General features: G+C 40.9%; 9 protein-coding genes and 1 non-coding gene across 14 annotated transcripts in view; 3 read left to right on the top strand and 7 right to left on the bottom strand.

The window, feature by feature from the left end:
- Positions 1-5,193: 5,193 nt before the first annotated feature.
- LOC119744882 (forkhead box protein O3-like) lies at positions 5,194-16,844 on the bottom strand. The gene is made up of 2 exons (XM_038221073.1): positions 16,208-16,844; positions 5,194-7,039 (listed from the first exon to the last, which is right to left on the bottom strand). Exons 1-2 carry the CDS (start codon positions 16,610-16,612, stop codon positions 5,678-5,680), a joined length of 1,767 nt encoding a protein of 588 aa, XP_038077001.1. The 5' UTR covers positions 16,613-16,844; the 3' UTR covers positions 5,194-5,677.
- Positions 16,845-18,786: 1,942 nt separating this feature from the next.
- Positions 18,787-23,416, bottom strand: LOC119746440. Its single transcript, XM_038223396.1, has 7 exons — positions 23,328-23,416; positions 22,426-22,751; positions 21,934-22,150; positions 21,470-21,600; positions 21,007-21,089; positions 19,517-19,588; positions 18,787-19,112 (listed from the first exon to the last, which is right to left on the bottom strand). The coding sequence occupies exons 2-7, from the start codon at positions 22,726-22,728 to the stop codon at positions 19,019-19,021; spliced, it is 900 nt and encodes a 299-aa protein (XP_038079324.1). The 5' UTR covers positions 22,729-22,751; positions 23,328-23,416; the 3' UTR covers positions 18,787-19,018.
- An 88-nt stretch (positions 23,417-23,504) lies between these two features.
- LOC119746439 (monocarboxylate transporter 13-like) lies at positions 23,505-28,782 on the bottom strand. The gene is made up of 4 exons (XM_038223395.1): positions 27,841-28,782; positions 25,427-25,567; positions 24,137-24,979; positions 23,505-23,942 (listed from the first exon to the last, which is right to left on the bottom strand). Exons 1-4 carry the CDS (start codon positions 28,028-28,030, stop codon positions 23,806-23,808), a joined length of 1,311 nt encoding a protein of 436 aa, XP_038079323.1. The 5' UTR covers positions 28,031-28,782; the 3' UTR covers positions 23,505-23,805.
- Positions 28,783-29,045: 263 nt separating this feature from the next.
- On the bottom strand, positions 29,046-33,400 carry LOC119746438 (monocarboxylate transporter 13-like). Of its 2 annotated transcripts, none has more exons than XM_038223393.1 (5): positions 33,075-33,400; positions 32,122-32,380; positions 31,405-31,545; positions 30,336-31,178; positions 29,046-29,956 (listed from the first exon to the last, which is right to left on the bottom strand). In XM_038223393.1, the coding sequence occupies exons 2-5, from the start codon at positions 32,333-32,335 to the stop codon at positions 29,808-29,810; spliced, it is 1,347 nt and encodes a 448-aa protein (XP_038079321.1). In that variant the 5' UTR covers positions 32,336-32,380; positions 33,075-33,400; the 3' UTR covers positions 29,046-29,807. The 2 variants fall into 2 exon arrangements, with proteins under 2 accessions (XP_038079321.1, XP_038079322.1); XM_038223394.1 differs by lacking the exon at positions 33,075-33,400 and adding an exon at positions 32,951-32,972.
- Positions 33,401-38,024: 4,624 nt separating this feature from the next.
- Positions 38,025-42,555, top strand: LOC119744966 (lactadherin-like). Its single transcript, XM_038221189.1, has 5 exons — positions 38,025-38,324; positions 39,151-39,199; positions 39,542-39,664; positions 41,512-41,705; positions 42,415-42,555. Exons 1-5 carry the CDS (start codon positions 38,025-38,027, stop codon positions 42,553-42,555), a joined length of 807 nt encoding a protein of 268 aa, XP_038077117.1.
- A 6,437-nt stretch (positions 42,556-48,992) lies between these two features.
- On the bottom strand, positions 48,993-52,816 carry LOC119746441 (serine protease 23-like). Its single transcript, XM_038223397.1, has one exon. It carries the CDS (start codon positions 52,170-52,172, stop codon positions 50,985-50,987), a length of 1,188 nt encoding a protein of 395 aa, XP_038079325.1. The 5' UTR covers positions 52,173-52,816; the 3' UTR covers positions 48,993-50,984.
- Positions 52,817-53,869: 1,053 nt separating this feature from the next.
- Positions 53,870-62,288, top strand: LOC119746442 (NADP-dependent malic enzyme-like). 4 transcript variants are annotated; one of them, XM_038223399.1, is made up of 12 exons: positions 53,870-54,043; positions 55,141-55,278; positions 56,551-56,709; positions 57,286-57,486; positions 57,679-57,840; positions 57,981-58,084; positions 58,724-58,931; positions 59,322-59,435; positions 59,620-59,731; positions 60,206-60,348; positions 60,673-60,846; positions 61,169-62,288. In XM_038223399.1, exons 1-12 carry the CDS (start codon positions 53,975-53,977, stop codon positions 61,406-61,408), a joined length of 1,824 nt encoding a protein of 607 aa, XP_038079327.1. In that variant the 5' UTR covers positions 53,870-53,974; the 3' UTR covers positions 61,409-62,288. The 4 variants fall into 4 exon arrangements, with proteins under 4 accessions (XP_038079327.1, XP_038079328.1, XP_038079329.1 ...); XM_038223400.1 differs by lacking the exon at positions 55,141-55,278 and having other exon boundaries at positions 53,871-54,043; XM_038223401.1 differs by lacking the exons at positions 53,870-54,043; positions 55,141-55,278 and adding an exon at positions 55,459-55,482.
- Trnaa-agc lies at positions 60,416-60,488 on the bottom strand. The gene has a single exon. It is a non-coding gene; the product is annotated as a tRNA-Ala (tRNA).
- Positions 62,097-65,974, bottom strand: LOC119746445 (tubulin alpha-1C chain-like). Its single transcript, XM_038223403.1, has 4 exons — positions 65,842-65,974; positions 65,429-65,651; positions 64,358-64,506; positions 62,097-64,188 (listed from the first exon to the last, which is right to left on the bottom strand). The coding sequence occupies exons 1-4, from the start codon at positions 65,842-65,844 to the stop codon at positions 63,205-63,207; spliced, it is 1,359 nt and encodes a 452-aa protein (XP_038079331.1). The 5' UTR covers positions 65,845-65,974; the 3' UTR covers positions 62,097-63,204.
- A 1,661-nt stretch (positions 65,975-67,635) lies between these two features.
- Positions 67,636-69,405, top strand: part of LOC119746444 (tubulin alpha-1 chain-like) — a 5,506-nt gene continuing 3,736 nt past the window's right edge. Inside the window, exon 1 of the mRNA XM_038223402.1 lies at positions 67,636-67,783. Coding sequence (XP_038079330.1) covers positions 67,781-67,783 — 3 coding nt within the window. The 5' untranslated portion in view covers positions 67,636-67,780. The remainder of the gene's footprint in view (positions 67,784-69,405) is intronic.

Raw genomic sequence — 69,405 nt, forward strand, 5'->3', positions numbered from 1 at the left:
TTTGTTTTGAAAGTGGTTGATACTTGAGAAGGCAATGACTATTGTTTTGGAACTTGAGCAGTACATTGTACCTTCTCAAATCATGCGATTACAAGGAGAATTTGGTACTTATATCCGGGGTGAATGTGAGAGATAAAAATGAACTGGTTTACAGCAGAGGTTCAAAAATGTATTTTTATTTTATAAAAAAAAAAATTCCCGAAAACATAAAACTGATGGCCAGTCTAGACCAAAACAACTTTTTATTCTCCCATGTCCTTATTCTTCATTTTGAAAGCCTACAAACGCTATATTTTAATACTCATTCACACTAGGGACCGTCAAATATGGAGATCAAATTATCTGAAAATTGTTTTGCAGTGTCATAATCTGTTCCGGTGTTTCCCATAATCGTTCATTGATCATATATAGGTGAGTCGTTTTATTGACTACGCAGCGGTAATTCAACAATGGTCAGGAAGTGGACTAGGACTCAACTTTCGTTTCCATTAATAGATTTCAAAAGCATTTTTGTTGTCCTGCTGTTTTCAAAAAGTTGCGTCTGCACAGTGGACCTGCTCTACTGGGTTAAGTCTATTGGTACAAGGTGTTTACTGTAGCAAAGATACTTTGAGTTCATGTTGTTGACAGTTTTTTCAAGTTTGTCAGAGCCCCAGTCAACAGTTACATGTAAATATGTAATGAAAAATAAAAGCTAATCCAAGAAAAGCACAATTCAAGCAAGGGAATGATTCAGAATTAAAAATTGTGTTTCTTATTTATGAGTTTACTGTAAACTTACTAAAAATGCCAAATCAATTTATAATGGTCACCATCAGGATATGATAAATATTTAAAACATTAGTAAGCTTTTTGTATATTATGTTACATCCTGTTAAAGCTGATGTGAAATTTCCCAAGCACACTGAAAGATATTACCTAAATAAGAGAGTAACCCATTTCTCTTGCCAAAATATCAATATTTTTTTATACAAGTTTACAGGATTGGTTGCAAGAAAGAACCAACAGTGCGTTCTTAACACATTCTAATAACGTCACTGGAAACCTCAGAACGTTTGATAAGAATATTTCATGCATTACTAAATTCCTCCCCCCTCCCAAACAAAAAGAATTTGTGCGTCACTGCTAGAAATGACGATGTCTCTTTGCCATTTTGTAACAAAAGGAAGGTCTCTGTCGTGGTGCCTTTGTTTCAGAGTCTTCCGCGACATTAGGTAATGGTAGCGTCTATCAAAGGATGGGAAGGGGGGGGGGGGGGGGGGTTGGACTGACGTACATACGCCGTCAGCATGACCTTGAGGAAACGCTGTGTCTGTCTTGCCATTTTATTCCCTGGTAATTTCCCCACGGCCACAATGCCGTTGTTAATAACACTGCCCAGCTGATTCAATGTTTTTTTTCAGCCCCGGTCTTTTCTCATACATCTATGAGTTTAAAATATCGTCCATGCTGCACTGGATTCAATGACCGTTGCTAGGGGGCTTTCCTGTAACCGTATGACGCAATTTTTGACCCGCACTTCTCCATCTTTTTTTTCCCCTTCTAATTTGACAATCTGATCAGTCAGACCATTTTTGTTGGCAGTCTGCATCACAATAGAAGTGAACCCTGGTATTTGACAAGTCTTGGAATTCGTAGAAAAACTGGAGGAAAATCAGCCTTGGCTTTTTTCGTTGCGGGGGAAAAATCTAATCAAGTCTCTGTCGTCTGAAAGGAAAATCATTTGGCAAATGCAATAGAAATTTCACGGCTGGACAACAATTACGCAGTTTTTTCCAAAAAGATTGTCAACGTCGATTACCAAGTTGCACCTTTCGATTGCTGGTATCTTTGTAGGCCAAGTACGCATACAACACATGTATTGTGTTGGTGTGGTACTGGTTTTATTTGTCCCATATTTGACCCCTTCCAAATTTGTCAGAATAATCCCAAACAAACTAACACATACCGGTACTGTGCATAATGATCGACTCTAAACACCCTTTAACTTTCTCCATTAGTGTGAAAAATCCTATTAAATTTAAAGGAATCAGGACTGTTAGGGTTATAAATGATAAACAATGACATAAGACTCAAAAGTCATTTCCAATCCGTGTCATTTGAAGTGTACATTTAGACAACATCACATCCGAATTTGAACCTGTGCACACGGTCAGCACAACAACACTGACAAAGCCTGAAGCAGGATTGGAACTTGCTGACTGCCCCCCCCCCCACTTTTTTTAACCCAAACTTAAAAAAATAAACTGCATGTATTTAATAAAAAATGATACTCTGAAAAATAACCGACTGTCGTCACAGACTGAGTCTTATAAACCCCGGAGAGACATGGAGTGTTGTTCAGCCACACAAACATCGAGGAGCGAACCGGCTGAGCCTCCTATAGATCTGATGAAGATGATGTTAGTTACCCACGTCATATGGCTTTCAACGAGCGCAGACGTACGGCCTCGGTCCACCGCGGCAGACTACCCCACCGGCTGACGTCATAATTTACACACGCTCGGACGAGTTCAGGGTAGATCGCCGATAATTACATTCCATTAAATGGAGTTTCCTGTGTGTGGTGTGTCTGCGAACAGTAAAGTTAGAGCTAGGGCTACAATTGTACGTACGTATTGTACATGTACGGTACGTCGTATGTCGCGCACGTTTCTAACGGTGCCTTGCGCTTCAAAGCTGTGGGATTCTATCTAATTCTACTCCATTGTCTATGGATCAGTGATGTGTCTAGAGGCCACAAGAGACATGTTTTTTTGGGGCGAGGGAGAATGGAAAAGGTTACAAAACATGATACGTGGCCGTGGTGGAAAAATTCAAGCTGCGCTGATGCGAAAACAAACTGGCACTATCTTGCCTGGAGTATGGGGCTTAGATGGATCTAGAACATAACTGTTGTTGTCAGGTGTCAATTTTGTCAAATAAGTAAATTCGAAGACCTTTACATGTAGATGTACATCTACATGTAACAGTACATGGAGATACATGTTCAGTACATGGTCACTATGATATTAAAAGGCTAATAATACTTCAAACATGTACCGCTATAATATAACAATAGATACACACCGTGCAACGGAAATCACTTTGTACAGTAAAAGAGGCAACAGGTTTTGCAAGAAACGTCTTTAACCGTTTTTACTAATGTCAACTATACAGTAGTAATTTGATAATAATGCAATGTAACGTCTTGCTCAAAAGTTGACAAAACTAAAGCCAGATATAGCTGTAGATTGCTGTGATAGTTATCAAAGCTTTATTTTTAGACTCACAGACAGAAGGTTTAACACTTAAAACTGAGCTTGATTAGGTTTTGTAATCAACTTCTCCAGCGCTCCGATATTTCAAGAAAACAATATGATTAATATGAACGATCATTCATGTAAGACGCATCCACGCCTGGTAATCCTATTAAAAAAAAAGACGATTTCCCAATTAGAGTAATTTTGACAATATGATCATATGATCACAAATGCATGACTGCTTTACAACTCCTGCTAATGATGGCGGCTCCTCATTTCTACAGACAGCAAGTGCACAATCAATCAAGCAGGCCTTCATTTGAGCGGGCGGAGAGGGTTAATTAATGATGTGAAAATGGCACTATATGAAGGGGGGGGGGGGATATGGGGGGGGGGGGAGGAAATATGACGAGAGGGGGATGCATAGGCTGGCCATTGTCTATCCAATCAGTGTTATGAAAATATTGATGATAAATTAGGACAGGAACAGAGTTAAGGAAAAACTGTTTGTCTAAGCACTGAAATGAGTAACAAGTTTTGGCTGATACAGTGTACGGTACGTTGTGATTGTGGGTGTAGGTTTTATCTTTCCACTATTGAGGGCGTGCTTTACAAGCGACTTATGCAATGAGTCCATCTGCAGTGTGCCCTGGGCACAAGATGTCGCAAAAGGCCAACAATCTTTTTTACAATGACCACGTACAGAAATCACAATTGTTACAACCGATAAATTGATATTTTGCTGTAGTCCAAACACAACAAACACGTGTACCGTATGTTATCTGATGGCATATTGTGTTCTTTGGAAAAATAAATCAAAGAAAACAATTCTTGAAGGTCAAGACAGCATGACATTTGCAGACTGTGATGTTTTCACGTGAATTCTTTAAAAAAATGAAAAATACCCTCAAGATTGGAGAAAAACAGTTCTGGCCATGTCTCCATCAGATATTATCGAGCATACTGACGACTACGAGAACTCAGATCTTCTGTTTACGTGGACGGCTGAGAACTATTTTTCCCAAACCCCCAAAGGCGTAAGGGGATAAAGTCAAAAGTTCACGCCTTTTGTGGCAGAAATACTACGAAAACACATCAACAAATTCAGGCAGGTGGGCTTACCTAGGTTTTAAAGTTTTCTCTCTTTTTTTTCAGAGGGCAAGTACTTTACTTGTTTTTGTTAACCCTCCCACTGGTCGATCTTGTTCAAGGGAAAAGTTTTCATAATATGGAAACTCAAACTTTTTATTATACTTTTACATTTGTGTGGGACATATTTGTGAGTTGTCTGGAAACATTTCAGTTGCCGGAGATGTATTTTGGAAAGTGCTGTTTACACTTTTACTTTCTTCATGTTGTCAGGAATGGTTCAGTTGCCGAGCTGCATTTTGGAAAGTAAGATTTTTGTTGGGACCCAGAGTAGTGTTTATCTCCAGGTAAAGGCACCGGTGGTAATTGGTTTGGATGAATGTTTACGTACAATTGTACATATATATGCAAATATGCATCAGCCAATTACTGAAGTTAATCAAAATTTAAACAACTTCCGGTATTAAGCATTCACTTGCCCACTTTCACAGAAATTCTCATGTTTGCAAAATCAGCCATTTCCCAACTAAACTTCAGACGTTCAGTGTTGCCTGGCATCACATCGTCAATAAAAAATACTAAAAAAAAACACCAGGGAATCTCTACTTGCTGAATTCAATCAAAATGGGTAAATATTCGTTGCGCTTGTATGGAGAGTGGGTCCTTTTCCATTGGGACGGTGAGGATTCTCCGTATCGGATTTATATTCATGGGGTGATTACCGTGCAAATCTCGCTCTCTCCCAGAAACAAATAGTAGAGTGAAATTCAAGACGGATTCTGACGATAGCCATCGGTGGATTTTCACAGTTCATATTTGAATAATGCAGGATTTGGGGGGGGGGGGGGGGGGTATTTACAAATCAGATCTTTGTAGCATTGGGAAAGTGGGAGAGGAATGAGTTGCATGCATTTTACATGCAACTTTCCGCGGATTTTGTGGGATTGGTTGTCTCGGTTTCCTATTTCCATTGATATTTGGTATTTACAAAATGCAGACACTGTAGCAAATATTGACGGTAAAATGTGATCCTTTAAATCCAACCCAGCTGCGAAGGTCAATGACTCTAGAAAAATGAACTCAGATGAAGGGAGCAAAACTTAAATTTTACAAAATATAGAAAAAAAATGGAATCCATTTTGAATTCACTCAAATTGCTATTCAATAACTGAGCTGCGAACCATCCAATCCTGTGCGTCTCATGCCATGTTGATTCAAAGTTGAAGTCAAAACAAATTTTGACAAGTTTGTTTTTGCCAAAACTCTGGAAGCAATGAGAAATTGGTGAACTAGGATGAGGTAGGAGGGGATAGAAGACTAAAGATGCTATACTAACCTGTGGATTATTAATGCACCCAACTTGGTGTTGACGTCACTGTTTGATTGATGAGTCCCTCAAAGTTGAAATCTAGGTTGCCGTCGTCCATCAGCTCATTCCGAATGACGGAATCAATGTCACAATCCATGCCTTTGAACATGTCAACGTCCAGACTCTGAAGGTCGCTAGGAACCTTGTCGTTGGAGCTGTTCATGGGAATGCTTTGGATGGGTAGGGTCATCGAGGATTGGGTGTACTGGAGATTCATGGCTGCGTGGGTGGGGCTGGACATGTGGTTATTCTGGGCGGCCGTGATGACCGGATTCAGCTGGAGCATGGAAGTGAGGGGGTTACTGGGGCTGGTCTGGGGGCTGAAGCCTTGTAAGGACCGGCCTTGCGCCATGTTGGTCTGCACGCGGCAGGTCGGCTGCAGGTTGGTGGGCCGCTGATGCATCATGCTGCCAGGTTGGAGGGTCGAGTGAGACAGCATGGGATCACGTTTCGACAGGATGGCCCCGTTGGTTGTCATACTGGTATCCTGATGTGGCATCATGGAGAACGAGGCGGGTTGAGGTTGAGGTATGTTAATGAACTGCTGTGACATGTCGGTGACACTCATGGATGGGGAGCAGCGTTGCTGCTGTGGAATAGGACTCATCGCAGAGTTCTGTCCGTAAGGGCTGTACGCAGGGCTTTGGACGTTACTGTGTACGGGGGACCGGTCAGAACCGCTGTAGCTCGGTGCCGGCGAGAACGTCATGTAGCTGTTAGAGTTGCTGGTCACGTTGTTCTGGAATAGATTCCCGCGGCTTGTGTGTTTTGGAGAGGGCCTCATGGGTGTCGGGACTCGGAGCTGCTCAACGGGACTGTTCAGGTCGGAGCTGACCGAGCCGTTTAGGGAGGTGTTTAGACTCATGGCTTGGGCGAGAGACGTCAGTTGGTCGGTGTGTAAGTGATCGGGACTCTCGTAGGGTTGGGTCTGGTGGTGGCCGAGGTCATAGGGTACCGGTGACATGGGTGGGACTTCGTTATCATGCATGTCGTCGATCTGATTGATGGGAGACAGACGACCGCAGCTGCTGGCATTGGAGCTGGCTCGGGAACGGAACTCCGAGCTCAGTGCGAGCGAGAGCGAGTTCTCTGGCTCTCCTTCAAACTTGGGCGTGGGACTGGTGCTCCACTTTGCCCTCTCCTCCAGGACCTTCTTCTTAGCTCGGCCGCGCTTCTTCTCCCACTTGGGATTGTTGGTATCCATGCTTGATGCGCGTCGTCGAGATGACTTGCCCGGCTTAGCATCAGGGTTGATCATCCACCAGGAGCTCTTGCCCGTGCCTTCATTTTGCACTCGCACAAATCGACTGTGCAATGACAAGTTGTGTCTGATAGAATTCTGTAAACAAAGCAAATGAGAAGAAGCAACCAAATTAAAGATCATATATCAAACCTAGATCGTTCAAGCAGCCCCAAGCTTAACCTTTTCCTGCAAACTGCAGGAAATGATGATTTGAAAATTGTTGTGTCAGAAATTATTTTGATGAAAATACCACAACTTTTCTCAAATGCCAATGGCTTTTCCAGAAATTTTATGACAGTCCTTCCCATAGTACATGTACATTGGATAGCGTTTGTGTTGATTGCTGACACAACAAAGACAAAATATCAGTCACCAAAAAAAATTTGCTCTTGCCTTGAAGTAAGTAAGATATTATTAAATTGGACAATTGACTTGAATGGGGTTTGAACCAGCAACCTACAAGAACGCTTCCCTTTGTCGTATAATTGACAATTGATAAAAGAAGATATCCATGGTTTGAATCCCAGAATTTGATCTAACTGTTGTGTAAGGATTTACAATAGAATAATTTAAAAATAAAAATGAAAGTAACTCCTAGTCATAAAGTGCACTGAACGATCAAGACATGTTTTACTATTCTAAAACATCTCTCAACTTCAGAAGCCATCGCTTGACTCTAAATCCAAACTCATATCAACTGTCATCAATCTCATTCATGTAAAATGAGCAGTGACTGTACTTGTAATCACAGGTCAGTCCGTTGCACAGCCAGCCGCCTGTGATAGGCGAAACTGGATTTGATGTCTGCTAACCACAGGTTATCTCATAATTGAAACCTCGGATTACAGCGGAGAACAACGGAGAGAAAGAAAGACTGGTTCCGAGATTGGTTAGTGACCTTCCCGCTTCCAGATCACAGTGGGAAAGAATACTTCTCGCGGCAGGGGGAATCCTAAAACAGCGGTTGGAACCAGTAACCAAAAACGGAAGGGAAAAATTTATATAAAATAATATTACTGACAACTCGCTGCGAACACGGTGAAACGCGTCACTGCTAGCTAGCTGGGAAAAAGCTGCCGGAACTAATGACAAGCAGAGGATAATTAGGTTTAGGAGACAGTGTAGGGTTGCCCGTATGTGATAGCGAGGTAATTAAATGAGCGGGTATCGCAGACGGTATTCTCAGATGCGGCGCGATGCGGGTAATGTAGTCAAAATCCGAGACGGGTTATCATGCACGGATTGGTGCAATCAAGAACGACTGTGATTGGTTTCACATGCCACTAAAAAATACAAAAAATGTCGTTGGAGTGATCTATGTTAAGTACGACCGATGTTCTATCGTTTCGCAGCAAGCTTGCCTTGAATGATTTTGCAGATTTCGCCTCCAGTCATCAAGATTTTTCTAAGAATACTGTTTTTACGTTTTTCGTTTTGTTTGTCACGTCTAGTTTGGATGGTTCTACAATTATTGACACGTACATTTCTCAACATTTATAAGATAGAATAATTGTTCTTAAAAATATTTTTTTTTAAAGCAATTTTCTTGTAAAAAAAAATTATAACACCTTTCTAGGGAATATTTTGTATGCGTGCACAAGCTCATGTACATATTTGTGAACATACGTTGTACATGTTTTTGTTCATGTTCATGCTCAACATTACATACCGGTGGCATGCACATTTACAGCTTGTGCATGCATGCAAACATGTACATTTTTTGTACATGTAACATGTGACTTTTAATCATTTGATGTCCATTATCTTTATGAAGTTGACCTAAGGACTGGGGTCATTACTGATAGGCCAGCCAGCCAATTATAGCACACCCTACATTGCTTATTCAATGACAGTTATATACAATAGGGCTTCATTATCTGTGTTAGGTGATAATACAAAGCTTATTATCTCTGGCGCTAAATCCTCTACCTCAATTTGTTTAATGACTTTACACTTTGCATTACCCATTGAAGTTTGCATATAACAAGGGGTGAGAAACTATCAATCCTTAACCCTAACCCCCTAAAATAGTTCCCCAGGTCTATACCCTAAGAAATCCAACAGAATCTAAGACGGTTACTGCTCAATCCAACACAGTCCCACAAAATCCAATATGCCAAGTTGTTGTGTACCACTGTGAAATGTATAATGACCGATATGTTCAATCCAACAGAATCCGACTGTGCCTTATTTTTCCGTTTCCTGCTGATTCCAAGAGTCCAACTTGTCTTTATTTACCAGTACCCAACAGAATCGCCTATGAATGTTTTCAGTTGCCTGCTGAATCCAACAAATTTGCAAAACTGCAAACTTACTTTAAAAATTGACGTAACAGTACCTTACAAACTTACATATGTAACAGACTAAATCATCCAGATTTATATCTTTTCTTTGGTCTTACGTCAATTTATTTAGAGTTCAGGTATGATAACTTGTGCCAAACCATCAAAGTGTCACATGTTTGTGCAATGACAAAATTTATACAGCAGCGTTGGACATTTTGAGAGAATTGATGCAATGGTCATGGGTCACTTACTGCTGATGACCGCTAGACATGATGGACCGAGCAGAGTCCAGACCACAAGGCCACAGTGAATGGTGGCTGACCAATAGACTGACCGTGACAACTTGCATCGGAATGCCCAACGCTGGACATTGATATGTAGAGTATGCAAGCCTTTTTAGTTTTGTGTGAAATGGCTCATTGTGTTCAAAACAGCAGTCATGCTTATCACCAGTATGCATGTGATGAGTTTGAAAAGGGTCGGTGACGTGAATCCAAGACAACTGAAGAATAATTACCATTAATTTCCGTTTGCACCTCCTTTGTCATTTCTTGCAAGGATAATTCCAGAATATGCAAAATTCAAACTGAGCAGGAACTTCTTTCATCAGGTCGCATGTAAATTCAGAGTGACCGGACAGCGGTAGTTCTGAACACATTAAAATACTGTAAAACCACTTTAATTAACCCTAACTGCCTAACACTCCTCAATCCTCCAAAATCCTCCAGGGGGTTTCGGAGGATTGAGGCTAAATGGAGGATGCAATGCGACAAGTTTGTTGTGTACCCTGTATTGTTTATGTTCAGTTATGCATAGTTGAGCCCTGCATTGTGCTTGATATCCTTCTGAATGTCATTAGCACTGCCTCAACCCAGTGAGGATTTGATGGATTGAGGCAGTGGTCAACCCTCGACTGAACAAATTCAAGAAATAGTGGATGATTTTGGAGGATTGAGGATGAATCCAATTTTTACATGGTGGCAATTGGAGGATTTTGTAGGGTTGAGGATGGTTCCTAGCCAAAAGGACCCAGAGTAGTTAGGGTCAAGTTTCTTCACTGGGTCAAATCAAATAATCAGCATTTAAGCATGATAATGTATGAAGGCAGGAAAGGACATTGCTTAGTGTTTGCATGATGCAACATGCATCATCTTCTGTTCAGGTCTGGACATGTCCTACATGTAGTTTATATAGTAATAGTACTGCTTTTCAACGTGGGCCGCTGAATCAATGGTAAGTTTTTCCGCCCAACCTGGCATAGCTAAAAGCAATAGGAAATCCACACAGGATTATCACTAAAACCATTCAAGAATGGGTTGAAGAGAGCTGTACTTTCATTAAATATGTATGGTCGTTCTAGCTGGGACAAAATGTTCAAATTAAAAATTGTCTAAGATTTCAAGATAAAAGATGAGCAATTTTTCATCAAGATGTATTCCAAAACTCCACATATTTTGACTTTTCAGCTTTTCTTTACAGACTAAAACCTTTTTTGGGGGCGGAATTGTAGAGAGGAAGACTACATTATTTTATTACTCTCTGTAATATGTTGTTATTGGACACCACAGCAATATGTCAATGTTGTTGATTAAGCCAGCCCAACTTCCTGAAAATTGTGATGGATGTTGTATTTTGTTCATGCCTTGTAGAAAAACAGTATGTGCATGTATGTACAGTACGTAGGGAATGTGTACATTTGAGTACAATTGAAGCCCCATGTGCATTCCCATACAGTACAATGCACAACGGAACAAATCCTCCCAAATACCATTACATGCAAATTACACTGGTGACCTCAGATGACCCTGACATCTGGCACACTGCCAAAGGAAATACCTGCTGCCCTATTGATGGTGCCATAACCGAGCATTATGGGATAAGTACGGAGGTTTTTTTTTTTCCCAATCGCACACAGGGCCTACACTGTTTGGCAGAGTACTGGGACAAAGTTCAGCCAGTTGCACGATATCATGCACACAGGGAATTTACACAGGATTACCGATCTCGGGACATGATAAGCATCCAGTGGATTATTGAACTGATTCTCAATTACAGGTCCAGGGGCTTTTTCATGATGCAGGTGGGAGACGTCCAATCAGAACTTTTCATGATAAATGCATTTTTCATTTAAGTTTATGACAAACAGTATCTTAATTCTGCTATTTTCAAGTAATGCTGAAATATTTCACAAGTCAACAACAAACTTTGACGCCATAAAATCTTGACCGATTTCAGGAAAAAATTCAATTGAAACTCTTCCATTCTTTTGCCTGAGTAAAATGAAGTCCAACGACAGCCCTTTGCACAAATTCTGCAGTGTTTGCATACAGTACTTCCCTCATTAAATCAAATTCTCACGGTTGTTTGTTAGTAATGTACCTTCTGCGTGGTATGGTCCAACAGAAAACAAATTCATTACAAATATGAACAGTGACTTGTTTTTCCGTGCGACTATTTTTAGAGTAAAATCAAGTCCATATAACTCAATTTAATCGAATCGCTATCTAGCCTCACGACCTCACCTGTAGTTTAATACCGGCACAAAACCCATAGGTTTATTTCCAATCCTCAAGTTGCTATTTATAGACTAATACTCTATAATATATTCTTGCGCTGCTGTATATAAACAATCGTTCCCAAAATACATGTTTGTGTTTAATCAGTCAGAACCAAGCGTCATTCGCAAGATTCCCTTGACGAATCCTGACTTGAGCCTGCTCCGCTGACGTCACATGGCTTCCCCGTCCCGACGAACATGAGTTGAATAAACTGCCAGCGCCATCCCGCTGCACGATTAGATACGGAGAGCCCCGATGCGGGCTAGTGACACGGAGTACGGCTTCTCCCTAATCACATTTGCCAAGTCTCCTTCAGGATTTTGTCCTCGGGCTGAGGCTCCTATTCATAGCTCGACCGTTCTGCAGGCTACTCTCTCTCTCTATCTCGGCACAACGGATGGACGCAACAACAAGGTATAGCAGAGAGGCCTGCCCCTAGCTGAAGGCTCCGTGGCCAATCTTGCCAGGCCTGTCTTCCTTCCGGAGAGACTGAAATGTGGGAGCCAAAGTTCACTCAGGGCAACCCAGAGTGCAGCCTGACATTTTAGACTGCCATGTGTCAATCACGACAAATATGAGAAAAAAATGTTTACATGACAGACTTTAAGAGCCTGACAATATTATACAGTTTGCAAAACTACACGGACTGCATGACAGGCACAGTTTTACGCGAAAAAATATTCAAATCTTCATGATTACTGCACTATTTTGGTCTTTAACATTAACAATAAACTCTTTTGGACTTCTAAGCAAACTCCGGATGCCAATGTACATGTGCTGGCATATAACAATATGCACTTGTATTGTTTACACACGTGTTTCAGCCAGCATTAATTTCAGTGATGCATTAAATTTGCACAAGTACCCACACATGTACACATGCACTTGTATGAGTATTAAATTAATATCACTGATTTCTACAGCCTTGGGTGATCTTCCTGTTCCAACTCTCCTAAATTATTCCCACTGAGGTCAGCACCAGGTTAAAGGTCAACATGGGTCACATCGTAAATCCATACCAGGCCCATCCAAAAGGCTTCCTCTCAATTCTCACGGGTTTTGAAATTTTTCAAAATGCAAGCATTTCCTTGTTCAAAAATCAGTGTCAGATGACAAACTCGCATTGAAGTACATTTTGCTTGTGGATGTACAATGTAATATTGTGGAATTTACCTAAACATTTTACTAGGGAACTCCAAAAATACCCCATTTCATTGATGAAATTCCCAAACTCCCAATTTAGAAGTGAGGAAAGTTTTATTTGTTTTCATTCCTTTTCTAATAGGCCTAATGGTGTAAACTGTATTAGTTGATTGAATGCTAGGAAATGGACTTTATGTTAAGCAACTTTCAATAAACGAGAAAAAAAAAAACCAAGGAAAATCCAATGTAAACGGGTTTACAAACTAACATACTCTACAGAAATGACCACTAATATGGTTACCTTTCAAACGTGGGCTACTCTGTTTTCTCCCTACTTTTACTGAAATCGGATATGTTATTTTGTGCACGGCAGTGATGGACCAACACACGCTTGCACACTGCATTTCTGATTAAGCCGCCCACGCACGGTGAACCGTGACTAAACGTCACCCACACAAACCCATGAACAGTACAGTAAAGTTAGGCTACCAGCCAGCCTTATGAATAGCGATCGCACTCTGCACACGTTCAATCTGAGGTCATGTGATTCCTATATATTCCGCATATACTTCCACGGTTGACATGTTACCTGATTACTTTTACAGTCAGCAATTAAACTGAGCGAATCCGATAAAAAAAAATTGCGCATACAATTTTTTTGGATTAGAAGTCTTATAGGAAGGGAGGAGGCGATTAAAATATATTGAGCATGAACTTTGGTTCCACTGGTCGGTACGCTGACCATATTGAGCTAACTAGTAAGTACATAACTGCCAATAACAGAACCAGTAGGATACTGCATTTTAATCAAAGTGGATAGGAATAGGATGTTACATGTTAGAGTAGGTATCCCTTTATAAAGGAATAGATTAAACGATGTACATGGAAATAAAAAAAAGAAGTTTTCTATGGCATGTCGTGAGACAATATACACTGGAATGTATGTTTATGGGTTTATCATATCTCGTCAATTAGGCTTTTTGGTACATATACTGGATTTACAGACTTAACAGTATAAAATAACTAAAAAAACCCGCAGTTTCCAGTCTTACTGGGTAATTTCATAGGCGAGCTATTACAAAGTCTGAAACATTATTTTTTATCTATCACATATCTATTTTTGTCATAAAAAGTGTGGTCAGGAAAAATAAATTCCCTCACGTCAAACCCAATTCCAACCCTTACTTCACTCTAACCGCAATACAATTATGAGGTACATGTCGTCAACAAGAACCAAATCATCAACAATTGTGGACAAGGTGCTTTTGTTGGTCCTGCGTCATGCTTGTTTGATTGGATCTTTGTACCCCTCTTCAGGTCCAAAGTGGACCATTGAAGCATTCTATTTTGTAATATCACGTCATGGATATTTTTTGTAAATGGGAATTTTCGGTGTATGACTTGTTCATTTGTGATATTGAAAACTGTTGAACAGACAAAACAAGTTAACGGAACTTTGCACCAGTAACTTGCATACGTTTTACACAGTACAGTTCACACAAGGTATGTAATGTTAGGAATTTTTATTCATTATAGGGAATTGTTTCCATGATTTCGTCATGCCTACAAAAGAGTGCAGTATAAGAGCTAATAAACTGATATTTGATATTCAAATATTTTTTTTCATGTACATACCCTGTACACATATCCACTTGTGAATGATTTAAGGGAGTAATCACGCCAATGCACAAACCTGGTCATCAACATGTTTAGTGAAAAATTAACGGTCCATGTAAAAATCACTTAAGTGTCATTTTTTTCAATAACCGTTTAGCTTTCTTTTAATAAATGACTATCTGTGGAACACTGGGGTTCCAGTTCAGCGGTAATCAAAGGTATTGGTTATTATACTGTTACAATGAATAGAGTATGGTCATTTTCACACAGTTATCACTTATTATCAGTTAGCAGGGAATCCTTCTAGTCACGCAAAGCAGGCATGCTGAAATGCTTCCTAATAGTTTACATTGAGACCAATTACAATTTGAGGCATCACACGATGGGAAAAAAACCAACAAAATATTGACCTCAAGAAAACTTATCCTAAATAGTTTATGTTTCTAGAACAAGGACTTTATAATATTTCAGAACCGGGCATCTCACAAACAAAAGTTTGCGCTGCCTTTTAGTTAGCCTGCAGCCTTCCTGAGATTCCAAAAAAAACCATAGATTGACAAGACTAGGTTGAAAGAATCCCAGAATACACAGTTTAACCTGTAACAAAATGAAAAACTGGGAACAAGGCACCATTGATGGCTCAGTGATGTAAAGTCACGACCCCTTGACCTCTAGACATGTAGGATCCCAGCAGGGAAGTTTCTCCACCAACTCTTAAGACCTGTAATGCACAGTAGTACTACCCTACTGTACTACATGTACAATGTACCTGAATGACATGACTGCCGTTAGTATTTAGCAAGTACTAAACTGAATACGGGATACCAGTGGTGAGCTTTTCTGACTAATGTGTCAAACCCATTTCGGGAAGTTGATTAAACAGTGGATCAGATTTTCCGTGACATCATAAAAAAGACTTTTCCTGTGGTGTCACTTCCCTTGTGCTATAACGGGATCCGGATTAGATAAAGGGCAAATGTGAGGAACGTACAGGTAGCGTGGAAGGAAAGAACGTCAATTTTGGAGTTGTTCAGAGAATGATAAACATCTGGAGACAATGGTCTGAAACGACCGGAAAATACTACAACCGTTACGTGTAGGTGAACTTTCCACAAGTTAACCTGAACAAATAAAGTCATTAGTACACGAAATTTGGACCAAGTAATTGAATGAAAATCAACAAATATTTTTATAAAGGTTGGCAAACAAAATGTAGGAGGGTAAGTGCACACATCACTAATTCATAGTGCTAGGGGTACATCATAACATGACCATGATGACACAATTGAATGCAACTAATTTAATAATAATGTCATGAAATAATTTAACGAGAAACTTAAAAATCCTTGTTAACCAGTACGCCTACAGTACATCTGAAGTTAGTACATGTACTAAGTGGGAAAGATACTTTCTACATAGCAATAGCATGGGGGATTAACGAGGCACACTATTGATTGTTATTAAAAAAAATTAAACCAGGCATGTCATGAAAAGCATAAACAGTAAAACTTTAAAAAAGTGTTTCACAGTTTTACCCTCAAGTGAGGCATGTTTTAATAGTTTCATATTTATTCATGAGTTACTGTAAATGGTAAGTCAAGGGAAATAATGAAGCCCAAAAATGAATGTCCCTTGACAGAAAGAGACCGTGACAAACTTACTTTCCATCCCGCCGAACTGTTGCTGTCACCCTTGTCCTTGAAGAAGGGGACATTTTTGACCATCCAGTCGTAAATTTGTGACAGTGTCAGCCTCTGCTCTGGCGCACTTTGGATCGCTTTTGTGATCAAGTCCGCGTAAGACAAGTTTCCCCAAGCATTTCTCCGGGAACAGTTCTTTCTGTTGGTGGCAACGGCAGCCAAATCCTGCTTGATGTCGGGACTTTCGACCTGTTGCACGGGAAGATTAGGGTCCTGGATCTCCTCAGCCACGGCAGCGGGCGTGCCTTCCCCGGACGACGGTTGTGGCCCGGACGGTTTCTTCAGAAAGTCCGGTCGCCGGAGTGGCCAAGTGCAGGAGCGAGGACGAGCCTGTGGCTCGTCGAAATCGGGATCAATGTCGGCCATGGTTATTAAATCCAAGCTTTACAGCATTCAGTTATGGTCTTTTGGTGTTGTGGAGTGTGGATCATCAAATGACAACGAGTAGGACAAGTAGGAATAGTGTGGACAACTTCGCGGTACCGTGTTCAGTTCAGCTGGCCACCATTTTTATGCACGATATATCATGTCAGTCAATTCGCATAGCGCCACACGTTAACTGAACTGTACTGCAACCGCACATACAGTGCACTATGCATATAGCGCGCGCGTGCATGTCATGCACACGACATTTACATACAATCGTGACGTCAGTGACTGAGGCAATCAAAAACCCGCGCTGATTGGACAAGAGATAATCTATTTAACTAGCCAGTCGATTTCTTTATTATGTATGTAGTCATTCTAGTTCACTTCCGAAATATGCTCATTTATATTTTTAGATGATGAAATTCACCAAAACGTATGCATTTTTTGTTTGAAAAATGAAAAGAAATACACAAGCTGAGATACAGAGCTAAACAATAATTAGATCATCAAATGATTTCGAAGTTCCCTGACAAAAAGCGAAAAGAAAAAAGTTTGAAGCGTGTTTAAGGAGCAGAGTAGAGAAACACATCTTTAAATTTTATTGCAAGTTGAAGCAGTTGAAATATTGTTGGCTTAGTGTTAAATAAATGTAACAAAATGCTGCTCTTTCATTTTCTAAAATTCCAATTCTAAAATCAGGCATTGTGAGGACATAATGAGGAAACATTTAAAACATTCTATAAATACTTTTCTTAGAAATTGTTGAGAAAGTGACCTTTCGTCAAAGTTGTTTTGGTACATGTATGCGGAGCATCTATAAAATTAAAAAGGTAATACATTCACGAACGTTTCACGGAACTTGGAAAAAGCGATATTTAATATCATTTAATTAAAGTCCTACACTATGCTCGCTCGCAAACAGAAGCAAAAGAGACTTCCTCTTTCGGAGGCGGATCGAGGATGAGGGCGTGTTAAGGAAATGTTTAGTGACGTCATTTTGACACATCGCCGGCCAGAGAGGAAGCTTGTTGCCTTGTTCTCTGTCTTGTTTTGCTGGTATTTTTTTCTTTTCAAACTTATTTAGGGGGAGGGGCAAGGAGCCAGGGTGATAAGAAGCATTGACATTTACTTCCCCATTATTATACATTCATTCGTCCATTCCCCCACCCCCCTCCCCCGATTATGGATTCGGGTTGCATTGCCGGATGCTTTGGATGCTTTTCTGTATTATTACTATACTCCACGAAAAAGTAGTACCGATTCATTACGCCCCTCCCACTCTCCACGTGGGCACTGCGCACGTGGGCAACATCACGTGCGTCTGCGCCTCTACTGGTTTCAGACGCGCGCGTTATATAGGTCACGTATTTTTATGATCCGCTTGATCATAATTGGTTGTGATTGGTCAAAACTTCATTGGGCGGGGCTGAATGGATCGGCCACATCCCCTGTATATCTTGCAAGTACATGTACATTGTACATTACATGTACAGTACATGACTTTGTCGTACAATTATGTGGCGAGTAATGAATGGTTTCCCACGCCTTCACTAAAACTTTCTTCTCTATTAACTGTCAGTTGTTTAATCGTGTGCCATCCTAGAAATGTTGCCCATCACAATCTGGCAACTTTATGACCTGGGGCTTAACTTTTTGCTGATTGGGTCGACCTACTTAAACCGCGAGCCGATGCTCTTGTCAAGATTATTAAAAAAAAAACACCCAAATTTATTAGAAATTGCCTTTTATTGTTGCTGTTAAATTCCCTGTGCTGCGCGAGTTTCCAGGAATTTGAGCGACGCTCGTAATTTTGGCTTAATACATTCAAGGCCACAACACAGGGAAATGAACAAATGGCTCTTTATTTAGCCAGCACGTCGGCAATGATCGTAAAATTATGAGTTTTCTGGCTCTGAGAACATTAATAATTGAGAATTTGATGACAGCATCGTGGAATTTTGTTTATTCATGGGGAAAACTTTCAAGTCAAAAACAATTATTAGGACAGAAATAAAAAGGGGAGAGGTCAATATAAGGTCACCATTGCAAAACAGGCAACTAAAATCATCTTTTACACAAAGTCTAGAAAAACAAATCATAAAAGAGTACTAAGGATCATTTTAAATTTAAATGAAGTGACAATAAAAGAGTTGACGACAAACAGCAAAATGTGTTTTTGTTTTACACTTAACATTTATTTAAATTTCAGAATGAACATGGATGACGTGAACAGTTGTACATAACATGGTTTATATTTATCGGCAAATACTTGTGATATTAAAGGGACGGATTTTTACAACATGCATATTCTTGGTAACAATCCTCTCAACAACTTCTTATCAATATTTAAATTTTTTTTGCATATTCATAACCCAAAGGTCCATGTTTGAAACTAGAATCAGGTCACGTTGAATATTCATGTCTTCTGAGGGCGTGGCTAACTGCACTGGCAGAAGTCAGTAGTTGGAGTAGCGCACTGTTAACTTCATCTTCAAGACTTTGGAAAAGGAAAAGAAAAGAAAATATCCAGATTATATGACCAATTACATATCAAGTTGCTCTTATTGGTATCCATTCATAACCCCTGAAGCCCCCCCCCCCCTTCACCTTAGGAGAAAAAAAATTAAAACAGTTTATTTTGCTCGTCATGCTAAACAAATACACATTTTTAACTTATACCAAATTCAATTTGATTATTTTTTGCATTTCATTATAGATCATTTGTATTCAGTGGCCATCTTTGTGGTATTTTTTTCGTTATTTTAATTCATTCACAATGAACACACAAGAGGTCTCCTCTGGAACAAAAACACACACCTCCAAGATGGCTGCAATGCAAAGAATCTATTGCTTCATTAATGGATTGATTGATTCTTGACATGATTTTGTTATTATACCCACCTGTTGTTCGGATGATAGAGTTGAATCGTTTCCTCATCTTGCATGCTGTAGCTGGAACTAGAAGATTCCTCCCTGAGAAATAAGAAACAAGATCAGAAAAGGGAAGAATGGGAACTTTAAAATAAACTTCAGGATTCTTTAGCACTTATGAAAAGGATTTGAAATGCGTCGATCAATTGTTTTGTTGTTGCATTTTATGATTTACTTGCGGAGTGATGTTAGCTTGTATGGAGAGTTTAAGGTGTTTTTGAAGAAAAAAAATGATTATGACGTTAATAAAATAAAATTATGATGTTATTCCACACAGTCAACAGGTGCAAAAAAAATTGATAGCATTTTTTTCAGACACTGGTTTTCTTATTTTTCTAATTCTGTTAAAAATTAACAGCTGGCAAAGGATTTGTTCCAAAGCACCTGTAGATGTTTTTGTTTACTTTTCAATCAATCTTGCGTATAAATGGGGTCTTTTAACAATGCCATTCTCTTCCAAAATAAACAAACTATTGAGTGCGTCACTCAACAAACGCTCTTGTTACAAACAGTTCAACAACTTTACAAACATAAAATCCACTCTGAACAAAGACAAGATTTTCAACACACAATTGGATAATGGCAGCGTAAAGATAAACCAGGTTATTTATAGAAAGCATTTCTGAACCTGCCTAGGGGACTTTTCATAAATATTTCCGTATCAGTCATATTGTAGACGTCTCTGGCAATCTTTGTATGACATTTTATGCTGTTCATTATGATTTAATGCACTCCAACCGTCAGATCTTATTAGTAGATAAATACACGCTGCACATTTTTACACGCATGAGTCATTACTGAAGTATTTCGTTCAGTTATCTGCTGTCACGGTCTGATGAGGGAAGCACATAACAGAGCGAAAGAGCACATAATTTTATAAGTGGAAGGCCCAAATCTGTGGATATCATATCCAATAATTAGATTCTTGTCATATGACACTTCTCATACATTTTGAAAGACATTTTTCTTCTGTGATGTTCTTTTTTGTAAAGATTATTGTTGATGACAATTTCTTTTGAAAGCGTATTTAGGTTAGCAAGTGCACTGCAAGGCTTAATGTGACAAATGAACAATAAGTTGGGCAACATTTAAGTAACAGATTCCTGGTTCAGTAAGTAAGTGTAATGCGTTACAAGGGTTGAGTGGGTGGGAGGGGGTGGGGGAATCTGGGAGGGGGTATCTGGGAGGGGGGTATCTGGGAGGGGAGTATCTGGGGGAGGGTATCTGGGAGGGGGTATCTGGGAGGGGGTATCTGGAAGGGGGTATCTGGAAGGGGGTATCTGGAAGGGGGTATCTGGAAATGGGGTATCTGGAAATGGGGTATCTGGGAGGGGGTATGGGGGGGTATCTGGGAGGGGGAATCCGGGAGGGGGGTATCTGGGAGGGGGCGTATCTGGGAGGGGGTTTCCGGGAGGGGGGTATCGGGGGGGGGGGGGGGGGGGGGTGTTAAAGACACTCACATTTGTGGTTTCTCAGAGGAGTTCATAGGAGACCATGCATAGTTTGCGTCCCCGTTGCCGGCTGGTTGATCATAAACTGCTCTCTGAAATGTAGATAAAATTACTGCTAAAATGTAGAAATGCTTAACTCTTGATTGTCAGTTTTCTATAGAATAGAAAAACATGCATTTGTCTGTGCAAAACCAGGTGTTATCCATCTGTGTTTTGCCCAGATAGACTAACCCAGTTAACAAAATTAGAAGCCATTTTGAGGTGGCACCACATTTGCGGGCACGCCGCACGCGTTCTTAGAGACAAGGTGTGTGCTCATTATGGTAACCCTAGTGATTGAAGGAGCCCGGAGTGCATGCATAGAGTACAACTCACCCGAGCCTGGTGCTACTGCAGAAAACAGCCGTTGCCAGATTAGTCTGTATTGGAACGACTGAAGTGACTCTTTCAGTACACAAGGCTCGAACTTTACCTGTTCAGTGACTGCCTCATTCCCAGGGGAAAGCAACTGCCTGTGCTGCTGATGGTGGTCGGATATGAGGTTGTGAAGGTTGACTCTGAAGGCTTCAATCTCTGCCTCGACTAACTGGCTCAAGCTGTAATCTGAACGGATGTGAAATATCACAGACATAAACATTAACGAGAAACATAAGGATTCTCAAAGGAACATTGGGTTATCATACAACAATCCTCATATTAAACTTTCAATACAGAGTGAGTAAAAAAAAGAAGAAACCCAAATTTCAGGACCATTTTATTAATGAATTTCTGCATGCAGCACTTTCAAATTCTAGGATATTAAAGCTCAATTAATAAGCTTTCTTTTAGTACAAGAATAATTCAAATCAGTCATATTCTTTTCAAGTTACGGAATTTTGACTTGTGGTAAATTTTGTGATGGGCTTGCCTAACGCCCTGATCCTCGGCTATCCATACCTATTCCACTCAGTACATCATCTGGTTCAGTCTGTTGCGTGTCTAGGTCCCTTTGTAAGTCACCCTGGGTGTTCACTGGTGGACCGTCCCATCGATACTCATGCTGCCTTTCTGGTAGGTAGGAGAGACTTGGAGGTTTGCCGTCCTCACCGTTTCCAGCGTCTCTGTCAGGTGTGGGTTCTCGAGATGTCTGGTAAGTCTCAAACAGGCATGTGTCCTGTTGGTAAAAGGGTTGGGTAGGGTTGTTTAAGCTACTGGTTTATGGAGGGCAGCCTCACCTTGATGTCACACCCGATGGCCACACCCTTTAGGTGACACCCCCAAAATGATGACACCCAAAAGTCAACACCCTCAACATCATAGGTCATTTTACTCCTTGTCTTAAAATCAAAATAGAAACTTAGGGAAATGTAAAACTCATAAAATATACCGAAAAATAAACTATAAAAGTCGGAGTCTTTGTCAAGAGGAAGTTTTTTCTTCTAATCTTACTCTGCAAGTTGTATGGCCGCAAAACTCCCTCAAACTCGGATTCAGGCCAGTCTGGTACCTTTCCTTCCTCTTGTTCAGTTCCCAATCAGATGGCATTCCCGAGTTCAGGTTAGCCAGTAGTTTGGTGCTGAATTCGCTCTGTACCGAGGCACAGTGATGACTGCTGTCTGTAATGGATAGAATATCATTCTCCATTGTGGTGGGCTCAATGGAGGGCGCCCTCTTACAGGTGCTGTTGATCAGGTAGTGCTGGAGGGTCTTGCACTCAACTGGAGCGTTGCTAGGTGATCCTGATGAGAACATCCTCAGGGCGAGATTCTGAAACGCTGAATGTAATTTGAAGCGTTATTTGAAAGTTATTTGAAGCGCAGTGAGCTTTGTTACACTTAATTTGGGTACACAAGAAAACTTGCAATCTCCTGATGCAATTTATTTTTTTATCATTTATATTTAATAAGGGAAGTCTGCTGTACGTTGTGCTAAGTTTAGTTAGGTTGAAAAGTCATTTTGAAATTAGCTGAAATATCCAGCTCACTAAACTCATGATATGGGGAGAATCTTCTGGCGAATCTCCCCATGTCATGAGCCTAGTGTGGCAGTGAGCTTGATATTACATGTGTTTTTCAAGCTAGTATTTTGACAAGTGCAAAGTTCAAGTTGTTATGTTAGACAGTCCAAAACTGATGTTTAACTTGGCCAAGCTAAGCAGACATGGCAGAACACTTTCGTTTCACTTTTCCCGAACCGAATTTTCGGGGATTTTTTACTTCAATTATTATGGCCTATGTAAGTATTATACAGAACAGTGCAAACCATCATGCCCTACTTTTTCAAAGTGTTATGCATCACATAAAAAACTTATTCAGACATGATTTTATTTCTTTAGAACTTATGGAACTTACTTGTTTGCTCCAAATGCTCCAAAACACATTTCTTTTCTTCTGTTTGAAAACAGCGCCCTCAATCAGCAATCTGGCGAGCGACCTCATTCGTAAACTTCCATTCGTGGTGGCGCACTTCAATTTGAGTGGGCGCTAACTTTAATGACGCTACTTACGTACAACTCTTTTCGAGAATGATCCCTCAGACACTCAAAGACAAAAAACGATGCTCAATTACCAAGTGATTTTTCTTGGCAAACATTTTACTGTATTAACTTCAGTCCAAAAGTTAACAAAGTAACTTTCTGAAACGGAGCCTAGGAGCCGACGCTGGCGCGGACCGCGCCGAGGCAAGGTAATGAATTGAAGTTTTCTGTATAAACAAAAATAGCGATGTGATTGGACAATATCCGAAAATTTTACATTTTAAAAAATTCTTTGAAGTGCGGAATCGCCTGATATCATTATATTTATACCCGTGCAGGACAGTCTTTGTTGGCTACAGTTTATTATGTCTGGTGCCCTGTCTTCTCTTCAAAACTGTGACCACGGCAAACAACAGGAAAGACGCCAGAAACAAGGAACCATCCGTCAAAAATGGCGCCACGTAGTTTCCTGTGGCATCGAAGATTTGGCCTGGAATTAAAACAGAGCGACAAGAAAGTTACTAAGTATAAAACTTCTTGAAAATAATGCCGACTTTTCAAACATCGAAAGGAAATTATTGACAGTGGCCTCATCGAAAGACAACTAAACACAGGGGTATAGCCTACTTGAGGAAATTCTGATCAGTCGTTCTCAAGAAAATAATTCTAAGAAGTCAACCTTACCTGCCAGAATTGAACCAATTCCACCGAAATAAAACGTAGCCCACATCAAGCTCAGAGCCGCAGGTACTTGAGGGCCACTGACCACCGTCTTTATGTTTGCTATTAAAAGTGGTACCCCGACACCAAGAAATCCGCCCAAAACAACAGCGTAGCACACCAAGAAGATAAAACTGTCTGATACGGGGTTCAGAAAAGTGGTCAGGGAGGTGCCAAGTAGGACAAAGAGTTGAAGGTTGAAGGCATCGATGTAGGCTTTGCCGACGAACCAGCCGTGCGCTGATCGAGTGATTGCCGCGGGGATACCAAACGCTAAGATCAGCATGGCTCCTTGGGTGTTGGACCAGCCAGCTTCCTTGGCTCGGGCTGGGAGATGTGTAAGATTCATGACCAAACCTGTGGATTGGAGACAACCGGCTATCACGATCATCATCGCTTGCAGGTTGGTAAAAATACTCAGAAACATCTTCATCTTCCGTATTGTCTCTCCTTGCTCTTTCAAGGTATGGTTTGAACATCTTCCTTGCTCTTCACTTTCCGTGGTGACGTCATGCAGCTCTTCAGACTCCAGACTTGAGCGGGATCGGGATGGAAGTCGGTCCTGGTTGGTCTTGAGCGGCCGGAAGAGGGCGCAAGCAGCCACCCCGTTCAGTTGTAAAACTCCAATAATGAACATGGCGCCCCTCCAGCCGTACGCGGAGACCAGCAGGCGAATTAGCGGCGGGAAGATGACTTGGGCGATGTTTAAACCGAGGGTGGCGATGCCATTGGCAAAGACGTAGCGTTTTTTGAAGTACTGAGCGATAATAATTGCGCCCGGAGAAACCACTGTCACTGCACCAATACCTAAAACAAAATGTGAAAACAGAACATCATTACCAAAATTCACCGAAACGGGTCTTTAATAGTAAGTCAGCTAAGTGTTTTTGTTTGGGCATCACAAAAGAAATACGAGTCTATAGTCCTACCTTTTCAAACTTTTTTTTTTACATACGAAACTGTAATAGGCACATTTGTTGAGAATGATTCGATGATTTGAACTTTAAAAGACATAGTGCAAGTGGTCTATCAAGTCCAAGCACAGAGATTTAATTGCTCAAAAAAGTTTGCTTGGCAGTAACCATGTTTGGATCCACGTGACTTCATGGAGCTAGCTCCATGGTGACTTTGATGTGTTTCTACTGCAGTAAAACCGGAAAGAAGACAGCTTCCGTTTCCATGTCCGCTAGTATACTAATTATGGCCATTACGGCTGGCGCGGTACGTCCCTACTCTATCAATTTATCAACTCACCAGCCACGGCATTGCAAACATACAGTTGCCTGATGTCTGTTGTAAATGAACCAGATATGGTTGCCAGTGCCATGACTACTGCTCCAGCCATTGACACCCATCGTACGCCGACCCGCGAAGCAAGGATACCAACGAAGAAACCTGAAAATGCATGAAAATGGTTGAACTTTATAAGGTCTGCCAATTATTTCAGCTAGTAAATAATAAATATAGAGCTAACAGGCATAAACATTGTTTTGGACAAGTGTTAGTTCATGTTAAATTGATCTGGTACATGGTACCCTGTGGAGACATGTGTTCAATAGGGAACAAAAGATTGTATACGTCTCCACAGGGCAATTTCTACAGGTGAATATACCACAAGGTTATCACGAAATAGATTTATGGATTTTACTCAAAAACTAGGAATTTCCAAGGTGTGTTGATTCGTGCAAATTGAAATATTTTATGTAAGAGGTATTAAGTCCGAATTTCAGCCCAGGAAATTAATTCTGGTTAAAATGGGAGCATTTTGAAAGTACATGTACACTTTCAAACTCGAAAACTTTAGTACACGAGAACAAAGAAATGACTCCACAAGGATACACATTCCAGTATGGTGTGTTAAATTATGTGTTTAAATTATTATGTTTAATTAACACAATTTTTCCTGTGTTTAATTTTGTGAGAAACCTCACGGAGCAAACAGAATTAATATTAATATTAAAATTCATTTCTGGTTATGAAACCAAGGCACTGTAGCTTGCAAGCCTGAAGAAACATGTAGAGAGAAGACAATGAGAAGATATTACAGTGTCAGTGATGGGAGGAAAACCCCAGAATGAAATTTTATGGAAAACCCACGGAATCAGGTAGGGACTGAAAGCCCAATCCACATATTGACCTAGGCGGGATTCTAACCCGGATCACACGGAGGAAGGCGAGGAAAGTACCGCTACCCCCAACCTCGTTCCCAGGGTGTCGAGTACGCTCCCACCACTACCCGCTCTCTCACCTTGGTATTGGATTATTTGCATATCCAAAAATTGTGGATATGTATGCAAATGAGGAATAGTCTGGTTCCTGCCTGTACGTTACCGTTCAACGTTTGTTTTTATATGTGGTGTCTGGGGCGTCGCGGCGTGAGTAGGAAAACACGATTTTTTTTCAAAGTTAAAATGTTACAATCTTATTCAGTCAATATGTAGTATCACATTTCATATCAATATGAGCAAATTGGAGAGGATTATTTTTGAACAATGAACGTGAAAACACGTTATACACGTTGGAAATAACAACACCAAGTACACGATATAATTCAATTTCTTGCTAATTGCGGTATCGAATCAGGATACAGAAAGCAAGTTCCCATACGAGGGCTCACTGTTGGAAACGAGGTTGGATATAAAGTAAGCCCTGGGGACGAAGTTGCCGCTACCCCAACCCACTTTTCATGATGCATGTGCATTATCGTCAACCATGCATGTCGGTTGAATTGAAATTGATCGATATGCCTACTAGGCTACTATGTACTTGCCACATCGTTGCGTTGGTTTAAAAGTACAAAAGGCACACGGCAGGCCCTCATTGTCAATGTTTGCCTGTCGACCTCCTTTGAAATTGAATATGGTCCGAGTATTTCCCCACTTTACAAAGGTAGAATTCGACAGGATAAAATAAACTGGTACTTTTAGAAGTACATTATTATTATTATTATTAGTTGTGTAAAAAAAAATATCGCGGCCCGGGGGGAGTACCAGCATGTTCAACTCAAGTGCACGGTCGAGTGGCGTTAGGCCCGGCTCATACTTCATGCGAAAGCTTGTGCGAAGCGAAATGCATGTCGTCAACAATGGTGGACGCGCTTCGAATGTATTGTTGGCGTCACGAATTTCGCTTCGCTTTCGCTTTCGCGTGAAGTATGAACCGGGCTTAATCGACCGTGCCCTTGAGTTGAACATTTCGACTGCCTGTGAATAGTACATGGGTTGTAATAACTAACAACTTTTGCGTTTCAAATGCAAATCTTTCTTTTGCGATATCGATATCGTTCTCTGCCTCAGAGCCTCAATTTGACACAACCACATTCGGTATTTTTCAACTTGGTACGGATTTCGGACTTTATTTCCCTTTAAAAAAAATTCCTCCAGAGCCTCGGATCAGAAAAGAAAAAGGAAATTGCTGCTTTAATACAAGTTGTATCCGACTGAAAAATAACGTTTTTAAGATACAACTTTAAATTGTTGAAAAAAGAGCATAATCTGAATGGGCAGAGCAAGAAACCGAACTCGAGACTTCCGATCATTAGCCAGCATGCCTAACCACTAGGCAACGGCGGTGCTCGACGAAACCCTGCAATTTATAAATTATATGCTTTCACAAATAAATCTTGGACCACCATAGCAAAGCTTGCTTAGTATTACTCCAATACTCACTGATCGGGCATGCAACCAACCAGGGCAAACTGAGCAACCAACTGGTGGCAGTAGCACTAGCATCGAAGTAATCTTTCCAATCGTTGTAGAACACACCCAGCGTTGTCATATAACCGTTGGTTAGCATTACACCGATGTGGGCGCCCACCAGCACGACCCAGGCCCAACCACGATCGTAGACAGGGGGCATCTCTCACGAAATTCGGACAAAGCGTTGATGGCACCGTCCTGTTTACGGGAATATTTCCACTGACACTATTCCACAACACTTTTCCAGTAATTAACGCTCAAATGCAATTGTCATTTACATGCGGCCGTTCCCATTCTGTTTTCTATTGGGTCATTGGTTAACATGTCGTATTTTCTACAAGCGCGGTTTGCAATCCAGCGACGGAAAAGAAGCAAGTGAACTTTGGAGTTTGTTTTGCTATCTGGGCATATGACTCGGTACATCGAGCGCTACAAACCGGTTTCCGGTACCGGTATTAATTGAAAACGTCGCAAGAGGGCGCAATGCATCGCTTGGGAACGCGAATCAGTACTTTTGTACATGTTTACAAACGTAGAATGCCATCGGTACTTAATCTAATCTAACAGTTGCCGAATGTGGGCTCTTGACACGTTTAGTTTTAAAGATCTTTCGAGAAAGCTGCACTGCCGCGGCTGGAAAAATTAAAACACTAGGTCAACGAGGATAGTTTTCACGCCTTTATCCACTTCTAATAATCTACCTAGACACCACATTTTGCTCTCAAAACTGTCAGCAAGGTGCTGCGCGAACGCTCATCGTAGCCACAGGACATTCGCGCATGGTATAACCATAGATATAGAACTATATCTCATAGATATAGAACTATATCTCATAGATACAGAACTATATCTCATAGATATAGAACTATATCTCATAGATATAGAACTATATCTCATAGATATAGAACTATATCTCATAGATATAGAACTATATCTCATAGATATAGAACTATATCTCATAGATATAGAACTATATCTCATAGATACAGAACTATATCTCATAGATATAGAACTATATCTCATAGATATAGAACTATATCTCATAGATATAGAACTATATCTCATAGATATAGAACTATATCTCATAGACATAGAACTTTATCTTTGGGTATAACATAATCATTACAAGCCACGTGACGCAGCCAAGTTTGCTATCAAAATTTACCACTTAAATGTCGTATACAACAGATATTTCTTGAGTAATTGTCTTAACAACGACAGGTGTTGTATTTGTTGAAAGTTTCTCGTTATAGGGTCAGTGATCGATCACCGTCGGCACCTATGTGGTCTTAGCAAGTGACGCTTTATTTGTATCAAATTGTATCAAAATACCCCTATTCAAGACAATAATGGTAAAAAAAAACCACCAAAATATCTACGGATATGGCTGGAAGTGTTAGACTTAAAAATACATACAATAAATTAAGGCAAAACTGAGTTTTAATGCCACAAAAGGCGGTCCTGATACTTTAAGGGCGACACCAAGAGTTCATCTGTTCTTGAGTTGGCGTAGAGAACAAGGTTACCACGATTTCATAACACATGAGCTTAAATAAATTACAAAGTCAGACGCCTGCTTCGGGATGTCAGATAAAAACAGGGCGAATTCCTTGATTTTACGTTCTTCATATTTGCTATAAGTTCAAACACGTATAAGAAGTTCTGGTTACCTGTGTTTTTGCTCTTGAGGGCGCTTAACCATGTCTAACTATAAAATAAGCCGCTGGTTTGCCGATTCTTCCATATATCAAAATTAAGAAGTTAGTGATTATCCAGTAAAGGTGAGCTGTAACGTCATGACTTGTGACTACATTTTGGCAGTAGAGTTGCCTCAAACATGACGGCCGCGAGAGGGCGTACAACCTTCATTACGGAATAAATGGGTGGATAATCTTTATCCGACTGTCGTTCACTTGATTAGGGTGGAGATGAGTGGTTCAAACTGCTCTCTCCAGACGGCGTCGATCCTTGTCCCGTCTCCTCTTCACTACTGCCACAGTCACCAACAGGAGGAAACAAATAAGAAAGATGGCGCCAGCAGTCAGGAAAGGAGCCACGTAGTTCCCAGTCAGGTCAAAGATCTTACCTGCAGTTCCCCCCAAAAAAGGGAGAGAAAAATATTGAATGTCACAATTCAAGATTTGTGGCAGGCCAATCAAGTTTGCCCGATTACAACTAGTGAGGGAACTCGTCTTATCACCGTGAGTTGACTTTTGGAAGGTTTTAAATAACATCTATGACATCAATGAATTGAATACTAAAAGGAAAGGTAAAACCTGTAGTGGTCTATGTCGGAATTTAGAAGCTATTAATGACATGCTCCCTTGATCAATACCATATTTTGAATTCGGCTTGCCAACATGCACACACAGAACGCATACAACCCGCACTTGAGCATGATACCACCTGTTATGTCTTTTTATTGTGGTAGCTAATAAGTTTCTAAAATAATGTAATACATGTACCTGCAATGACCGTTCCGGATGCATTGAAGAAAAACACAACGCCCCAAATCAAGCTCAGTGCTGCCGGTAGCTCCGACGCGCCCACCATGAGCCTCATGTTGACGATGTAAAGAGGTGCACTCATACCAATACAGGACCCCGTCAGTATGGCGTTCACGACTAAATAGGCGTAGCTATCCGATACGGGATTGAGGAATGTGGCCAGGGTAGCACCGGCAATCGCGCCTAGCTGAAGCTGAATTGGCCCGACGTAACCTCGGTCCACGAACCAACCGTTACTTAGTCTGGTGACCACGGAAAAGACAGCGTAGACAAGCAGTAGCATGGCACTCTGGTCGTCAGACCAGCCCGCCTCTTTGGAGCGAGCGGGCAGGTGAGTGATGTTGACAATGGCTGCCGTTGCGTAGAAGCAACAGGACAGAAGATTCAGCATGGCTGGCAGGTTGGTGAAGACCTTCAAGTATCCGGAGCATCTACGAGATTTAGCTGGCTGAGTTTCGGTAGATGAGTTCTCTGCTTCCTCCTCACAATCCTCGTTACCACTACTCAGCATAGGACTACTGTTCCCTGACCTCTCACCCTGTGGTTTGTCTTCCTCCACGCTGGTCTTCAGTGGCCGGAAGAGGGCGCAAGCAGCAACTCCATTCATTTGAAGAGCTCCGATGACAAACATGGCGCCCCTCCATCCGTACATTGTCACCAGAACGCGTATTAAAGGAGGAAACAACATCTGCCCGACACTGACCCCAACGACGGATATTCCACTGGCCAATGCAAAGCGTTTCTTAAAGTAATGGGAAATAACAATCGATCCGGGAGATATCATCATGATTGCACCAACACCTGAAAGAATAAAAATTGGTGTTATATATAAGCCTTTTTCTTGAACGAACGAAAGAGGGCGCTCTAACGACTCAATCTTGGGGGTTTAAACAGACGTGCATCGAAGGTTAATGACGTATGTCTACACATTGCAACAGTTGAAGAAATTACTTAAGCGGTCGATTTACGTAAAGGTTACCAAATTGGGTATCGTCTGACTATGATTGCCAAATCACCATAGGCTTACCAGACAAAGCTGTGCAGACGTACAGTTGCCGAATATCAGTGGTACGCGAGCCGAGAATAGTAGCAAGCCCGTTCACGGCCGCCCCCGTCATGGCAATCCATCGTATGCCTACGGACGACGACAGGATACCAACGAAAAAACCTGCCAAAAGAATTTGTTAGAATTACTTTGTAAGGTTAGTACATGTATGCATATTATTATAAGATGGATTTTTTTTTGATGTATGCATATTGTTCCTACACACAACTGTGTTTAATATTGCGTTACATACACGTCTGGCTATGCACTTATGAAAATAATGTGTATCGTTTTCCTTGAAACTGTATAGTGGTGCTCATTACGAAACAATGACTGTGTTATTGCCAAATAAAGCCATAATCATGAGCTAAAACAATAGAATGGTGTGCATCATGCAGGCTCATGTTAATATCGAGCTCTTTCCATGATCTTGAAAAACAGGCCACAAGCCTTTTCAACATACCTCTAAAAATTGTATCAAAATAATATTGTCGATAAAACGGTACCATTTTGATATACATATGTACATGTAAAAACCTCTCGAAAAGCAACATTGACAATATTAACATCTTCAGCCGTGTTTCATCTTTGTCTCACTTCCAAGAATACATGTAAATGTGAGATAGGCCTACATGTGATTTCCAATTATTATTATTTTGCTTTTGGGATTTATAACAAATTTCATTAAAAAGAACTTACTCAGCGGGCTAGCAACTAGCAAGGGTAAGCTAAGTAGCCAACTAGTGGCTGTGGCGTCCGTTTGGAAGTAGTCTTTCCACTCAATGTAGAATACGCCCAGCGCCGTCAGGTAGCCATTGCTAAGCACGAAGCTAACATGTACGCCGATGAGAACAAACCACGCCCAGCCACGATCGATGGGTAGGGCTGCGGCTGTGGCTTTGGTAGATGACATGCTGTATTATGTAGTTCTGCTCGGTAAACTGCATGTGGTTGTCAACTGTGAAAGAGAAACGGAATTGCATTAACTAAGCAAGCCTATAATATAAAATCTTTGATTAAACATACTCTATCGGTTTAAGCCACATAAGAAAGTGAGGCTTGGCATGCACTAGCATCATAAAATAGTCTGGTACCATCCCATTCAATTCACGGCCACGAACCAATACTGCAATCTAGAGCTACTTATAGCTCCGGTTTTTTTTTTACAGCTCCATGGTTCATTTATATTGCTGTAAAGCGCCTTGAGCGTCAATTTTGACAGATTTGGTGCTATCCAAGAAGTTGTTATTATCATTATTATTATTTATAAAAGGCTCCAGTCCATGATGCAATCGACGAGGACATTAATTTGTCTATATTCCTCCATAGCTGCATTGAGCACAGGGCCGGGTCGGACTGTTTCTTTCCATTTAGTCCCTAAATCAACAAATTATTTTTTTTAATACAAAGGCTATAATACAGACTTAAGTTACCACTTCCTGCTGGTAGCAAATCTCATTTCAATCATTATCATCATAGAGCTTGAGGGCCCAACTATTGCAGTATTGCTGGTATTACATGTACTTACATGTTCATGTGTACAGCAAGAGAGCAAGGACATGGGCAAATGCTGCACTTTTCTTGTACAATGCCTTTCCACAGGCCGGCGACATTGAAAACCAAGTCCGAAAACACGAAAACAAGTCACTTACCTTCGTGTTGAGATGATGAAATATGGTTTCATTTGATCCTGATGAATCACTGAAGAACATCCATGTAGTATATACAACCCAGATAAAGAACAACACAAGGCAGAATTAAAGGCGATAAATGGTCTCTACTTTGATGAGTTTATGACTGTTAACTGCAATTATGTCTATAGTTCAATAGTTGATTCATGGTTGGTTCAATCATAATCATAGCTCCATGGTTCAATACGTCGTACTGTAAAGACAAGTAGTGGTACCACATGCAAGTCATCACGTATTCATACATACAGTGTACAACATGCAATGTGTGTGCCCTTATGTTACGTAACTAGTGGTGATCGTGACTGCGCAATTTCACTCATACGTTGGCACGTGTTATCATACTAGGTGTACACGTGAGACACCCACCATGATATTGTGTTTGCAGAGCTAGTCTTGGCTCAAGCAGCCAGCAATTGTGTCCGAGATGCCAATTATAGGAATCAGTTTGCTTTGCACTATTCTACTTCTAGCACATTTTGAAACTTTATTGAAAGCAAATTGGGATATAATACATGCGATTTCTGCGCTTCTTGTACATGTAGTTTAATTATCATTATACTAAGGGGCCTTTGAGTACGTTTTGTCCACGATGCTTGGATCATGCTTGGATACTATATAGAGGATGGAATCAGGCCAAGACAAGCTAAGTTGCCAAGAGCCCGCTGTGTACTTTAGAACGGGGCACTATATTTATAGGGAGTAATAGGTTAACATAACAAAACAAACGTGATTTTGTTATCACAAATGTACACAGACTATGCTGATCGAAAATTGGTTACAAAACGTTAGTGTAAAAGTTGTGAAAAAAAAACGTACAATAGATAGCGAGCGGAGATCGTGTCCAGTTTCCGGACACAATTCAGTACAGTCATGATGTGGCAATGCTCGCTGAAGTAGTCTGCGCAGTAGTTGGACTGTGAAATCTGAAGGGCTGGCTAGTACACCGAGGATACTGGCGAACTGGAAACTATTTGTCGGTGTTTTTACGAACCGGCGAAACAAGCATTTCACTTCAAAACTAGATTTCGAGAACTTGAAAATCGCATTCAACGGTATGTGAGTTTTCACATGATACAGTACAGTTTAACAATCACAATTGTCGGTAAAATTTTGCAGGTCACCAGCACAGGAGGTGCTTTTAATAATGAGTTTGATTCATAATCGGATTGCTAGTGGAGAACATAAACTCTAAATAAGTTTTTCAGTTATTACTATATGTAAATATTAGAAAATCGAGAAATTCATGCAATTTGCCTATTTTGTCGGATCGTAAAAACCGATGAATTGAGCCTGTTGTAGCCTGACTATCAAGCAATACGTCTCTAGCGGTTGAAGAAGGGATACTTTTTAAACTGATGGGGGTTTCATAGATTGGTAAAATTATCAGAAAAATACTGCAACTTCAATTTAAATTTGCACAATTAGCTGTATTAATTCGTTTGGTAAAAATTGTGGTTTGAAAAAAATCTAGAAACTAATTTAGTATAGCTGTATGGTTGTAAATAATTTATCATCATCTTTAAGAAAGAACTTCGAACACGTAACTTTTAAATTAAAAATTCGTATTGTATATAAAAATTAGACAGCAGTTTTCCCTGAACGGGCGAGATTTACAAAAATAATCAATCCACATGACTTCAGCTTTAAAGCAAAATTAGCATGTCACACACTGATTTGTTTTTCTAGCGTGGAATCTCTTATCCTCAAAGTCAGTTCAGATTTTGTCTCGAAGCCTATTGGCAAAAGTGATAGGAATGCAGTTGAGCTTTTGAACGAAAATAAAAAGAATTAATATTTCCTTCTGGTAGAGTAGAACAACATGATGTATCTTTTGAATGTTTGAAGGATATCTTTTTGAACTGTTGGTGGTTTCATAGCGTGGTAAAATCATCAGAAAATATTAAAGGGAAGATACAACATTTGCAAACATCAAACAACGGAATGATCAAATTATCACGTAATACCTTACTGAATTGTTAGGGAATGACAGTCTAAAGCATCCTTTAAAACCGTGGCTCCTGGTGTGTTGTCATTTTCAAGAAAAGCTATATTTTTCCAACGCTGGTCGGCCGACCAGCGTTGGAGAAAACTGGCTTTTTTCAAAAACTGTTCCTACTTTTTCATATTTAGTTACTCTGACTTTTCTTTGCAATTGATTACACACCTGTGAAGGGGTTCAAGCTTGCTAGACTTATTCTCTGACCTTACAATTCCCCAAAGTGTATTAATTGCTCCATTTCATCTTAAGTGGGGTCAGGGAACCAGACTACAAAAATATGAAAGGTTTTCTGGGTTTTTCCAGCATCTACAAGCCCAAAACGTGAATTAAGTCAGTTTAACCATATTTTCTATAACATACTAATCCTCCAAATCCATTTATTTCTGAAAATTGCAGCAAAAGCAAATGTTGTACATTCCCTTTAAGTATTGCACCTTCAATTTACATTTGCGTTATTAAATGTGTTAAATCATGTGGTATAAATTGTGCACTGAGAAAAAAATCTGTCTATCGAGCTCCTCTCATTTATTTTAAAAGATGAACTGAAGCTATACCGAATATTACAAGTGGCGATCTATCAGACTTGATACGAAAATTATTATTATTATTAATTATTATTATTAATCATTTCTGGTAATGAAACCAAGGATTCCTCAAAAGCGCCCTAGGCACTGTAGCTCGCAAGCATGAAGAAACCTGTGGAGAGAAGACAATGAGAAGAAGTTACAGTTTAAGAGGTGGGAGGAAAACCCTAGAAGAATATTTTGGGGAAAACCCACGGAATCAGGCAGGGGCTGAAAACCCAATCCACATATTGGCCCAGGTGGGATTCGAACCCGGGTCACAGCGGTGGAAGGCGAGGAAAGTACCGCTACGCCAACATGACTCCCCAAAACAGTGAAAGGTCGCCCATTCACAACCGAAAGATATTTATTTTCCTCGATGTCATGGGAACTGGTCGTGGAATCGAAGCAGACCTGAGGCGACTCATAAAGCTAAGCTGACCCCGTTACCTCTGATATTTTTAAAATAATGTTTACAGCCTGAGGTTGATGCCAATTTGAACAATGGGGGCGTTTATAGCCTGTCACAACAACCGTCAACATCTGAATCACGTGAGCGTAGCGATCCAATCAGAACATCATAAATCGGTACCCGCTGCTATGTACATCTGATTCGAACTAGCCAACCGATCCCGTTAGCTCGGTGGTCGAGTGGTAAGACACTAGAAAGCAGGAGGTCGTGTGATTTTTTCCAGCTTTCACTCGGGAGGTTACACACTGAGTATACAGTGTTTAAACGTCGGTGAAGGGCAAAACTAATTTGATTTATATCACCCCGACGCAAAATTCCATCTTATAACATCATAAATTGTCTGGGTAAATGCTCATAATGTTTTCATAAGGCGTTCCGTCAGAGCTCTAGGTCTATGCACATACATGAACACAGCTACAAAATTTAATATCGAAGGTATGGACTTTAATTGTTCTCCTCACATCAAATTTGGATGAGCGAATCTTTTGTGTAAATTCAGTGAATCGCATGATTCCTTCAAGATCAGAGTTTTATGAGAAACTGTCAGTCAGTCGGTCGATGGATGATGAACAACGCTTAGTAATTTTCTTCTGGTCTGAGCGGCCGCTGACAGACGTTCAACCCAGCAATTTAGTTATAAATAATGAACAGCTCTCCATTGTGCTTCAGACAGTTGAGCGGTAGGAACTGACGGCGGTAGGACACTGGACTGCTATTTTCTGTCACATTCACTGATATTTCTCGATATTAAAAGTTTCTGGAATGAAATCTCAAAACGCGAGGGGATCTCAATCCCGCTTAGATCTAAAAAAAAACTGTTAAAAAAAAGGAAAAGCTGTTGAAAGAATTATGAGACTGAAAATAAAATTTTGAGTGAGTAGATAGGTTAGATCTTTTTCTTGATTTCTGCTGAATAATTTCACGGGGTGTTTAGTACCAGTCTTTAAAGTAAACTATTTTGATAATAATTCGAAAGGTATTTTTGGGATAAATACAAATGATCCAATATGCCTTAATTTTCCTTTCTTTTTTAATGAACTGAAGATCGTGTGCGTCGCGGGTGGGGGGGGGGGGGGCAAGTGGGCGCCCCCCCCCCCTGGAAAAGCCGAAAAAAAGGGGAAAAGGAGGGAGGAAAAAAAGGAAGACGAGGGGCGAAGTCATATTGCAGTTAATTTAATGCACAATTAACAACTAGGGCGTCTGCAGGGGTGTCAATATTGGGGTGCATGCACCCTCGAATAATTGATAAATTGAGAACATGCTAGAGAAAACACGAGGATTTTGGGAAATAATGTGCTCCACCCCCCCACCACTAGAAAATATCCTTGCGGCACCCTTGCTGAAGATACCGGAAAAGTCTTGACTGACGATTTAACAGACTCGGCCATCAAGGCCACAATGTCATCGTATTTTTCCCGCGGATCGTCGCAGCCTTTGAGGTGACTGACTCGTGAATTTTAACCGACCCCGTTACCTTGGAGATTTCTGTAATATGAAAGTTTAATAACAAAAGGTTTATGAATATAATAATGAACAACGTAGGTAATTGATTTGCGCGGCCGTCGATAACGTTCTACCCAGCAACTCAGTTAATAAAGCACGGCTCTCTCCATCTCCTCAGACAGTTGAACAGTATTAAAAATCTGACTACTGGTTGCTGTCATATATATTCACTGATATTTCTCGACATTAAAGATAAATCTGGAGTAAAGTTTCAAAACGCGCGGGGACTTCACTCCCTTTCAATTCTTTTTCCATGCAGATACTTTCTGTTTAAACGAAAGGGAAAAGTTTTTGAAAGAATTATGAGTCTGAAAACGAACATATTGAGTGAGTGGATGGTTTGGATCTTTGTTTGGATCTGGTTGTCGGCATGGATGGCGGAGTCGATGCAGTTCGTTTACCGTGAGCGCACGTTTATCGCAACGGAGCAGCGGGCGTTGCTGCATCATACCATCGGGGAGTTTGCGAGCAAATCCCCCGTCCGATGTTCTGTCTCCTGTCTCACGCACGCGGCGTGCCGCTCCTTCAATTTCGGCCGAGTCAGCCGGGTGTGTCAGCTTTCCGACGCGGGCAGGAATGATTTTCCCAAAGATTTTCAGCTGAGTGGGGATTTCACACACTTCGAAGCGGAGGATTTGAATGGATTGGGCGTTCAGACTACAGCCCAATATTCGGTAGGTCAAAATCAAAGTTATTTCACTTAATTGAGATTATTTTTTAAAATTACTTTACTAGCCTTTCTTCAAGTTCTCACTGTTAAAAAAAAATCCCATTTTGTTTTAAAATGTCCCAAATTTAATGACATAACATTTGCTTTAAATAAGTTTAAAACTATTTAAAAAAAACACCATTTTTAGAAGTCTGAAGAATTTAAAGACAAATTTTCAAATATTTCACAAATTCTCACATTCTTTAAACGCTGAAATTGTTTAAAATTCCAGAATAAAATTACGAAGAATTTGGAGTCCAATACTTTTTTTCGCCGAAAGTTAATAGCCATGCCGAGGCCACTCATTAAAACAAACATCTTCAGTTATTGTATGAACTACCGGAAAGACAGCAATAAATCAACGAATTCATTAAAGAAATATCGACCGGCTAGCCTTGCAAAAGCAAAATTTACTGAAAACCGATTAAAAACCATGTTTATTTTTATAAAAATTAATCAAAACCTCAAGGACTTCATATACCTTTATCAAATTAAATTACCAAAGGTTATTAACTGGTTACATTTATTGCTATGAGACGGCAACAAGAGAAAGGGCCTGTCAGTAAAACAACCTATAAAAATATTGATCGATGACGTTTAATCGATGCCAACCGTCTCAGTTGGTGCAGAATTCATTGAAAAGCGACAAAATTATATTCTGCGTCTGTGAGCAAATGATCGACCGAACGCAGTATGTGTAACCATGGTAACACATCATTGTGAATGTGTATGATGTCGAAACCACAAATATTAGGAAGCACGTTACTGTTTGATTTTTATATTTGTCACAGACTAGTGCACAGTCAACAGAGGCGGATGTTACAACTCTGACCACTGGTGGTGAGTTTTCCAGTGAAAATATATATGTTAATTTGTCTCGAATTGTTGGGAATCTTTTTTTATACATGTATTCCGTTTCGAGGGACAAATTTGATGGAATTTGTGTCGAAACAATTAGGGTTTTTTAAAGGTATTCTTGTTATAAAGTTTCGGTTGAAGAGTTCTTCTAAAGAAAGTTGTAAACTTTAATTTTTTTGCGCAGAAGTTCACCGTAAGCAAAAGTAAGACCATGCAAACTAATAATAACTAAAATGGCCTTTTAAAAACTTTTGTTCAATATAAAATTCCTTGACCATGAGGACGGATTTTCATCCAAGTTTTTGTTTCTTGGTTCGTGTTCAGATTGTAACTCTGAGAACGATGGTGCTATGGGCATGGCAAGTGGTCTGATACCCGACAGCAAGATCAGTGCCTCGTCTATCAATACAGGATACTCCATTCACTGGGCTCGAATCAATGACAAAGGTATTTTTTTTAAAGTATATTTATCTGTTGTAAATATTACCGTTTTCTTGCAGCGTTCTGCGTTTTGATGAGTTGTAGGTTTTGCCCTAAGCTCTGACTTCAAGAAAACAATGTTCATGAATTTTTACATTTGGTGAAAGGCTTACTGAGACTTCATCAGTGAAAAAAACAAGAAAAAACAAGAATATGCCAAGCCTACTAACTCTATATTTAAACTGAATTCAAGGAAAATGATTCATGAATTTTTACATTATTTTGGTGCAAGGCCTACTAAGATCTTGATCTGTTAAAAAAACCAAGAAAATGCCGAGCCTACTAACTCTATTTAAAGTGAGTTCAAGGAAAATTGATTCATGATTGTTTACACATTTGTTGAAAGGCTTACTAAGTAAATCAATACTAAAACAAAAAAACTAAGAATAGCCCATGCCAACCCTAACTCTTTACTGATTGAATTCCATAGGATGTTCATAGTGATATCCTTGGTATTTTACAAGTCAAGTGTGAGGTCTCAATTCCTTTTAAATATTATCATGCCAGGCCGACTTAAATTTAATGTTTACCACAATGAAAAAAAAAACACTTGGAGGTAGCGTGGGGCTATGTACATGTATGTAAATCACACATGTACATGTGTAATAATTAAAACACTTTTGTGATGGTTATTACTTATTAAATTAACTTACCTTCACCTGAGTTTAAGTTTTGGTTTCGGAGATGTATGAAAGTAGCATAATTAGGAAATTGTTTGGATAACTTACCGAGCACAGACATATGGACAGTTCATGGTATCCGTGGGGAAAAGATAGGTTTTGCTTTCTATAAAACTCCACGATGGAGTCGACTCAAACCAGGGCACCGCGTATACGTACGTGGCCTGAAACCTCCAAAAGTTCCTCATGTTTTGGTCCTTTTATAGTCCATATCCCTCCTTCTTCTACTCCAACTTTCAAGGTACAACATAGTTATTTCCGGCAATTCAAAGTTTTTGTTAGAACTTGACTCTTCGTGCTTAGTTGAACTTGTGAACTCAAGCCTTTCATAGCGGTTTTGTACTTTCACATAAACTTGCCCTACAAGTACAAGTACAAGTAGTTCCGCATAACAATGAAGCACGCCCTCCAGCGACAGCTGATGGTTAGTCAACGTATTTAAAGGGAATATACATGTACATCATTTGCTTTTGCTGTAATTTTCAGAAATGGATGGAATTGGGGGTTGGAAATATATAGCAAATATAGTTACACTGACTTTTTTTAAGGTTTTGGGATCGAAAATGCTATAAAAACCAAGAAAAACAATTATTTTCCTGTAGTCTGGTTCCCTGACTCCATATAAGAAGAAACAGAGCAGTTTACATACATTGGGGAATTGTAAGGCCAGGGAACCAGTCTAGCTGGCTTGTACCCGTTCATAGGTGTGTAATCGATTGCAAACAAGTGCGATGGTCAATTGGGGCCAGTATTAAAAAAAAAGCCAGTTTTTTCCAACGCTGGTCGGCCGACCAGCGTTAGAAATTGATACAAAAATACCACTTTTCTTGAAAATGACAGTATACCAGGTGCCATGATTTTACAGGATGCTTTACACTGTCATTCACTAACAGTCCAGCAAGGTATTTCAAAATGATTTGGTAGTTTTATTTTTTGATGTTTGCAAATGTTGTATTTTCCCTTTAAGCGGACTAGACTAGTTTCCAGTCCATTAAACTTTCCGAAGGGGACGGATCGATAAATATCATGCATTATCCTGTTGGGCTGAAGTCACTTTTTGGTGGGCTGGTCGTTTACAAAAAAAGGACCATAAAAATGACTTGATGTCTATATTTCTTTAATATTTGCATAAAGGTTGGTGCGCCCTCAACCATGACGCGAACCAATGGCTGCAAGTTGATTTTGGCGGGAAGGTGTACGTGACTGGAGTACAGTGCGGGTCATACTATAATGGTAACGCGTACATTGACGAGTATAAAGTTCTGTATGGTGATGATGGCGTTGCCTGGACTACGGTGCAAAATGAAGCTGGTACAGCAGATGCAGTGGTAAGTTTTGTGCTGATTCTAGGACCAGCCTAGTGTCCTTTTGCACCTATATGACTTACTGACTAACTGACTGACTGACTGGTTGGCTGGCTGGCTGGCTGGTTGGTTGGTTAGTTGGTTGGCTGGCTGGCTGGTTGGCTGGCTGGTTGGTTGGCTGGCTGGCTGATTGGCTGGTTGATTAGCTGGCCGGCTGGCTGGCTCCCCGTCTGGTTGGCTGGTTGACTGGCTGGCTGGTTGGCTGGCTCCCCAAATGGCTGCTTGGTTGGTTGGTTGGCTGGCTGGCTGGCTGGTTGGTTGGTTGGCTGGCTGGCTGGCTGGCTGGCTGGCTGGTTGGTTGGCTGGTTGACTGGCTGGCTGGCTCCCCGGTTGGTTGGTTGGTTGGTTGGGCTGGCTGGCTGGCTGGCTGGCTGGTTGGCTGGCTGTCTTTCACTCCCCTGAGCCGGTCAGTGTTATCGTATAAAATTACTATAAACGCCGATGAATGGGCTATAAAATCTGATCAACTGTGTACCCAGTTACACGAAAAGACTTTCAGTAATGAATACATGGGTACCGGGATATAACTAGGCCTGAAAAAAAAAAACCATGTGTTGTTTTCAACACACGTCAAGCAGCATGGTTATTTTACTACTGGACACATGTTCAATGTGCTATTCATTTGGACCCGATTAAAAAAAAATGAGTGACTTTTTTTGACTTTCTGTTTAAGTTTGATGGACCGCCTGACCGTGACACCGTGGTGACCTCAATGTTCCCAGCTGTCGTTTATGCGAGGTACATCCGCCTGCAACCTACAGCCTGGCCAGTGTACGTCTGCATGCGATTTGAACTGCTCGGTTGCCGATACTAAAGTGCGCCCTCCATCGGCAGAAGTGAAGTTGGCCATTTTCCCACTTAATGACCTTTGATTGCTTTATTCCCATAAATGTAGATTTTAAATCATATTTTGAAACGTTATTAGATTATAGATACAAGTGTCATGTGGATATCGGTGATCGCTTCGGAAGTAGTAAGGATGAGTTCGAACGGTCAGATCGCGTTAGGGTACCGCGCTACCCGTGATTCGTGGCGGGTCATCTCGCTGCGATCATCGGCGCCTATAGTGCCTCGACACAGTGGGAGGCAGCATTCACTCCGAACTACTTTCAAAATGCTCTCCTATGATTGAGATAATTCGGTTTAGAATGCTATGTGAAAAAAACCTTTCATAAGAAGTTCAATTTGAATGTTGTGAGTATCAAGTAGTAGCTAGACTATAAAGTTTAAATTTACAAGGTAAATTATGTGTTTTGTTAATATTCTGCACAAAATAAAGTTGTGAGCTAAACACATACCAAATGAACTGTACGTGCATTGAATAATTAAGTTTAATAAACCCAAGGCGAATTCGAGGTGCTTGCATAAAGAACACTTGTAACCAAGACCGAACTGGTAAGCTCAAATTATATTGTTCATACCCGTAAACTAAATACACGGCAGTCGAGGGCACTCGCCGCCGGTATAGAATTTATTCTCATTGGCGCCGTAACGAGGTCCAGAAGTTGGGCCCAATTCCCAAATGGCCAAATTTTATGGCCAAATCATCTGATCTATGAAGGTCGACGGCCTTTCTACATTGAGGTCACAACAACCTCGTAGAATTACAATGGTAAAACCAGACGGCATGGAGACTGAAATGAGACTGTAAATGGGTATAAGAACGAACTTGGCCTTGGCTGCGCTTTGTGTCTGACAAATTATTGATTACGAGTTGTTGATCTTGATTTTCCAGGGACAACCAGGTTGGATTTATAGACCTGCAGGTCATGGCATAGCTGACAGGGTTCGTATATGAAATTAACAGTAAAATCATGCACAGAAAATATGTAATTCGACCTGTAAACGCCACTCCCAAATTTGGAGTCTAGTATTTCATGACCTTCACCAAGATCTCTCGACTTCCACTGTTTGTTGGTGAGAAATGGACCTGATTTTCATAATATGCATTGTTATGAGGCCAGTATAAAATCAGGTCCAATATTGTTTGTGTGTTTGACGGAAATATTGAAACAAAAAAAACTGCATTGGATCGGATGTGAATATTTACGACCACGGGTCAGTTTCCCTTCGGCTTGTGTGCGTTCGGAATACATATGAGCATGAGCAAACAGTGACGTCAGCAATGTAACATGGCGTTAACGACTGTCACAATCGGAAGTCAAAGACCTGAGTCAGATCATAACTCTGAAAAATGGTTGACTAGACATTTTTTGGGTAAAAAAAATCTTTATTTACGAGCGGAGGGAAATCGTCACGAGTTGTAAAACTTCGGCACACTGGAAGTATCAAATTGTCTTAAAATATTGTGAAAATACTCGTTCATTTTCTTCTATCAATACGAACCACTGCGTATCACTGCGTGGGCGTAGCCATGCGAAACACGAGGGAGATGAACTCCCAGCTGCACATGCGACCTTCCATATCATAATGAGGAACAACCCCCACCGTTGACTTTTTTAGTTACGCACATCATGTTAAATCGTTAATAAAATTTGTTTTATATAGCTTATTTATTCCAAAGACATAAGGCAGGAACTTCAACAGTGTCCCGCCGAACTTCGGCAACCTCATTTCGAGAAAAACGGCTTTGAAAAAAGGAAACGCAACGGCTGTGGAAAACGTTCTTCAGTTTCCAATTTTGGGGATATTTTTTCCCAACAAAAATGCATAGTGTGAATCTTGGAAACCTTGTCTACTCAAAAATAAGAAAAAACAATGTTTATTTTGACTTGATTTTTCTTGTGTGTCCAACTTCAGGCGGTGATTACTCAAAACATGGTTTTGGGGACATTCCTCATTTTGCCACAGTAGGTCACAAATTTGAATCACTATGTACAATTCTTAGAAGTGCTCACTTCGATTTTTATAAATGAAGCAGGGTCAAGGTTTATCAATTTGACTTTAGAATAAAGCCAAGTTCCTCTCAGGAAAGAGGTTCCCATAAATTAGGAATTTTTCCTGTTTTTTTCCTTGTGGTCATTTCGCCTACTAAAGTTCCGTTTGTTAACTGTTAACCCATAAATCTCCCCGTTGATGTCACCTTTCGCCCCCAGTCTTGGCCCTAACTCAACCCCGATACCCTTGGGTGGATGCGCACCATCCGAGATCGTTTATCGTGAGAAATATTTCCTGACATTGTTTCTGAAACTGTGGAGATATTATAAGTCTCGAGTCCATTTTCTTCAAAGCTTAGGTAAAATTGACAAGTGTGAGTTAATTTAATTAATGCAATGAGTTGGTTGCTTTCTAATATCAAAAGTGAAAAACCCTGTCGAAAGTGAAACTGAAGCAAACTCTACAGACCTATTGCATTCATTATTTCATATAACAATGAACAAAAGCTCGTACCCCAAGGATGGCTGCAATGCGAGGGACCTACGTACAGTTTCTAATTTTCAAAATGAAAATGTTACCTTGAGAGTTTTCCCTGACATTGTTTGTTGAATTATATTTAAACATCAATCTATTTATATTGAAGTCTATGATCGCCTCCTCCCATTTTGTAACGTACCTTCCAATATATGTTGCCTTGTTAAGTGCATGTAGGCCTATATCATTTTCATTCAAGCTGATTACGCAGACAATATTGGCTGAACAAACAATCAAATTATCTTCAAAGGTCAGTCTCGGGTCAGCCTGACCCAGAAAAGGCACCAAAACCAAAACGGTTGACCCTGTCTCCGAGAAAAAAATGTAAAAAATTCCTGAGTCTTTTTTTATTTTTGATCGGCGGTGAATAAGAGCACCGTGCATGGGAGCAGTGAGGGTCAGACTATTTCTAACTCGATTGAGTTGAAAGTTTTACAATGTCAAATGTTCACAGTATAGTATTTGGGTTGCTACCATTCACAGGGGAAACTGGATCTCTTCACAGACCTCTCGCTTGGCAACATGCTTGACCCCCTACTGTGGGGGCGGGGTCAATGATGTGCCCAACCCAGCAGGCAAGCTGCATCAGGACCTCGACTCTGAAAAAATGGCATTTATTGGGTCATAATAGTTTTGCAGTTATGCCACTGAAGAATGAAAATACGCTTACAAAATGGCAAATGGGTTAGGCATATACGAGTCACGACTTTTTTTTTCGATCTCTTTCAAAAGACAAAATGTATTGCCACATTCATACCAATTTTTTTTATACCTATGGATTTTAGGGAACCATGCAACAAAAGGCTCTTAACTTTCTAAATATTCATATTTGGAAAAAAGAAAGGAAAAGTCTTCTGTACAGATAGTCGATCTTTCGTTATGGAATATTTATACTATATTTATTAAAGAAATACATGTAGTAATTTTTTTAACACATCATGGCTTTGAATATATCGTATTTATTTATCCGAGATAAAAGAATGTCTTTTATCACATGAATTCCTTTTTAGGAAAATGACTAGGTTAGCTTGAACCTTTCTTGATCCATCAACCCTTCGAAACACCTCCTGACGTTTTATCCCAATTTTCAGAGGAATGAAGCGGGGTAATCTCCGAGACCACAGTGTTCAAGCCCTAGGCGTCGCGTCAGCTCTGACCGTCAATATTAATTTTTCTCGGCAGGACCTTGACGCGCCACACGCTGCTCTCTCAGCCAGTTTCGCTGAAGGATGCGAGGCGAGGCGATAATGGAATTTAGAACATCAGAAGCCCCGTTTTGAAAACTTGTTAATGACATAAAATCATTGAAGGACAGTGACATAAATCATTTTACACAAAACACTTATCTAGTAATGTGTGATTTTGTGGTGTTTGCTCGTTAACCTTCGCGTACATCACGCAAGCAGAATACTGTAAAACCGCTCGTAAACTATGTTCGGTCTCTGATTTATATTCGACAATACTGCTTGTAAAAATACACACATACGTGAAAGTATCCGAGATGTAATGTTAAATTCATTCGGTAATATCGATGATTTGTTGGTTAAGTCAATTTGAGGAAACTCACATGAATATTGTAATAATAATTGACGACATAATATTTTAACCCATGTACATGTGAAGTTGAAGCGGAGAGTGCTGATTTGTTTAGGCACAGTTCACATACTCGAGTTGCACTTACACATGCTGAACATTCCCCAAGGGAGTGCTATGTTGTTTCTGTATCTTGACCTAGTCCTAACCCCATTTATCATCATTACCACATCTGGAGGCTCTGGGTACCAGACGAGGCCTTGGGAATTGGCATGATACATTACATGCCTGCAGTGCATTTGGTATACGAGCGATCATGTGGTAACAAAATTCGGAAAATACAGAGTAGTTAAAGGCGACAATTTTAATGTGCCTGGGCATCACATAATAAAGACACATAAGTTTGTGGCATGCACAGGAATCTTTTGACCGCTAAAATCTCGCGCCAAAGTCAGAGCAGTTCGGGTATCAGACGACAGAATTCAAGAGATTTTCAATTTTAGTTGAACTTTCTGACACGCGCGATAGGCAGCACCAGTGCATCAAGAAAAGTTGATATTCGACCGAAATGGTATCCTTGCCATTTTGATTGATTGATTACAGAAAATTGTTCCATAACGAACCACTCAAATAACGCCTGGCAGTTGAGCTGACAAAATTTATTTTCTTGGACGTCTGGAGAAAAATACATTAAGTGTAAAAAAACACACCAAGTTCAACCCAGTTTGCAAGAAAAATACAGGGATTTTGATACAACGTAAACAAACAGTGATTGGATTCGCCTGGAGCAGTTGGTTTCGTTAGCCGAGCTCCTTCTGATGGTTTAAGGTTTTTTGGCCGAGGAAACCAAAGAACTGTGGGTGTTTTCTGTCGACCAGTCAACTAACCCCGTCCGGCGGCTGAGACGAGGCGGATATTGGTTGCGTGGATCGCCCGAGGCCCACGGGCGAAAATCGGGTAGATTACGGTCGCAATTCCAACTCTGCCCTTATTTTGACGGAGTACTGTTTTTGTCAGAGCTCGAGAGAGCAGCCAACGCCCAGTGACGAGGAAGCAAAAGCGCCAAGATCGATGAGAGAGGGACTGGGAACCAGTCTACCAGTGGCGGAGCTGTAGTAGCCTACGCTTGCTGCAAGAAAGAATAACACTTATTTCTTGAGCAGCTCGCAGGGAAGAGGTAGGGAAAGGAAGAAACATTGTGTAATACACCCACATCCTGTATGGAGCAAAATAATACGAGCGTTTAGATAGAAATCGTCAATTTATGAATATTTTTTTTATCAGTATCTGTCTATCAAACAATAAAGGTATAACACCATGCAAAACGTTAATTTCTTAATATACACTATATTTACAATGTAATAAAAACGTGACTGATGAATTATACGACAGTTATAAGTCTACATTCTAGCAGAATCAATACATTATAAACTAGTATAAAGTATTACTACATTGTAATTTGAATCCAACTTCGGTGACATTTTTAGCAATAAATGAACAATGTCATGAGCAAACCCAGAGACGTATACCGAGACGTCTTGGGATCTGTTTTCGTCCAGACCCATCGTAGTTCCCCGCTGGACATCTCAGCAGTCAACGTGTTATTATCAAAACCGAGACATTCCTCCCACCGTGTGGATGGGACTAACCCCCACATCAACCAACCGCAAAAGTTCACATTCCTGAGTCCTTATGATCTAAAACAATATTTTCAGATGATGTATTATGATGCAAGTGACACGCCCCTCTACGGGTGTCCTAAATCTTTATCCTCAGGCTGCAACGTAAGCTGGATTCAGCACTGTAGTCCAGACATCTCAAACTCTAAAAACAAAATTTTGGGGTATTTAATGTTGATTCTGCATGGACTCACAGACAAGCAGAACGGCTGGTTTCGTGTCAAATTTAAGGAATGAAACGTAGTCTTAACTGTTATTTTACCCAACCCTACCATACTAATAATATCATGTACGAAAAGGTTAAAGTAGCAAAAGACAATGTTGACAAGGTATATCCATGATCCATGACTGCCAAACCTTGAATTAAACTGAGCGAGGGCGAGGCGAAAACTTTGATTCCTTTTCACAATTTAACTTTCACTGTCATTTTTGTCAAATAAACTAAAGACCTTTCCATGCTTTCATAACATACACAAGCCCCCGTGGGCGTCGCGAAGGGGGTGGGGGGGGGGGGGGGTGCGCTTCCCCCCCCCCCCCTCCCGGAAAAGCGAAAAAAGGAGGAAAAAAAAGGAAAGAAAGAAAAAGAGGCGCGAAGTCATACTGCTGTTAATTTAATGGGTTGGGAGGGGGGAAATGTCCCCCTTCCCACCGTCGAAAAATGATAAATCGAGAATATGCTGGAAAAGTGCTGGGCTTTCGGGGGGATGCGAAAAAATCCTGGCGACGCCAATGCAAGCCCCTTTTCTTCGTGACTAGAAATCGTAAATTAAATCTTTTCTTGGCTTTCTTCCCAAGTAAGAAAATGGATTTATTGTCCAGAGAAAAGATCTGGTTTCGGATCAGTCCCTTTTTCTGTCACGCGTACATCCGTTCGCAACTCCTCTGACGATAACAGTCATTAGAGGTCATTTCCGACGTTTTCCAGGTCTGTTGTGTGTCAAAATAAAAGCCTTGGGTTTCTACAAAGTGAGATTTGGACCTCGGGGCATTGGAGTCAAAGTAAATTTCTAGGGCAAGCGGTGAGAAATGACGAAGCAGCTAATTCGAAAATGATTCAAAGAAAAGAGTTTCAAACAGGGGCAGGCTGGAGTATGTTTTTGGTAAGACGTCAATTATTTTGTGACATTAAAATAAAATGCGAAAAATTCCTGCCGATAGCTTATACAATTCCGAATCATTGTGCTTCCTAGTAATACCATATTATTTTGCCAAAAGGTCGAAAAATTACTAATTACTAATAGTAACCTGACAACAAATCTAAATTCCTAAAAGTGCATGATTTGGTAATGTAAAGTAATTTTTTAAATCACATTTAGCATTATTTAATTGTACCACTACATGTATATGTATACACCTGTGGTCTCAATTCAAGGCCCATATAAATTGAGACTCCCCTCGTAAAACAACGCACATTCCACAACATCGAGTTTGGAATTCTTATTACAGCACAAGGCGGCTACACATATAAAGAGGAAATTGTGTCGTCAACCAAGTTTGGAAACCCAGAGTAACCTTGGATGGTTCAAGTTTTTGCGCTACTAGACTACGTGGCTGGACAAGCCAGGGGACGAAGTTTTATGGGTGTCGTAAATAACTGTCCCACAGTCGAACATCAGTAGCAGCAGGGCAGATGAACAACCTAAAATAAAACTGTCTAAAATACATCTACACCTAGTTAGATTTGACTAGAAAACAGTCCATCTTGCACCCAGCTGACTGCAGCAAGGGTCAGCTGGGTGCAGGTTGGACTGTTTACTAGTCAAATTTAACTACAGTGTATTCAGACTATTCAGAGTGCACTCGGTTCAAAATTTAAGCATTTCTATTTTAAAACTGAAGGCATCCAAACAATACTCTATTTGCATTATGTGACTGGCTACCAGCGATCATTCATCAGACCCCAAAGGACAACATTAAAAAGAAAGCTTAAAGAAACATTTCGACTCCGGGAATTGAACTACAATAACATGGCTAGCAAAACCAAACAAAATTGAGTGCTTATTTTATCAAAGGTGAACGAACGGAGCAACACATGTTGTGTTGAAAATTGCTCGCAAGATAAACTCTTCAAAATGCTGAGTGACGAAAAATAATGAGTAACTTCCTCCCAAGAGACCTTTCTTTAAGATTAAAACAAGATGAAGCATCGCTGGATACTTGATGATGAGGTGGAACTTGGGATTTTACAGGAATGGTAACTAAATCAAACGGATGGACTGTGAATTGATCATTTGTAAAGCCTTTCTGAAGTAAAACTGAGTCTTTTTTTTTAGTTATGCGTGACGTGTTCAAAGTCTCCGCCCCTTTTCAGCACTCTTGTTTCGCTCCATCTGTTGCGAAATTCTACTTAATTACAACATTCCAACAACTAAGCCCGGTGTTTTGAAGAAAAGAATTAAGCCAGGAAAACCTCGATCAAGCTTGGTCGACATTTCCATAGAACTGGAAACATTAACAAGATAACAGCACGACTTCAACGAGGATAGCAATTCTCAAAACACCGCTACTTTGTCTCTGTACTCTAAACACTTAATTGTTCGTAGACAAAAGTGAATAATATGGATCTTCATATTTCTGTACACTGTAAATTCTAACATACATTTGAATGGTTATCAACAATATCATTTCTTTTCAAACGAAACGCTACCATAAATGATCATCATCCTTTGCAATCGCCATATTCCCCCGTAACCCAGAAACAAATCTGGGCGAATTTTAGTGGCGTGATACGCATGGCAAAGTTCTGTTCCTCTTTTAGACCGAGGGTGTTCACGAAGGACGTCAAACCTCCGAACAGACCGATGACTTTCCTCGACCATCCCCCACCCTCGGGGTCCCACTGACGGACGTACACCCCTGCCCCGATGCTAGGCGGCTCCCCGTCGCACTGTTGGTAAAACAGCTCCTGGGTGCCATCCGTCACGGTGCAGAATCGGTAAAACAACTTGGGCTGATCGGCGATGTCGAAGGAGGAGAAATGGACCATGGTACCGACGGGTACGTTGCCCGTGTCTCCCATTCCGACTTCAAGATGTTCCCGCTCCGGGCTTCTCTTTAGCATGATGACAGCGTAATCTTTGTCCAGAGGCAGCAGGTTGTTCTTCTTGTTGTTGGTCCAGTCGTACGGGAGGTATACCTTATCCGCTCGGATCCAGATGAAGGAACGCTCGTAAGCCTCACGAGGATCCTCCGCCTGTGGTATCGTCTTCCGTTCCCGTCTAAACCCAGCCTTGAGATCCTTGACTTTCACGATGTATCGCTTCCCGTTGTGCAGACAGTGAGCAGCGGTCATAACGTGCTGAGGCGAGATCAGTACCCCAGTACACCCGGTGGACAACTTGACAGCAGCAGAGAAGGGGTACGTGGTGAGGTACTTGGCGATATTCACCTCGAACCTCGTGTCGAAATCAAAGACAGCTCGTCTCCTCCGAACCTTCCCATCCCCCTGCCTTCCAGCACCGCGCCGCCATTCATTGATGTACTCAACCAATTGTTCCTGGACCCGTAGTCTCGTCAACGTCCTGGTGCCGTTCGGGTAGACGGTCTCAAACGCTAGGGTGTCCTCGGCATCTTGAACGGTGTAGTTCCTCGACGCCTCCGATTCCTCACACTCCTCTCCGCAGTATAAACTTATCTCATCATTTTCTCCTTCATCTTCTGCCTCTGTCGATTCCTCGTTGTCCTCCTCCAATAGCGTGTTCTCGATTACAGCTGGGAAGCCTGCATCTTTGGGTAGTTGAAAGTTGTGCCACTTCTCGACAGCCAACTGCAAAGGTTCCCCGTGGCAGCACAAAACCACCACCGATGTGACGAAAGCCACACATACAACATTCATGTTAACCATCATGCTGCGGTTACAGTTTCCTCAAAGCAATCACTCAGCTCATCACTAGTACACTGCGGCAATTCTGTGATGACAACACACGTTGCGGCTGGGATAATTTACACTAACCTCAGGAGGTGGGTCACCCTCTTATTCCAAGGTGTAGATGATTCATATTTTTGGCGACAACCGTTGGCTCATCTCCAAAAATGTTTCTTCAGTTTGTCGTGCAGTTCACAGACGCGTAGCTCGTCCAAAGAGTGGTGTGCAGATCGTGTGCTGCACTACAGGAACGCGTCTGCACTGCTTATTGCCAGACACACGGCCTCCAATTGTGCCAAATAATTCCTTCTTCTTGCTCTCCAGTTGGTCTGTTTTCCCAGCTGAACTGGAGCAGACAGGCTGACTGATTTCATCAGCGCGTCACCCGTTTGACTCCTCCCACTTGATTCATAAAAAAAATACGTGCATTCCGATTGGTCGCCTTTCACCTTGACGCGCTGTAAGCAACTTGAACGAGGGATGTCTATGATATGAATTCATGGCTAATGAATAATGAATGACTTTGTGACATACCTGGTCGGCAGGAGCCGTGGAGAGCGTCTGACCTTCAAGATTCCAACAATAAACCATTCAATTCTCCCAAGAATGTCCAGGATGTTAATATCGGCATTTTTTTATCCGGAAAACTGAAGACCAAAGTGATATCAACAACTGAACGTTTGAGCACTTTGGAACCAGACAAGAAAGAAGTCAACAAACGAACGCATTTTAAAATCTTAAAACTTTTGCCAACGAAGGATTTATAAATCAACATGTCTCTTATTTCAAATTTATCTAGCCTACAGTAAATTAGGACAGATCATCAGACAAATCAGCTGTGATTTCATAGACAAAGATGTTCAAAGAGGAACAGGTGGGGAGTCAGGCTGGCGTAGTGGTACTTTCCTTGCCTTCCACCGCTGTGACCCGGGTTCGAATCTCACCTGGGCCAATATGTGAATTGGGTTTTCAGTCCCTACCTGATTCCGTGGGTTTCCCCAGCATCTTCAAGTTCTAGGCTTTTCCTCCCACTGTCTTGGTGTGATGTTTGCCCTGGGGTGCTTTGCCGACTTTTATGATACAGATACAGGTTCCAACAATTCGGAATCTACAAGGGCTTCTTAAAATTTGAGCCAATAAGTGCATGGAGGCCTTACAACAAAATAACATTCTGTTCTGGTTCATGCACTGGCTCATCATTCTCGAAACGTAATGAACTTTCCACACCTTCAGCGAAAATGCCAGGAAATTACGCATACTGCAGAGGGCGGTACGGTCTGTTTTTGTTCCTCTTGCTGCGCGAGTCGTGAAGTTCATTGTGAACCCCTTGGGAACTCCGAAAACTTCTGTGTTTTGATTGAGTTGGGCGCACACTCATATGAAGCGAACGACAGCAAGTCTCCGTCAAGTGTATAGTCGCGATGAAAGGGCGCCCCCAACCGAATAGCGATATCGCGGGATTCCGCGGGCGCATTGATAACAATAAATTTGCATCTTTTATAGAAATTTCGGATTCCGTTTTTTTATAGACTGGATAAAGTTTAAAAAAGTAAAAAAAAAAAAAAAAATGGAACGCAAAGCGCGTTCATACCGAAAAAAAATTTGTGCGGAAAGAATTATATGATTGCGCTCGCGCGCACAACCATTAAATACAGCGCATAATCTGTTTTCGTTCGACACCTACTGCACGCACTTCAGCTTATTAGAACTTAACTAGCGACAATGGTCTGACGGATCTTGGCCAACTCAGTTTGGAAATAAAATTGTGTCTTGAAATAATCATCATGTCGAGCATGTTCATGTCGTCTCGGATGTTGGGAGCACAGATCTTGAGAAATCCTTCGTTTTGCAAGGTATGGGTTCTGTAGTAATTACCGTAAAAAAACTTAGCCTTGAATACAAGGCTGTGTCAATGTGTGTGTATGTGTGTGTCATGGCGCGATATTATCTGGTGATCCGTCGTGGTCGTACTACGAAGCCCACACGCGCAGTTCTGCCCCGCAGCCCATGGACACTGGCGACTAGGACACCATGGAGCTATATTCTCCATGATTCAACTGTAAAGTTCCGGGTTTTGCTGTTATAGAATGAGTTGTTATATACGGATCTGGGCCCTGGGCCCTATGGTCTGAGCGGCTATGGTGTGAGCAGACTTAGTGACGTAATAATATAGATCCGTTTGATCGGTACCGGGTATGAGGGTAGGATACCGTCCGGCCAGCGATGATCGCACTTACACGGCCTTGCATTCAAGGCTATCATATTCAGCTATGAAAACCGCATATTGGATTAGTAAATTTTGTGCTGAACCGTTTGAGCCATTTTGTTCCGAGTGCGTAATTGTATTTCGAAGTAGGCTGACAGACCGTACCGTTTTCGTACGTGGTTTTTCACCTGTTCACTTGTTTCGCGAGCCTAGGCCTCGGTTTACCCTTAACTTAGTAGGCCTATTTGTCATAGGGCAAATGAGTTAAGAATGTTTAATAGTAAGGCTTTGTCAACTATCACCGAAAAACTGTAGCCTAAACTGCACGTGCACATGCACAAATAATATATAGCCTAAACGATACTTTATAATTATATACACCGATCTAGATCAGAACGGTCTTTCAGTTTCAGAAGCCGGCCGCGGCCGGCTTATTTACCGCATTTATAGATAGTCAATAAAACGATCTGATGATTTGCTCTTACTATAGGACTACCGACCTATATATAGCAAAAATCTTATCAGTTCGAAGAACCAGACTTTGAACATTATATTAATAAACTTGTTTTTAGGAGTAAAAAAAAAAGTACATAAGTAGGGCTATTGTAAATCGCGACATCAATTTATTGGAGAGGAGTGTGTTGCTCAGAAAGCAAATCGATTTGAGGTTGCATTTGAAATCCCGTTTTGATTTAAACATATACGTTCAAAAACTTTGACAAAAAAACTTGCTTCGATTTTCAGCAAATAAACTTCGCGCTCAAATGTCGCGGCTTCTGCAGAATGACAGTGCGCCCTCAACGTCACCAAACAGAGCAGCCACACTCGAGTTCCTTAAATCATCAGCGGCTTGAGGCCTTACGGGCGCCCGCTTTCAACAAGGTACATTTTTAGAGAACTATACACGTGAAGAATAAATTTTGTTTACTAATTCTGAAAGAGCTCAAAACAGTCCCGACCTTTACACTTCAACCCCCCCCCCCCAAAGCGCTTGACCCCACCCACACCCGATCCATGCAAGCTGCACATGAACACTTTCTAACGTTTGACACAGAAATTTAACAGGATGGTCCAAGAAAAATGAAGGTATTTATATAAACAGGAATATAACCTCTGCAAGGTATTCGTACAACTTACCAACAAATGACCATAAAACCGGTTGCAAAACACTTCCCTTGACCCTGGATAAAATTTGCGTACGTGCGGCACGTGTCAAGAAAAACCAAAATATTTATTTTTGACGCCTGGGAATAGTCTGAAACCTAGACTCAAAACCTGATCGCAGTAATCCGTTGTATGTTGTTACCAGACTATTTTGTGACGGCCAGGTTTTTAAAGGGAAGTTTAAGCTTTCCGCTCATTCATCAATGTTTGGATGAGGCCAAGTTTATGTCCCATTGTTTCTGGGATTTAAGGATGCTCTGCCGGCTTAACAAATTCAGCTTGAGGTGGGGACGGTTGTTATCGGTGATAAACGGGGAATATGGAGTTAACAGGGTGGAAATCAGACGGCAGAGATCTGTCGACTCGATGGATTTGGAGGAGAGTTTTCGCGATGAGAACGACCTTCTAATTCCTCACAAGAGGCCGAGGCGATGGGGGCCTGATATTTTGAAAGACAACAAGACCAAGGTTTTTTGTTCTCATTTTCTCTTATGAATGCGCTGCTTAATCCAGCTTGTGATAAAATTTAGGCCTACTGCTCGTATTTCGTGGTAGCGCTTTCAGGAAAAAAATTGCTTGTTGTTGAAAAAATGAAAGAATTCAGAATTGTGTTATTGTGATTAATTTGTGAATTAATTGAGCCGACATGCATGCACGGTGACAACATTGTTTTTCATGATAATGATATGGTCTTGAGTGCAGGATTTGACACAATAGTGCCACAAATGTCAAGGCCCGTTCTCCAGCTTGTGTACATAAGTCATTGCAAAAGTGTGGAAACCAAACATAGCCAGTTCAAGACTGCATATAAAAATATTTACATAATGAACTGAAAATAAACACTGGATGATTCGGGGAAAGACTTGACTTTTTACTAGTTACTACATTTTTGTGGTATGACGGTGCTTTCATTCCTATATTTCAGGGAAGTATCAATTTAAATTTATTTATATATCACTCGGTTGTTTATTTATGTATTATTTTTTTCAGGGTACAGCGTTTACGTTGCATGAACGCCAAGCCCTAGGCATACACGGTCTTCTCCCGCCGACAGTTTGCACTCCAGATCTACAAGAACAACGATCGCTGAAGAACATCAGAGGACAGGCCAGTGACCTGGATCGCTATATACAGCTGATTGACCTACAGGTAGGTCATAATACAAAGCACTATGCGGAAGAAAAAGGGGCAAAGTCTGTCACTGTCTGTGCCTTTTCTCTTCCCTAAAACTTGTCATCCATTGTGCAAATTCACTCAAGCAGTATTTACAAAAAGGCTTATAAGTTTTGCCCCATATGTTATAACTAAATATGGATCCGTCTATTTGCATACAGTTAAATCGGTCTACAATCACGACAGTGTTTATTATGTCCAAAGGTTACTTTCAAAACAAACAGTTCTGTCTGGCCTTGTTTTCTGAACTTAAAAAAAAGGACTGAAATATCGAAATTGGTGTATTTTCACTTTGTAAAACTTACCAAGTGTTGAATGCAAATAAAAGATTTTTTATTATAATTGTTGGTTGTGCAAAAGCGCAGAAGGAGTTAAATTTCCAGAACTGAATGCTAAAAAAAATCCCGGAAAATGTATTACTTGAAAAAAAATAATACTAGTAGAAATACGCACTTAAAAATATGAACAGAGAATAAATATGTTTGGTCATTGGTCGTTTTGTGAGTAAACCAATTTTTGTTTTCCTTGCTGAACAATTGTGTCCTCGTTAAGGATCGTAATGAGAAGCTGTTCTATCGAGTGGTCTGCAACAATCTGGAGGAGATGATGCCCATCGTCTACACACCCACCGTGGGCCTAGCCTGCCAGCGATATGGACTCATCTTCCGTAGGCCTCGTGGACTTTTCATCACCATACATGACAAGGGACACATCGCGGATATCCTGGCGGCTTGGCCTGAGCGCAATGTCAAGGTGACGTATTTGAAGACCATGATGCCATTTTTGTATTGTCGGAAACTTCTTGATCCGTCAAAATCCACTGAAGGATTTGGAGGTTGTGTAGGAATGGGGAAAGGGGGCATAGACCAGAACAGTCTATTGTAAGAATTATGTGTGTAAAACATTCATAAGTTAAAAAGAACTTACTTTTGCCGTCCTTCTTAGGCCATTGTGGTTTCAGACGGCGAACGGATTCTTGGACTTGGTGATCTAGGGAGTTATGGTATGGGAATACCCGTCGGCAAGCTGGCTCTGTACACGGCCATCGCTGGGGTGCAACCATCTCAGTGCCTGCCTGTTATACTAGACGTGGGAACAGACAACCAGGTAAGGTGGATTAAACAGATAGACACTCTCACACCTTTGTTCAACTTTTAAATTTAGAAGTTAAGTGTGTCAACTAAATAACGGTGAAGATAATTACCCAGAGAATGCACTTTGAAAATCTTTTTTGTATTAATTGTCAGACATTGCTGGATGATCCATTGTACCTTGGCCTGCGTGAGAAGAGAGACCGATCACCTGCCTACGATGAACTGATTGATGAGTTTATGGAAGCTGTGGTCAACAGGTGAAAAATATATCCCTTCAGCTTGTTAACTGATTGATTAGGCAACAGGTGCTTCCCCTAGCCCCTCCTCTATCCCCACCCCTTAATTCTGTCTTGCCCCCTCCCTTGGGGGGAAATAATCAAAGGATCCTGATAAATAATAAGACTCTGGCAAGTGGTTTTTTCATATCATGAAATCAAGAAATCACTTGAAAATTTAGGTTTTTCTTTAATTTGATGAATTGTTTTTAGGCCAAAAAAAAAAATAAGTCGGTCTCTGGTCAGCGCGCGCGTCGATTTTAAGCATGCGCGTCGATCTTTTTTTTTTCCAAAATGTTCCGCGGTAGCTCCAACAGCGCCCTCTATTTCCGCACCTCCTCATTTTTTTTTTACCAAAGAGCACCAAGGAATGGGAAATTGCACCAAGGCAAATGATCAAAAGCACCAAGGCAAATTATGGAGGACACCAATGTACATGAGGACACCAAAAAAGCAAAATAGTACCCCACCTTGTCTGTACAATCCAAGCTTGAAGAAAAAAAAAAAAGCAAAAAAAAAAAAAAACAGCCGCGTGGCCACGTCAATTCCGGAACTTTGGTCTGACCAGAGACCGAATATTTTTTTTTTTTGGCCTTATTAAGATTTGTTACTTTTTCCCAGGTATGGTCATAATTGCCTGATCCAGTTTGAAGACTTTGGCAACCGGAACGCATTCCAACTCCTGAATAAATACCGTAACCGCTACTGCACCTTTAACGATGACATTCAGGGTACTGCGTCGGTTGCTGTGGCTGGTATCCTGACCAGTCTGCGCATCACAGGCAAGAAGCTACAGGACAATACATTCCTGTTCCAGGGAGCCGGTGAGGTGAGTTGGGAGGGGTGGGGACTGTGGCCTGGTGGAGATATAGGCCTGGTGGTAGGGTCACAGAATACTGCAGCTTGTGTCCTTTAGCTTGATACTTTATCACAATTTTATTTTCACCAGAAAACAGGCACCTCAAAAACACTAAAGCACAGTAGAATTATAGGCCTGAAATGGACACAGAATCATGGCGTCTGTGTTCTTAAGTAGAATATTTACCTTAATTTGCTTCTTTTCAACAATAGATGAAGTTAATTAGTCAGTTTGTCGGGGAGTCAGTCAGTCAGCCAGTGACTCGGTCAGTCAGTCAGATGACAAAAGGCTGGCCCTTCAGATCCAACAAAAATCTGATCAAATCTGAACTCAGTATTAGTCCTTCCTTGCTGTTTTCAGGCATCTATCGGCATTGCCAACCTCATTGTGGCTGCTATGGAAGCAGACGGCATCCCGGCGGATGAGGCCAGAAAACGCATCTGGCTCAAGGACTCAAAGGGGCTCATCTGTAAGGTACGTTTGCTTCACATCTCGGCGCTGAATGTCAAAAGCCTTATTCAAGACCAGTTCATTTTAGAATATCCCACAATGAAAATGTCTCTGTATTCTTCTGACATTGCCGTTGGGCAGTCAGGGCAACTATTTAGTATGAGGCAGTACGAGGTGTCAGTTTGCACGATTTGTTGTCCATTCTCAGGATCGTCCAGTAGGAGCCGTCGACGGACACAAGGAGCTCTACGCTCACCCCCATCAGCCAATGAAGGATCTGGAACAGATAGTCCAATCCATCAAACCGACTGTGCTGATCGGTAAGAACACCCTGCTGGAACTGTAGACGGTGTTGGAGTCGAGTCCGTCACAAATCCATCACAAGTCTGGTCATAAGTCACAAGTCTGGTCATAAGTAACAGGGGATGAACAATAACAAAGGAATGCCTTTGACACAATTCATTTCAATAGCTTGTGACTTGACTTGGGACTGGAGGACTTGTGATGGACTTGTGATTGACTTTTGATGGACTTGTGATGGACTTGCGACGGACTGGTGGTGGACTTGTGATGGACTTGTGATGGACTTTTGATGGACTTGTGATAGACTTGTGATGGACTTGTGATGGACTTGTGATGGATTTGCGACGGACTGGTGGTGGACTTGTGATGGACTTGTGATTGACTTTTGATGGACATGTGATAGACTTGTGATGGACTTGTGATGGACTTGTGATGGACTTGTGATGGACTTGTGATGGACTTTTAACTTATTTGTTTTTACTCCTCTTCAGGCGCTGCAGCTATTGCCAGAGTCTTTACGGAAAAGATCCTACGAGACATGGCATCATTCAACGAGCGTCCAATCATCTTTGCTCTGAGCAATCCCACCAGCAAATCTGAATGCACTGCTGAAGAGGCTTACACCTACACTGACGTAAGAAACAACATTCACCATGAACCCTTATGTAGTTAAACAATTTTTAAAAGTTGAACAAAAAAATTGACTGGGGCGGGGTTTGAACCTGCAGCCTCCGGATTGCTATTCTGGTGCTCTACCAACTGAGCTATCCAGCCCTATGTTGGGGATTCCCCATTTTGTCCAAAGATTTTAAAACATTTTTTGGTGTGCTTAGCAACTCAAAGAATTTCTCCCCAAATGTAATTTTGTTAACGTTAATGTAAAGTTTTCAGGTTCATATCCTCACTTTTTTTCTCAGTTTTTTCTTGGATTTGATTGCCTCTTTCCTTCGCCTTTTAGGGCAGGTGTGTATTTGCCAGTGGCAGCCCCTTCCCTTCACACACCCTCCCGGATGGGCGTGTCATGTATCCAGGCCAGGGTAATAACTCCTACATCTTCCCGGGCGTGGCTTTGGGCGTGGTCCTCTTTGGGGTGAGGCACATCTCGGATGAATTGTTCCTGGAGGCTGCCAAGGTAGGCAATATCGTTTATTGGTTTTTTTTTCTGTGGCCTCTGGTGGGGCCTTAGATGGGTCGTGGCTCAGTGTGGGGTATGGCCTTGTATGGGGTGTGGCTCATTATTGGGTGCAAACCTTGAAGGGGTGTGGCCCATCATGGATATGGGTGTGGTACGTCTGAGTTGAGATATTCCAGGTGACAGCAAAAATGATGCCACTATTTATTTGTATACATCTTCACTTCAAAGTAGGTGTGGGCTTGGATTATGCCAAGATCGTATGTCAGTTTCTTTTTCTCTCATCGTGCTCATGTTCCCTTGCCTTACCCCATCATCACAGAGTCTGGCCTCCATTGTGACAGACAATGACCTCAAAGAGGGGCGTGTCTACCCTCCCCTGCAACAAGTCCGCGAGGTCTCGGTCAAGCTGGCAGTGCGCACGGCTGAGTATGCATACGAGACAAACGTCGCGTCCCGTTACCCCCGACCGGACAACTTGGAGCAGTTTGTCCGCAGCCGGATGTATGACTACACGTACGATTCCTTTGAGCCTCTGTTCTATAATTGGCCAAAGAAGTAGAGAGGTCACAGGTCAAGGTGGTGAAATGAGGTCAGATTGGTGAGGAGAGGTCAGGTTGGAGTGGGTTTTCTTTGATTGTATTACACCCCTGTGACCTTGGGTTGGAAACCCTGAAGGAATTATTTGATAACAATGGAGTGTTTCGATACTTTCCGAAGAGACTATGAGACGGTCTAACCAGGGCCCAATTTCATAGCACTGCTTAACAGCCGATTTTGTGCCAACAGAGCCTCTGTCTACTTCATGTAGACTGTAAGCAGTAAGCACAGCAAAAGGCATGCTTAACCGTAGAGGAAAAAGTTGCTTAAATCAGTGACATAACAGTAGAAATCTCCAGCGCGCAACCTTTAGAACTTCCACGCCATGACATAGTGCTTAAGCAGCAGCATGGTTTTGTGCTATAGTTAACAGAACTTTTACGCTAACTGTTAAGCAGCGTCATGAAATTGGGCCCAGATAATGATTTCATGGAGATGCTGAAGACACAAACTTGCTTAGCACAGAAAACAGGTTGCCATCCAAAATTCCATTGGATGTGCATTGGCTGCAACTGGTACCCATCTGACTTTTGCTTAGCAGTAGTATTTTTCAGCTAAGCAAAAGGGAAATTGTGTCCTAGAAAGTAATAACTGTAATAAATTGCTTTGTTATAATATTTTAAAGGAATTATACATTCTTGGACAAAATGTGCAGTCTTTTAATGTTCTTTATTAGCTAACAAAAAGGAACACTCGACTTAGTTTTCTGATGGTGACTAGTCATTCTTATGCGTGGTAGCATCTTGATGTAGAACATGAAGATTTGCAATTTAAATCGGTGATAGATATCTTTAATACAAAATTTTATGCAAAGAAATAGCTCTAGTTTGATGTGAAAAAAAGACACTATATATTCTACCTGTACAGTATTATTCGCTGACTGAACATAAAAATAAAATGTAAAAATTGTAATGAAATGCTGTGGCTCTTGAGACAGAAATTCTAAGATAAACGTAAATTATTGTAAATTGAAGTGATGTGGTAGAGAGCAGTGTCCTAAAGTACTATAAGCAATCAAGTATATATTTTTTTAAATAGGAATTTGGGGGTTCCCTGAAGGAGTTGAGAAAAAGTAATTGAGACAAAGAAACAACCCTGGGACAAGAGAAAAGTTGTACCACAACTAAAATTTCCTTCGCAAATGTTTGAAAAAAAAAGTCAGTTGAAATGTGATGGAACAGCTTTTCTGACCAAAATCTGAAGAGATCATTAGAGTATTAATTAACCAAAACTTAAACAAAAGAATGGCCAGTTATTAAAAATCCTCTTTTAAAGTACTATTTGATAAAAATCAACCAAGTTAGATCCAGTGCTAAATATCTTGCTTGTAGATTGTGACATTGGGTGTTACAGTGAGATATATTGTGGTTATGGCACAAATATGGAGTATTCAAGATCAAAATATAAAAAGACTAAAAATTAAAGTGAAAGTCATAGTACTACCTCTGTGATTAATTGCAGCAGTTGGATCAAATTAAAACAATGCCAATACAGTGTCAAGCAGATGTGTATCAGCTCACATTTTCAGTTGCGCCAATATTATTGTCTTGTCTTGTCCATGGTAACAATTGCTTTATATTTGTACATCTGTAACACGTTAGTTGTACAAAAAAAAGAGGCTTGAATTGATCAATAAAAGCAAAATTTAAAGTGGAAGGTTTGAAGTATATGAGTGTGTATATTTTGCCTTTAAAACAGTTAATTTGTGGAAATATGCAATCATGTTGTATCTCCGATTCCTTATTGGTCAGAATTGTGTTAATATTCATCACCTTCCTCTCCTTCATCTTCTCCGTCAGCTGAATCCATCCCAACCTCCTCGTAATCCTTCTCCAGGGCAGCCAGATCCTCTCGAGCCTCAGAGAACTCACCCTCCTCCATACCCTCTCCCACGTACCAGTGGACGAAGGCACGCTTGGCATACATCAGATCAAACTTGTGATCCAGACGAGCCCAGGCCTCAGCGATGGCCGTGGTGTTGCTCAGCATGCAAACGGCACGCTGCACCTTGGCCAGATCACCGCCAGGCACGACGGTAGGTGGCTGGTAGTTGATGCCCACCTTGAAGCCAGTTGGACACCAGTCCACGAACTGGATGGTGCGCTTGGTCTTGATGGTTGCGACAGCAGCATTGACATCTTTAGGGACGACATCACCACGGTAGAGCAGACAGCAGGCCATGTACTTGCCATGACGGGGATCGCACTTCACCATCTGGTTGGCTGGCTCGAAGCAGGAATTGGTGATCTCTGCAACGGTCAGCTGCTCATGGTAGGCCTTCTCAGCAGAGATTGTTGGAGCATAGGTTGCCAGAGGGAAGTGGATACGAGGGTAAGGGACCAAGTTGGTCTGAAACTCACTCAAATCAACATTGAGAGCTCCATCAAAGCGCAGAGACGCAGTGATGGAGGACACAATCTGACCGATCAGACGGTTGAGGTTGGTGTAGGTCGGGCGCTCGATGTCGAGGTTGCGACGGCAGATGTCGTAGATAGCCTCGTTGTCGACCATAAAGGCACAATCGGAGTGCTCCAGGGTGGTATGGGTGGTCAAGATGGAGTTGTAGGGCTCAACAACTGCAGTGGAGATCTGTGGGGCTGGGTAGATGGCGAACTCCAGCTTGGACTTCTTGCCGTAGTCGACAGAGAGACGCTCCATCAACAGGGATGTGAAGCCGGAGCCGGTGCCTCCACCGAAGCTGTGGAAGACGAGGAAACCCTGGAGACCTGTGCATAGATCAGCCTGAAAAATCAAGAAAAAAAATCAATGTAAGAACCCTGATAACTGACTTAGGATCCGATACTAAGATCCAGTCAGTTGGCAAGTACTTAGAGTATACGTGGCAAGTACATGTGTTCATGTGTACATTTAAAAATCGAGTTCTTCTCAACATGGCTTGCACATTATTTACCAGTTTTCTGATCCTGTCCAGCACAAGATCAATGAGCTCCTTGCCCACGGTGTAGTGGCCCCTGGCGTAGTTGTTGGCGGCATCCTCCTTGCCTGTGATCAGCTGCTCAGGGCTGAATAGTTGACGGTACGTTCCGGTACGAACTTCGTCTGTTGGATAGGAAGAGACACAAAAATAAGTGTCTTTGTATTATCTTGGCTGTGTTTTCTTGAGGCAAACATCTTCTACGAGTGTCACTTAACTAGGTTGTTCATAAAGTAACTTGGAAAAACTTATGAAGTGACAGAAAGAAATCATCAAACAAGATCCAAACAGAAAGTGACTTGCTTCCTTTTTCGCTGCATATTTGAAATTTCTGCAGCGCTTATGCATAACCAAAGAGGGCGCTCTGGCGAGCTTGAGAGGAATAGAATCAAGCAACTAAAAGTGACATTTTCTTGATAAAACTAACTTAATTGACAAACTTTTGTAATCTCAGAGGAACCTGTCTTTCGTTGTGTTCATCAATATGGCTACCGTTTGCACACCGATTTACTTGGACACCTTTACGAGTAGATGTTAACAGTTACCAAGCTGTAAACACTAATCCCATATGGGTTGAGTACGGCCAGTGTTTGCCAAGCAATTACAGGAGCACGGTGAGATGATCCAATATTTGCAGGTGGATCAACTTGATAAATAGCAGGTGGAGCGAACGTTTACAGGTGGATTATCGGCTTATCCAGGCCCATTGTGAGTTCAGTCTGAGCGTTGTTATTATACATCCTCAGTAACTGTCGGCCTTTGAAGGGATTGTTGAGACACCAAAGTGCTTTCCAATCTGAACTTTTTGGTTATAGGTCAAAACGTCTTGGAATAGATCCGGAAAGCAATTTGAATTTTTAAACAGGTGGAAGGAGTACATGTTATCTTCTTTTGAGATTTTGTTTTCAGGAAACAGTTTTTTCCCCGCCAGTCACTACGTTCCACCAGTTCTTAATAAGTATGCGAAAATTTAGCACGATTTCAGGTTACCATCCAAACGGAAAGCGGCCTCATTAGGCAAGTCAAAATTTCAGAGATCAGACTTACCTATAACCGTCGGCTCCAAGTCGACGTAGACCGCACGGGGGACGTGCTTGCCGGCGCCGGTCTCGCTGAAGAAGGTGTTGAAGGAGTCGTCACCACCTCCGATGGTCTTGTCACTTGGCATCTGACCATCAGGCTGGATGCCGTGCTCCAGGCAGTACAGCTCCCAGCAGGCATTGCCCATCTGGACTCCGGCCTGGCCGATGTGAAGGGACAGACACTCTCGCTGAAAAAAAGACAACAAAAAAACCAAAGTTTACTTTGTAAATTGGAAAAGGAACACATGCTCAAAAAGAATGGTGTCCTTAAAGTAGAAAGTTCGGCTATGTTACCCCGTGTCCCGCAACCTTAGAACAGTGTTACACTTAAAACATTTGATAAAATATTTATCGAACTAAAAGCACGGCTTAGCTTACCATCTTGATAATTTAGTACTTCGGTGTATTAGAATTGGTAGTTTGAGATCGTTGGATTGATCCAATTTGGATTTTTGTTAAAAATGACGGCAAAATGACTAGAAACAGAACGACTCTCACTGTCCAACAACAACGGCCGGGCGAGATTCAAACACTGAGCCATCACCAACGACGCCTGAAACTTTTATACCAAGCCCCAAGGCGGTAGCTAGGGAGACAAGAGATGGTTTCTCACTTTGCTCACGATTGTATCGTTACATCACAAACATTTGCTCAAGTCTTAGTGTCATCTGTACCTCCAACTCCGAAGATGGAAGAACGTAACGTGTCTTAGACCGTGTTGTTGTCGGTGGATACTCGGGCTAAGTGGAGTTTTGTTTTCATATGGATCAAGGGATTAGTACCTCGGAGTCACCTAAGTGACGTGGCTTTCTTTCTCAACATATTTCAAATTTTCGAACCATGTTCTCATTGAAGATGTTTTTAGAAGTAATTGATAAGTAAGATGCGGTAGCTAAGGAGGCGCTGCTTGGTAACAATGGACTGAATTACAACGTGGTGTCTTGAAACTTAGGAAGAATCTGAAGGGTAAAATAATAGCCTTTTCTAATTATCGGTAATACATTGTTGTTTATAATTATCTATACTCAGAACTTTTAAATTCACCGATCATGCAAAGATGAAATGGAAGAAATATCTATTAAACGGTTTCAATACACACAGTGCCTTCTGTGACGTCATCAACGTTACTTTTAAAGAATAATACAAGTTTTATGCATTATTTGGGGATTTCTGAATACTTGTGATTACCACAGAATGATAACTGAAGTAAGTTCCAAAAACGGACATTGAAGAGGACAGGTAGCGAGTCTAGACTCTAGAAGAGGATGGCAGTGAGTCATCGTGCGATGATCATCATGACGTCACAGAACGACATCTTCATCATGAGTTCTTCATTAGGCTGTTGAATGATGCCTGGATATTTTATCTTACTTGTCTTAAAGATGAGCGCCCGTTATTTTTTAGTTCAAGGGTATAGTTTTTGGTATCTGATAAAATATGGTTAGATCTCTGTGATAAATTTTAGGCCTCCTGGTTAACATTGACGATGAGGTATAGGCCTACATTTCATTTTTTTAAAAATTCCATTCATGAGCACATTTTGTTGTCAATGACAAGCCTATGATATCATGAAATACTTTATCAACCAAACTACCCTTTGATTATGATAAGGAGAAACTGCACATCCTCAGATGCATTACAAATTAATTTCAACAACTCAGGGTAGTAATAAATACATACACAACCAGTTTCACAGACCGCGATATATAATGTACATTTCGTCTGCCTCATTTGAAATGTCCCGCGATATATAATGTACATTTCGTCTGCCTCATTTGAAATGTCCCGATTTCTCTCGCCACAGTTCTTTCGCAATCTCGGATTACGATCCATATAAAGGTTAAAAAATACAAGCTGCCTCCCTCCATCTGCATCCGCCACGACGACTGTTTCAGGATTTTGTTTACTTACAAAACAGGTGGTTCTGCGTCAAGAACTGTTTACGAGCAACAAATTCCTCCTCCTAAAATTATAATAAATTAATAACAAGTGTTGCACGCCAACATATGAAATAGTAACAGTTTTATGTTTTTAAAGTTTTATATTTCAGATTATTAAAACAAAAGGCACACGAGCCACCCCTCTGGTAAATCAACAGCTTCCTTGACGGGCGAGGCCGTGCCTCCCCGTGTATAAGACGGGACGCACGTTCATGCTGTGCTCCATACGCTCTTGCCTCTTCGTCATCGTAACCTTAGAGGACTCGGGCCGTCTCAGCAAGCTACATCAAACTCTTTGTCTGGCAATCTCCAGAAACACACATCACCCGTGATTTTTCTTCGAGATTTCAGGAGGAAGCGATCGCCAAATAGCCAAAATGGTGAGTTTGATCTTTTGTAGGCATTTCTTTTTCTGAACCCCCCTTCTTCTTGAGGTAAAATGTGGCCGGCAAAGCCACGTGATGTTTGTCAGACTGTGCCCCACCCTAAAATGAGATGAGAAAGAGATGTTTAAACAGGAAAATAGTGTCGGAAAGGAAATATCTTTTAGGAGGAGTAGTGCATATTTAGATCAACAAAATGCCTTTTTATCGTAACAATTGTATTTTATATATAGGCTTTAAAGCCTTTTATTGTCAAGCGGACTGTTCTTAAGCCTAATTTTATTTGCAACCTTATAAACGTCAAATGCTGCTTTTAATTATACCAAATGAAGAATTGACTTCAATCTTATCGGTAAATAAATAAGTGGGTAATTTATTGGATATTTTACCAGTTGCGATATACACATGTTATTATACTATCATCGTGTTTGATAATACCCTCACTTAGTTGTGCTTAACAATCGACTGATTTTATTTTAAAATGGACAGCTTTACGGAAAAAAAAGTCTTTAAAAATATTTTGCTAAATATTTTGAGAATCTTCTGTGTGAATATTTGTGCTGGCAGACGCAACATATCCACAATTCTGTCATCCCATTTGTGATGGACATTTTTTTCTGAAAATTTTACACTGCTCTATTTTATACGCACGTGCGTATTTAGGAATGATTTACGATTTGTTCCCATCGTCCATTGACAAATGACAATAAATACGGGCTTACTTATTTTCCATAAAATCTTTGGAAATAAGCTTCCTTGTGTGATTACGATGGGAGATTGTGGCGTGTATTTGTTTTTATAAGCGTTCCATAGTGGCCATAAATTCGGATGAATATTTCAAGCACTTAACTTGTATAGGCTGCTCGTGCGTGACACATAGGCATTTTCATGGTAGATTTGAGATGGATTATTCAAATATATATATATATTTTGAATAGCTTTAATATCATAAACCTGTTAACACATCTGAACCTAAAGGTTTATATAAACAGTCCGGAAACAAATTAATTTATATGACATAAAACTGAATAAAAAAATTGACCTACTCAAACTGCTTTTTATGTTACGGAATAAAATGTACTCATTATCCACTAGTTGAAATGAATAATCCAAACACAGATCTAATAAATGACAACATCCTTCTGATTATTGCCCAACAAAGCGAATTGCTTAAATGAAATAAGAGTTCATTTTCTTAGAGTGCTTGCGATATTGAATTCACGCCGGTGACATCTCAGGCGTCGTGTGTGATAATAATAATTGAATCTATGCCATGGGCGCGAGAACAGGAAACAGCCGTCGCCAGCAATGACTCATCCCTCATCATTCATGCAGCAGTGGATGTTGTCGCGGTGGAGGCAGCGCCTTAAAGGAGGAAGGAGGACATTTTGGATCCTTCAAGATGTCCACTCATGTTTTCCGGGAAAATGTCGAACTATTGTTGCGCATGAATATTCAAGATCGTTTGATAAATATTCACGATCACTGTGATGAAATTCAGGATCACCATTTTGTTGAACTTTCTTCGGCTCTATTTTAAAGTCTAAAATAACTATAATAACAATAGGCTGGTGACTGCTTTCTTGCAAATTTTAAAAACAAAATAATGAATTAATAAA

Source organism: Patiria miniata, unplaced genomic scaffold (assembly GCF_015706575.1).
Source record: "Patiria miniata isolate m_02_andy unplaced genomic scaffold, ASM1570657v1 HiC_scaffold_7, whole genome shotgun sequence".
Classification (NCBI taxonomy): domain Eukaryota; kingdom Metazoa; phylum Echinodermata; class Asteroidea; order Valvatida; family Asterinidae; genus Patiria; species Patiria miniata.

Bases quoted from the DNA above. Each gene is read 5' to 3' on its own strand.
- LOC119744882 (XM_038221073.1), bottom strand. From the start codon at position 16,612: ATGGCCGACATTGATCCCGATTTCGACGAGCCACAGGCTCGTCCTCGC. The intron at 7,040-16,207 runs GTAAGTTTGTCA...CTTTGTTTACAG, and splicing joins ACAGTTCGGCGGGATGGAAA to AATTCTATCAGACACAACTT.
- LOC119746440 (XM_038223396.1), bottom strand. From the start codon at position 22,728: ATGTTCTCATCAGGATCACCTAGCAACGCTCCAGTTGAGTGCAAGACC. The intron at 21,601-21,933 runs GTATGGATAGCC...ACATCCGTTCAG, and splicing joins TGATGTACTGAGTGGAATAG to ATTACAGCTTGAGCCAGTTA. The intron at 21,090-21,469 runs GTAAAGTTCGAG...TCTACATTTCAG, and splicing joins ATGAGGCAGTCACTGAACAG to AGAGCAGTTTATGATCAACC.
- LOC119746439 (XM_038223395.1), bottom strand. From the start codon at position 28,030: ATGCCCCCTGTCTACGATCGTGGTTGGGCCTGGGTCGTGCTGGTGGGC. The intron at 24,980-25,426 runs GTGAGTTGATAA...ATTTTGTTTTAG, and splicing joins TGTTTGCAATGCCGTGGCTG to GTATTGGTGCAGTGACAGTG. The intron at 23,943-24,136 runs GTAAGGTTGACT...TTTTAATTCCAG, and splicing joins AATTGGTTCAATTCTGGCAG to GCCAAATCTTCGATGCCACA.
- LOC119746438 (XM_038223393.1), bottom strand. From the start codon at position 32,335: ATGTCATCTACCAAAGCCACAGCCGCAGCCCTACCCATCGATCGTGGC. The intron at 31,546-32,121 runs GTAAGTTCTTTT...TTCTTTTGGCAG, and splicing joins GCTAGTTGCTAGCCCGCTGA to GTTTTTTCGTTGGTATCCTG. The intron at 29,957-30,335 runs GTACATGTATTA...GGGGAACTGCAG, and splicing joins ATCCGGAACGGTCATTGCAG to GTAAGATCTTTGACCTGACT.
- LOC119744966 (XM_038221189.1), top strand. From the start codon at position 38,025: ATGGCGGAGTCGATGCAGTTCGTTTACCGTGAGCGCACGTTTATCGCA. The intron at 38,325-39,150 runs GTAGGTCAAAAT...TATTTGTCACAG, and splicing joins AGACTACAGCCCAATATTCG to ACTAGTGCACAGTCAACAGA. The intron at 41,706-42,414 runs GTAAGTTTTGTG...TTTCTGTTTAAG, and splicing joins CTGGTACAGCAGATGCAGTG to TTTGATGGACCGCCTGACCG.
- LOC119746441 (XM_038223397.1), bottom strand. From the start codon at position 52,172: ATGATGGTTAACATGAATGTTGTATGTGTGGCTTTCGTCACATCGGTG.
- LOC119746442 (XM_038223398.1), top strand. From the start codon at position 55,786: ATGTCCCATTGTTTCTGGGATTTAAGGATGCTCTGCCGGCTTAACAAA. The intron at 58,085-58,723 runs GTGAAAAATATA...ACTTTTTCCCAG, and splicing joins ATGGAAGCTGTGGTCAACAG to GTATGGTCATAATTGCCTGA. The intron at 60,847-61,168 runs GTAGGCAATATC...CCATCATCACAG, and splicing joins TGTTCCTGGAGGCTGCCAAG to AGTCTGGCCTCCATTGTGAC.
- LOC119746445 (XM_038223403.1), bottom strand. The intron at 64,507-65,428 runs GTAAGTCTGATC...CCTATCCAACAG, and splicing joins CTTGGAGCCGACGGTTATAG to ACGAAGTTCGTACCGGAACG. The intron at 64,189-64,357 runs GTAAATAATGTG...TTGATTTTTCAG, and splicing joins TGGACAGGATCAGAAAACTG to GCTGATCTATGCACAGGTCT.